We start from the raw sequence: 72,089 nt of genomic DNA on the forward strand, positions 1-72,089 counted from the left end.
CACTGCACCTTCAGTATCTTTGCTGTTTTAGGAAACTCAATCTCTACTGTTTCAGATTTCAGGGGTTTTTATTCATACACTGCGTAGTGTAAACTCTTAGAACTCACCTCTCTCTTTTTAGTCTATTTGACAGCATTATTCTGTGCAGATATACATTAAACAACAAAACAACTCTATGGGAGAGAGAGTTGAAAGCTTGGCTCCAAAGAATTCAGATAGGTAGATATTTTGGTGCTGGCTTCAAGGCAGGCAATGCTTGAGAGGTTTCAATAGAGCGTTCACTTAGCACAGAATAAGATTAGAACCACACTGGGACCTTACTATAAAAGAAAAAGCTTATTCTGTTCAACAGGGAAGATTAAAAAAATCTCTCTTTATGAGGAAGTTAATACATGTATTTCCATTTCTCATCCTTGTGGAAAAAAAATGCATCTTTATAAAGCTATCCTTTTTTTTTTTTTTGAGCTCCATAGATGCAAACTTTAAACATACAGTTGTTGCCATTAAGTGTTTGAATGCACAGAATATAACAATTTAATTACATTAAAAGTCATTAAGAGTTTTGGCACTGTCCCCTTACAGAAAGTTAGGTACAAATAACAATATGAAAATGCAAGGGAATCATGTAACTCTTTGGCTCTGTTGTAACACTTAACTACTAAGGCAAGAACTGTATGTACCTTAGGGCTGCTTTTTTGTTTGCATTTTTATAAAATACTTGACTAAAAGCTTTAAAAAGTCACCTAATCATCCATAAATGTCAAATGTTGCATATTAAAATATATGCTTATTACACCTTTTTTTTCACTACTACATTTTTTGCATACCAGTGAGGACACACACACTTGTAAACTGTTCAGTATAAATTTATGAAGACGTTCTCGTAAAAAGAATTTGTGTAAGAGAATTTGTAGAAACTTATCATTCAATCAAGATGCTGTAATTAAAATTGCCTGATTATCCATTTTGGAGCACTATGATTCTCTCAACAGCTTTAAGCTCCTCCATTCCTATAAAGATCAACTACAACAGGTAACACCCCCCCTCCCCTTTTCAATGCATTTGTAGCCCCCCTCTCAATCTGAGGTTTTGGGTGCACATCATAAGGGGGACATTTCAGGGTATTATTCACTGGCTTTTCAGCTGTCACTAGCTATGGCTAACTTCATTAGTTACATTATTGCAGGATGCCCTGTTGCTCCCCTTTTATTATAACATGAAGTGGGTGTAGCCTTCTGCGCCTGTAACAATGACATCCATCCATATCCTCATGGCTTCTGGAGAAGGAGCAACCATGTAGTAGATGCGGTCATGAGTCTTAACACTGAAGGTCAGCAAGGGGTTGGGACTCTAGAATAAAACACAAAGAAGGTATCAAAGGAGCGAAATCAGCGCCGTTTATTGGAGCCAGAAGTGGAATTACTTACAGGGATATTTATGAATAGGATTAAGAAGAAAGATAAAACGCTGTACCACTGCATCTTATATTGCAGCAGAGATGCATTTAAAGTGATTGTAGCCACCATAAACACCTTTCACAACATTTTCCCAGTAGACTATTACACAGTGCTACAGGGCTCCAAGCTGTTGTTTCATGCCCAAATAACTAACTCCCCCACTCTGTCCAGTGGCTTTCACGAATTGTTCACAGCTTATTTCAAGTACAGATGAGAGGCAAGGACACAGTGAACTCCCTTCCCTGGGACAGAGGCATGCAGCCAGCCCTTGACTTGTCCAAGCCACTGATTTCAGTGGTCTTGCCACCAGACTAAGGAACTCCTTGCAGCAAATCCCACTTTGCAGGTAAACACTTACCTCTGCTTCCATCAGTATAAAACCCCCCCCCAAAGCAGTGCTGATCACTGATTAGATTCCTTCTCCTTTTCCTCCACTCCAGGGTTCTTTTGAGTATTTGTTTCTTTTTTCCCCCCAATAATGTTAGTTCTCCCTTTAATTTTACAGCAGCTACCATACTTTGGGTGCTCTAAGAGATATGTGGTTAAATCAGCAATAATAAAGTTTACCTTATATGCATTCTTTAGATGATCATAATAGACTTCTTCAATAGCTTGAAAATATATTACACCTTTTAATTTAGTTTCATGTTTGTCTAAAACAGAGAAGAGAGAATGACTTCAGAACTGAAATGAACATTAAGAAGCAAAAGCTTAATTTGCATTTCCATATATGTTCAGCTGGTAAGTAACTGACTTAACAGTTCTCCTTCTGAAATCCGAAGGGAAACTTCTTACTAGTTTGTTGGTTTTGTTGAGAGATACATCACTGATTTTAATATGTCTTCTTTTTCACCTCGTTTCCAAGGATAAAAGCTTTTGTAATTTCCTCATCTATTTGCAAGTTAACTCCTTTCACTGAAATGTCTAAATGTTATGGAGGGTATTAGCCCACAGAAGGACAGGTGCCTCTCAGATATATGCACTCTTCCAATTCCACGAAAACCAGCCAGACTTCATACAGGCTTAAAACTCCTGTTTGCCTTCAAGGGAAAACTGTAATGACAATCAAATTTTCAATACTATCTGACAGCAAAACCTTTATATCAGAACACAGTTTGTACATGTACTTTTTAAAAAATGTGCTTCTTCAGATGTGAACTTAAGAGTCAACACTATAATTTTTCAGAAGAAAAAGGAGCAGGACAGGGCAGCATTCACCCTCCATTCTCCTGCAGTGGGGAGAGAAATTGTTAAAAGGCATCCCAACTGCATGTGGACACTGAAAAGCAAACTTCCTTTCACTCCCAGCACTTTTGTATTAGGGGAATATAATGCTTTCTGCCCCCAAGTCATAGTGTTAGCTCAACACTGAACAGTTATACAGAACATCTTTATCAGTCCCATGAGGGATTCGGCTGTCATTTAAACACTTGGGGAACTCAGCTTACATCCTATCTGTAGCTGCAGGCAATTCTTAAAGCTTCACATGATGGCAAAATGAAATCCCAGACAGCAAATGATGCAGCTTTGGGAATCTTCCTGCCAGCCCCCAGTGAAGCAGTACTGAAGCACTGAGGTATGGGATTATGAGATGACAGCACATGTTACACTGAGATAAACACAGCACTATCCAAAGTGTGCTGTCTGTGCACTACAAGTAAGCAGGGGATCCACTCTCTTTTCAAGCCCCACCTGGGGCCTTGGGTACCAGACTATTTCAGGTACCCACCCACAATCTCCCATCAAAAGCATCTTTGGTAAAGTTCCCTGAACACTTCAGTTCAGAAAGTGCAGATGCTGCAGTCTCCACACTAAGCTGTCAGACTTCAGGGTAAATTCTTGGTTCAGTGCACTGGCAGAACTAAAGCATTATCTCAGTACATTCACTTAGAGTTCAATAACTCTGAATTTACAGCACCAATATTTATTTTGGAAATCTACTACATCTTTAAAGATCTAGATGGATCCTCATTCATACAAGCAACAGCATTTTAGTGCAGCTGGTACAGACTTCTCATAAAACTGTGCTTGTTGGCTGGAATCCTTGAGACATTAGCACAAGTTTTCTTTGGTAATTGAGATTACATTATGGCAACTGCACTGCACTCAAAAGTGAAACCATTAAATGTTAACATAACTACTTGAAAAAAGACAAAAAAAGATCAGTACCAGATGGGAACACAGTACTGTGTGTCACAGGCCTTTCTAACCAACAAACCAGATGCTAAGAACAAAATAAAAAACGTTTGTGGCATTCTTCATTGTATTACTGCAAACTAGTAAGAAATATTCAGTGGGTATGTGATGAATGAATGTAATGAATTCAGTTTTAAGTTTTTTATGAGTTGCTGGAAAGCAGGTATGTCAGTAAAGTAAATGAAACTGTGTGGGTGTTTTTGTACTCGGTGTTTTCTTCTGTGTCTTAGCAATGACCATCCTGCATATGCCTCTTTCTGGCCTCTCTGCACAATAAATATTCAGAGCACAAAGTTATTTTTGCGGCTTCCTCAGAACTGAAACTTGAAAGTCAAACCACGTGTATATTTGCACAGCATTTGGACACATAACTGTGTTCTTCAATCCCCCATTTCTGTGTTTAGCCTAAGGTAACAAAGTAATGTAATGCTTATAATGGCTCCAGATATTGTGTAATACAACTTTTTGTACACAAACACCTTTGGAGTATTGCATATTCTTCATCTGAAATTCCTTACACTTTCAAAATAAGGCAAACTCAGTAAGTCTTTTAATTTCCTGAAAAACTTTTCTTCACATTAAGCACACGACTGTGAAAGCATTCACTTCAATTTTCACAGTAAGTATAATAAATGATATTCTTGTATGAAGGGTACAAGAAATCATTCAGTCACTGGGGAAGTATGTAATACATAAAAATAAAATACGTGGAACCATTATTCTGTGTACTTGTAACCTAATCATCTTCCATTTTTTCTCTTGCCAATCTGCATCTCCTCCTTTGTTTTGTATGCTCAATTCTGCCTTACCTGGCATGAGAATTGAGCGCTGTAGGGAAGGATTCATATGACCTCTGAGTAAATGGATGAAATGGAAATCTGAGCTTTATCTGGACTCCCTACTTGTTCATAAACTCAGCTGAGTTTCATAAGAAAATAGAAGAACAGATGTACCCTAGCAGCAATCCTGCAACCTACCTGCATAATAAGTAAAAGTTCTCTTGTTTCTGTCAAAAACAAACCACCGTTTTTTCCATGTTTTAATTTTTCCTCCCATTTTAATCAGAAAGCCTCGGCAGGTCTTCTCAGTGAGAGAAATGTGGTAGCAGGTCTCTATGTTGTGCCCAGCTGTTTCAATGTGGCTCCGTAGGTCAAAGTCTTCCTTCCTAACGGGCAAATAGCGAGTCAAGGGACGGGCCTACAGGAAAGAAAAGAAAATCATATTGATTTTTAAGAGAAGCCTTATCATCTCCTGCTCTTTCTGTTGCGAGGACATAACTGAAAACTGCTCACAGAGTCTAAGAATAAATATAAGAAAAAACAAAGAGCTTTTACTGCAGCTCTAATTTTCTTGAAAAATTATTTAAACTTCTAAATTTACAGTGTTGGCTAACTTTGTAAAAGCCAGATAGAGCATCGAACTTTCTTGAAATCAACAGCTGATAAGCTGGTAAAACAGAGGCCACAGCACAGAAAAGTTGTCTTAGACAATTTTTTAAATTCTAAGACATTAATTAAATGTAAGGGTGTGTTGCTGCTTTAGATGAAGAACTTCATAAGTAGGATGTTAAGCAAACCCTTTATTTCTCTGGATCAAATACTCACTGCACACATGTCACTCTTCAATTTTAATTCTACTGCTAGAGGTATTTTCTTGCAGAGTGTAATATATAAATAATAAGAACATGCAATTGCAGGAAACATTAGTAATGGGAATGAACTGTAATTGCCAGTAAGTTTCACAGAGATTGTGGTGAATACAAACAGAATTATTTTCTGCTGAACAAATGAACTGTGATAGCTAGTTCCCAGTATGCTACGGAGAGCATTAGTGCATCCCTCTGCAAGAGACAGGAGGAGATAGCGATTTGGAACCTCTGCCAACTGAGGGAATGTTCTCGTTTTCTAGGGCATAGGGTCTATGCACTATCACCACCCCCTCATTTTAAACACAGAAGACAGGTCTCCCAGAGAGGGCTCCTGCTGCAGCTGAGGCAGAGAGAGGCTACTTTGAAACAGAACCTGATTTTAGATGTTTTCAAGGATCTGTGAAAGGAGCATCTCCCTGTCTCTCTCCCCCTGGACTCCAGATAAGTCAGTGACCTGGAGAAACTGATCTTCCCCTGCTCCATTCCTCAAGTTAGCTTGCTAAATCCCACTGTGAGTCTCCAATCAAAGGGACTTTCCCTCACTGCATTCTTAAGAGCCTCTTGGTGCAACAGGAGCTGTGTTGCTCACAAGAACTCTTAGCACCCTTCTAAAATTATGCAGTCCTGTATGACACAAGCTGGCAGCAGCTCTGGCAATTGCAAAGGTGGAGTTCCTTCCTCTCGTTCACATTTCTAAGTGTCAAAATGTGCTGGAGAAAAAGAAGCTGGTGTCACTGTACAAAGGAAAGAAAAAGGAGAAAAAGAAAAATCAATCATTTTTGACAGATAACGTTTTTGTCTTCCTGCCAATTCAGTCTTCTTCTCTCTGCCAAGTCTGACAATTAGCAGTTAACTGACAGGACATTCTATTATGACACATGCATGGTCTAATTTGGGATAAAGATATCAGCATTGCATTGTTGTTTTCACCATACTTGAGTTGTCAACAAAATTTCTTAGGAAAAAAGGAGGCAAGTAATTTAGTATTGCTGATTACATTTTATATAAAGGCATATGAATTAATATATTTAACTAGAAATGGCTGGTTAAACATCAGCAAAGGTAGCACAGATGAAACCAGAAAGATATTCCAATATGATATGGAATCTTCTACACTCAAATACATTTATTAAGATGGAGACATTGTCTTGCTCTGGCATACCAGCAGTGACTGCCTAGTCTATTTGCTGTACCTTATAAGTAAGTATTAGTTGTTTTGAATGAATAAACAGGTAAGACCCTAAGCCTAAAGAAAATTCAAGGTACTGCTGAGCCCAAAGAAGAAACAAAGATATGTAGGAAGTAACACTTTCTAAATTAAGTAATGTTTCTCTTGTTGTACAGTCCCATTAACTTTAGAAAAAATAGTATTTATGCTCTACTGTAGATGTGAAGCTGAAAAAACTTCCTTATTTGTTTTTTCTTTTCAGTCAAATGTTTGGAAGTAATAATTCACATTTCAAGGTATTTTATGTATTAAAAGAAAAAGCAAAACAAAACAAAACAAAACCCCAACACCAATGGTTTATAAAATTAAAAAACCCCACAAATTTCTCTTGTTCTGGTCAAAAAATTCTGCCCTGCCTATATTCTGTAACAATCCTAAATTTATAGGATTAATATTGATACTTTATATATAAAATTCTAAATAGATATCTATGCTGTTATCTAACTTTAAATGAATACTTGGCTCCAAGAGCCCAAATATACTTTTAGGAAAACAACTGCACCTCAAAAATACTAAATCCATCTGTTCAGCTGAAAGCAGTTCTGTTTACAGTTGGCAGAAATGCACTTAGGGGAAGGGGAAGTCTTCCACTTCAAAACCATTTCACATCCCTGTATCTGACCTGTGCTCTTTGTTTCTCACGTATTTTGACTTCTTTTTCAATTAATTTTTGCCTCTGGCTTGTTTCTTCCTCCAGTCTTTTCTCCAGTTGCTCTCTGCGGCGTTTTTCTTCTTCCAGAGCTCGTTTCTTAGCTTCCATCTCCCGTTCCTAAATACCACAGCACAAACAGAACTTCAATTATATGCAAAACTATAGCTGGCAATGTAATTTCTAAGGTAGGACTAAATACCTTTTTGTTCCTTAAGTAGGCAGAAATATACATCCAGCACACTGGACTGAAATTTGGAGTAAGAAGTAGATAATGGAATGGAAATGAAAGTTTTTCTTAAGCAGCTCCCCCAACAGGTGTCAAACCAATGCTGACCAAGTTTTTGGGGATTTTGCCATCCACTTGTCCTTTGAGGTAGCAGATATTGCATATGGGCTCAAAGTTGTAGTGTGAGGTGAAGCCAAGGGGGAAGAGGTATTTTTTAAGTGTCTGTTAAGTATAAGCTGGGTAGGTTTCTATGTTGCATTAGGAGAATATTATCTAAACCTGCATGCCTACAGTTACTCAAAATTACACTTACCCTGGTCTCAAGCAGCCGAGTCTTTTCAGCATGTGCTTGTTTGAGAAGTCTCTCCATCTCCTCTATTCTTGCAACGTTTGAAGTGCTAGCACTGTAAAAAAACCCCATGATTTCTATTTAAAATAACAGTTTGTATTTAAAGAAATACTTTACAGTCCAACATAAATTAAGAATGAAGCTGACAGTGTTGAGATCCAATTCAGTGCAGTAGCCACTAACAAAAAAGAGGTACGTGGCAAGCTGATGAATGACTACAGAAGTTCTGTTCTGTACTTTGAGCAACCACAAATTTTATGCATTTCTACAAAAAGTGTTTCTCTTGCCTTAAACATGGTAAAACATATTACACATTTAAAATTGGTCAGAACAAAGCATCATAAGTTGTTTTCCTTTAAAGTCTGATATGACTAGAAAATATTCTCCAACACCATGTAAAATAGTCGGAATTAATTTTGCTGAAGGGAAATTTTGTCAAGAAAAATTCATCACCTATCTTCCAGTTTTTATCAACAAAATCAGCTCACACTCTTTTCTACTTTCACCAAACTCTGCCTTGTGAGAAATAGAAAGATGTGTTGTAAAGGGTCCTTTTCTGGTTTTTGTATTGATTTGGGCTATTTGGGTTTTTTTTTGTGTTGCTTTCTATTGTTTTCCTTCTGGCATTGGCTGCAAGAGTCAGAGGGAAGCAGAAGAGCAAACAGTTCCAGTGAAATTCAACAGCTGTTGGGGCTTCCCAGTCCTGGGCTGGAGACCGGACTTACAGGATGGTAAGCTCAGACACACACCAACCTCCTTCCAAAGGGTCAGAGCAGAAAGTCAGAGAGAGAGAAAGGTTTCATATCACTGGCACATTAGCTTGATGCACAGAGTTCATTCCCAGCCTGTCTGCAGCTATCAGAAACTTGCTGACTATCCATTTAAAACAGAAATCCTCAAAACCCATGTCCTAATGTTATTCCTTTAAAAAAATCAAAGCCAACACCAACCAATGCAAAAAAAAGCCCAAGCAAACCAGCCAGAGGAACTGCCACTGGTATTTTCTGAAACTCTTAACACTCCAATGATAATGACTAAAAGGGGAAATCAGAGGGCTTTCCCTGCCACAGGAAACAGATGCTAAGTAAAACACTATGTGCTAGCCAAAAAAGCTGTCCTTGTGTTCGCAAGGTATTCACAGTGCTGTGACAAAGCTGTCCTTAATGATCAGCCTCTATTTATGCTTGTGAAACTGCTGGGGCAGGACTGTGAGCAGGAATGATAGCATTACCATAATGTCAGGAATAAAAAACAGACTGTCAGGAGAAAATTGTTTGTACACAGTTTTGAGACTCATCTGGACTTTTAACACAGATCGTGGAAATTCCTTTCATCTGAGAAATGGTGTCTGAACTGACAGCCTCTGAAGATGAGAAAAGGAAGCTTTCCAGTGTCATCTCTTCATTTTTACTGATCCAGAAAAGGGAGAGGAAAGGGCAAAAAGACATTTGGAGGAAGCCTCAGTGTTTCAGCTGAAGTATCTAGTTGGTTAACATGCAGGACTTGTAGAACAAGTGTGTATCATCAATATCACATGTCCTTGAGAAGCTTCCTATCAGAGGAAATTCCTTCCCTGCAGCAATCATGTGAGGAAGCACTGATTGTTCTGTAAACTTCAGCATTATCACTTAACTTTTCCATATTTTTATTTTCCATCTTTCAATAAACAGATGCAGTTAAACCTGATTATGAGGAGACAGACAAATACGATGCCTGTCTATTAATCTTACGTTTTCTTAACCCATCAGCAGCATCCACACTATCACAGTGTCAACATGTACATATTCTCTTTTTTTCATTATGCCCTATGACCATTGCAGGAGTAGAAGGAAAGAAGACCTACCTGGAAATGTTATCTGGTGAGCATGCTGATATGCTTGTCTCCATACTGTCAGAACTGTCTAAGCTTAACGTGTCAAAGGCATGGTCCTTGTAACTACGATCAGGGTAATGGAAACTGTTCAAATACACATTGGATTCTGATGCTGTTCTGCTGTAGAATTCTGGAGACTTCTGCCTTTGGTTTTCACAGATGCGCTGATGGTTATACCCTATAAAGTACAGAGGAAACACTGATTTCACACCAAAACTATGTGACAGGAGAATTAACTTGTTAGCAGCACAAGCATGTTGAACATCACCTCAGTCTTTACAGCACTGTGACCAAGGTACTACAATATTATGGTTAATTTTACAGGTTAATCACACTGAAATAAAAGCTTTAAATACGTGTTTTACTTATGATGGATGCACATATATGCACTTTAGTATAGCTGACTTTTCAATATATGTTTTTGTGTGTGTGTATTATGAAAATCTAATTTGAAAAAAAATAAAATTTACATTTTAAAATCACAATTAGGCCTAATCTGGAAAGTAATGCAGTTAAATTCAGGAATTTAGAAGAAATTACACTGACTAAATTAGAGAAAAAAGAAAAGCATCCTGATATTCAATCATCTTAAGTACTTGTCTGGTTTATTTCAGTGACTACGGATTTTATTTTTTGGTCTATTTGGGAAACTTTGCTTTCTGGTAACTGCAATTAAGACTCTTAATTTCAGCTGAAATAATACAGGCTGCTTGTTATGGAATCATAGTTATTAGTGTAGAGGTACTTTACTGGAGTTTTGAAATTGCAGTTCACCAAGTTCACCATACAGGACTGAAGCAGATCCGTATAGCTCAATGATTCTGAAGAAAAGTAAGGTTCATGCAAAGGTTCTGTAATTTTTCCACAAAAACTTTGTTTTCTGAAAAGTTATCCTTCTTGAACACAGCGAACTTTGTTTGGCAATGTGTCCTTGGAAAATGTCTCTTCACAATTATTTTTATCTCACATCTATGTTGCTCTTTGAAAGTAATGCAGTCTTAGAGAGAGGTTGTTGAGCTTGCCTGGTGAGGAGGAGCTGTCATTTTAACTGCTGAAGTATTTTCCAGTGCCCTTTTAAGGTTGTTCCACCTATGTGATTACAAGTGCAACCACACTGCTCATCTTTTCCTTCAATGAATGCAAGAAGTGGGACTTTCCCATAGTTCTGATAGTTACGTTTATAATATTCTCTGCACATTTCTGACCCAAATTCTGAGCTGCTGGCAGAGCTGGAGATGAGGAAGGAATGATAGACTACATGAAAAACCTCACATTCTTACAGGAAGGCAGCCACTAACATTCCACATATTTAAGATAAACAGACATGGGAAAAATGCAGACAAATGTACAAATGCAGCAAGGTCCAGATAAAAATTTTACTAGACATCATTAAGACACTGATGTCAAGAAAGCATGCTTGAAGTGCAGTATTTTTCTGCCTTATTCCCTATCCGTGCATACAAGGTTACTCTCTGGTATTTTTTGCCATGCCAGAGCTGGGAGAGTCCCAGTTCAGAGAGCCAACAACTACTCAGATAATTTTTCAGTTATCTGAAAACTGTGTCCTTCAGCTGAATAATTAAAGCACGTAATTAAAGAAACTGTACCCTACAAGCATTTCCAAGGTAGTTTTTTTCCTCACTTCCCTCTGTACCATACAAAGCTTTCTTGGAGACAACTTAAAGCTGGCTTCTAAGGAACTAAGAGGACCCACTAGCCATTTAAAAGAACACTAAATTTCAATCAAAAATTCAATCACATCGATTAGTAAAACAGACAAAAGGGACACAAATACACCTCTGCAGTCATAAATAATAGCATCACACAACACAGGTATTACTGATTCACATGTGGTTTGCTTTTTCCCCTTTATTTTGGCAAATGCTCCTGTTATTGCAGATAAGCAATTACCTTTCATACTTGAACCTTTGGAATGACTAATTGCTCCTGTGAAATGGTTATCAATGATTCATTAGGGAAAGAGAGAAAAAAATAAATTACTGAAAGAACTTTATTCAAATGCATGTTTTTCTGTTCAGCGCTCTACAAATCCTTGCCTACTCAGAAATCTTAATTCTGTATTTTATATTTCACTGAAAAATAAACCCATCTAAAAGGCATAGAGCAGCACAGCAGCGCTACAAACGCTCTACCCCTTAAGATAAATAACCCATTTTTCAGGAAAACATTTATCAGTCAAATTTATACAATCATGCAAAATAACTAAACACTAGATGAAATCAACATTTGTTAGGTTGCAAAATTAGATGCATTCACAGAAACAAAGCATAATTCAGTGTTCTCCTTTTATCTTCATGCTGCAAGCAGCAGGCAGCTCAAAGCTCAGAATCGGCTGTGTACCAACACCAGGAGGCTTCACAGCCAGCTTGCCTCCATTACAGCCACACCTTCACACTGAGCAAGCACAATCTGTTGTTTAAGGAATTTTTAACTGCTCAGGTGCCTGTTCACACAACATGCAGTTAAAAATATGACCCTCCTTGTAAGATCCAGCACTTAACTAAAATTTCCCACAAGCCAAGATTTGTATCGGTTAAGTCCAACCTGATACAAGAACTAAAATGTTGTTGTTGTGCTGGTTTTACTACAGAGCTCCACTGCTCTGCAGCAAACCAATAAACTTAACAATGTTAACAGCCATACTGTTCAGAAAAATATTGCAAAAATCCATAAGCCACGTCATCAAAGAAAAATATTCCAAAGGAGTTACTGCAGAATCACAAAATCCAGGTATACCACCACAAAATTATGGTGAGGGTAGAACTAAAGGTGAAAGCTATTATTAAAAGTGGCACTGTCAAGTATGTAAAAAACCCACTAGTATTTTATGAAAATGATCCCATTACATTTTTCTTTTATTTTTTTTATTCCTATTCTTTCTTCTTTCTCTTTTTCCCCCCCTTTTTAAAGGCTGACATTAACATGTCAAGATACATTTGTTGTGTGGAAACATGCCAAAGTAGGAAGCCCAAGTCTGTCTACCTTGTCATTGTCACCCACAGAGCTGCAAAGATCTCTAAATTTTCTGCTCTACTTGTGTGGCTATGAGTGAAGAAGGCAAAAAATAAGGCCTGCACAAAGCCATAGCTCTGTAGATACTATCTTGAGTCAGAAGTTTTGTTGTGACAGGTTATTTGACAGCAGGAAAAAAAGAATTTTTGAAATGCTGTCATTATTGAACAATTATTACAAGTTTTTCAAGAGTCTAGGAACTACTTGACAGTGCTGATGCAACTGGTACTTTTGCAAAAACATCACATGAGAAATACAGCCAGGGAAGGAGATATTTTCATACCTTTTCTTGTTTTTCCTGAGTTTGACAAGAGAAAGAGTGAAAAACAAAAAAGACAGACTGCTTTGAAAAGTTTCTAGATCGTTTGTACAAATATCCCTTACTTGCAGCATGCATTTTTTTTTTTTTTTAACAGAGCTTAGAAAGGACATAAATAATCATCTTGCCGGTACTTAAGCTCCCTGTCCCTACAGCTTTGTTTCCAGTGCTGTGTCTGGTCTTACACCTTGACTCCCAACTAACCATTCCTTCTTCCCTTCTGGAGTCCATCCTGCAGTCAGTGGGACTGCATTGGCTAACCCTCCCTCCTTGCTCCTGCCTGTCCTTGTGCAAGATTCTGGCACTCAGCACTCCCTGGGAGCTCCAAGCATCCACCTGCACAGGGTGAGGTCTTGAGATCGTGCCAAGTAGTGGCTTCTTCATTCTGTCTTTGCGTGTGGTTTGGTTACAAAGGCATGTCCACAGGAGGTGAATTTATAAATACAGTCTTTCAGAATTACCTCATGAATGGCTGCTAAGAAATACCTTTTTCCACTAATGATTTATAACAAATATGTGTCCTCTAAAACATTGAAGTTGCCCTTAACGCAGGCCATGACTACTGACAGCATCTGTTTCTTTCAGTAACAATTCTTGAACTCACATGACTGACTGAACACCGTTTGGCAATCCTGGAATAAAGACTACTTAGTACTTAAAAATCCATGAAAATATTTATTACTGCATCCAGCCTAAAATTTATTCATAGGTATTGCTTGTTCCTGCATAAATAAAAATCCAGGAAGTCCATGTTTGGACCCAAGAGGCTGTTCTCAATTTCCTGATTTCACTTTTAACTCTCCTTTTTTTTCCACCTCAGACTTTTACAGTTACCTTCTTGGACTGAAATAAGTAAAACTGGAGAAAGCATATTAAAGAAAACTCCTTTCAGACCATGCCTAGTTTAGTGGTAACACTCAGACAGTGTCTTTAAGCCAGCTGAGCTGCTACTGCCTCTAGCCAGCCTTGAATATACTTGCTTTCAGATCTACATGCACACACCAGAACACCTGGTCTAGAACTTCGCTCAATGCTATCGAGCCCTAGAGGAGCGCAGGAAGCTACTAACACCATATCTGGAGCACACCATCCTCTTTGGATAGCAGTGCGTGGGTCACTGCTTGATAGCCAGGGCTCCAGACTGAGTGGATGAAGTGGTATTTTTCACATGAGACCTTGGCTCTGCACTGAACCCAGTTCCAGTGCACTGGGTGCAGCTCTATGCCCAAGGGATCAGGAAGACAAGACACCCGTGTTGTTTGCAAGAGATCACCTTGGCCACAGAAAACTGGCAGAGTGAAAAAATCTGTCAAGTGGGGAAAGAAAGACAAGAAAAGCAGGTGCTGACTCACTGCACATGACAAGTAGAGAACACTTTTTATCTCTTCATCACCTTTTCTAGGTGAAACTAACTTTTGGAGCAGGAAGATTAGAGGGCTCATATTTAGCTGTATAATCAGTCTGTATACATTTACAGAGTTCCACTGATTTGTCAGTAAATCTGAAAAATATTCACTTACTCTGAAAAGGCAAACCCGCTCTACCTCAGGAATGCTTTTACAATAAATAAACAAACTGTATTTATTGTAATATAAACATTTATCACTGAGCGATGGAATAAAAAAACACCTCCAAGGATGTCCACTGACACAACATCTGGCTTTGTTTTCAAAGATGCATTTAAAGATGTCTGATTAAATTAATCATAGTTACTCAGACTCAAGTCCCGGTGATTTGGGTGCAAGACAAGTAAGATTTAATCATTTTAATGGACAATGATATTCCATTTCAATGGTCCTGTGTGGTGCATTGAAGCAGTACATCATGTTCAGAACATTACCCAAATCTCACTGTTCCACAGAAATGCACTGTCTTTTGACTTTGAAGAAAGTTTATTTTCCTTCCATGTGCTGAGTATGGGTGTAAAGTGTGCTGGGAAACCAGAAACCCCACTAAGTTAAACTCAGTCCCTTCCCTGCTCAAACCACGAAGGGACTTCTATTAAGCCTTTACCTGTAAGGCTGAATGAAAGGTGCTTGAAGACTTTCTCTGGCCCTTCTGCAAAGCTGGATAGAAATATTCTGGGATCTGACTCCAGCCACCTGACTTGGATATTCCTGTCCTTGCTGAGTTCTGCACTGCAGTGCAGAAAGAGCCCTGCAAACACTTTTGTGGTGTGTTACCCAGACAAAGGAGTTTCCCCAGCCTAGAAAGGTGGCACTTCAGTACAAAAGCAGTTACACTCTTCAAGCTCCTCCCACAGCAATAAATTGAAGGAGCTTAAGGTTGAACAGAAAGGGAATAAATCCTTTAGTAATTACTAAGACAGACCACAGATGATCCTTGTGTTCCTACGGCCTTTCTGTTAACAACACTTTGACAATCCTGACAGTGCAAATGAAGCACCCGTCAGCAGCACTGTTTCCCTTTGGCAAAGCTGATGTTTCAGGAAAGGACATCTAGAACTGTCCTCTTTCCCAGTACAAATTAATCCCTTAAGGCTCTCTTCATAATTTTCTATTTCCATTCAAACTGCTGGATCTTTCAAAAAATAACAGCCAACTAGTATGACAAGCAGTATACCACATGATTCCAAAACAACATATGAAAAGTGCTATGCTAACTGCCCCAATGAATACATCTTTCTCATTCTCCCCTACCTCTCTTCTTTGTCAGGCCATAATTCAATTTTCATTCAAGAGGTTTCTCCCTTTCTTACTCTTAAGACTAGGAATCTGACCCTACACTAGGATTGTCTTAATTGCACAGTGACAAAAAAATTTAACATTAAAAGTTATTAAAAGTAATTAGAAGTGATTTATTTTTAAAACCCTTGCCTGTGTTAGGTTCGGTAGCACTTTAAAATTGTGTTTTAGGTCACACACTAACACTCTGCAACCGTTTGACATAAATATTTCCAACTTTAAATATTTGATTTCTTGTCAAATAGCCAAAACATCCCTATTGATTTTCAGACTGAAATAACATCACAATGACGAGTCTGGACATAACTGCCAGCTATTCCATCTTGGCACACACATTACATCGAAGACACCTTCCAAGCTGAGCGTGAAGCTCCTTTTGTATTGTACCTTAAATACGTAGAAATAAGTTAGCCACAACACTGCTGCATAGCTAAAACTCTAAACCAACAAATCACAAGTGGATCAGCTCTATAAAGGAGCTGTAGTATGTCATGATCCTTTTTCAGCTTGCTTGTTCCATCCCTGAGTCATTTGGTGTGTATGACTGACCTCAGTCATTGCTTTGACCTTTAAGAGCAGCAAGATCTGATAAGTCCTGTAACAACGGGATGGATCTAGCTCAGCTCAGGCTCATTGAGTGCAGCTCTGCACAAGGACCTCTTGCACTGGTATCAATAAGGGTGATGCAGATGCTGGAAAGAAAATAAACTGACAGATGGCACTGAGGAGTGCCTCCTTTTGATTGATGAATAATACATCTCATTAAAGCAGAAAATACATGCATTGACTCAAGTCAGCAAACAACAGACACAGAACCCCATAGCCTACAAGATCATGTTTCAGAGGTGTAGCTTGCTTCTGCATCTGGGATTGCTGTGTCCCTATTAAAAAACACAGCCATCTATGAACAACAGAACAGCTCTCTCCCTTCCCATTTTGGAGCCCAAATATTTAAGACCACTTATAATACCACAGTCACAGTTTCTCAAAGTGATCTCTCTCTGGGGAACTTATCCAGGCAAAAACATGTGCCTGTGAAAAACAATTTTTAAGATCCCAACATAAAAAAAAGGGAAGGAAAAATAAGGAAGAACATGCAAGATACTGCTTCAAAATCACTCACAGAAATTACCCAATTAACACAATATGTATTTTCAATATACTTTTATTGTTTACTGAATTATATTTGGTGACCGTGTACTTAAAAACTACATATGCACCTCCATCATAATATTAACCTCTTATTTTGCCATTATCAAAAAAATCAGTTACATTTAGAGCTTGCTTTTGTCACCAAGAAGTAAACTTTTATTTTGCAGACCTGTTGATTACAGCAACACCAGTTTCAGTCTTATTTCTGAAAAACTAAACACCGATTTTAAACAGAAATTAAACAATGAAAAGGTCTTACCTTTGTGCATCCTTCTCGACTCCAACTCTTTGGTCATGGTTGCCAGGCAATGAGGAAGTACACTACCACAGCTGTTGCTCTGTCCTAATGGTAAATGTCCCTGCAGAAAATTTTGTAAATATGTACTTAAAACTGTATTTCAAGACTTTTTTTATCAGCAATGGCAAAATAATGTGCTTTGTCATGGATATTAGTGTCATGTCATATCAGTCAGCCATCGATATTTCCATTGTGTACAGTCTCTGTTAGGCCAAAATGTTTTCAAAGTATTACCTCCACCTTCCTGCGGTTTGCTAATTCACCATGTCACAAATAAAGAGTATTTTCACTGTATATATAACTTTACCATTTAGAGGCCTCCAGTAGGAAAGAAAGCAACACGTTGTGTCTCTAGAATCAATTTAAATCAGCCCAGTAATACAATCCCTGAGACAGAAATCATGTATTTATGATTAATGTACTACAGCACTGCATTTCCAGAGGTCAGAAGAGCGGCTGGAAGTACAGAAGGTTTCATATATATTCCCATTTGATAATAAACCGAAAGTCATTTCAAAAGTCAACTTCATGCATGAATTTGGGGGGTTACGTAATGCTTAAGAGTGCTACCCAGCCTTCCCTCTAACCCAGTAGAGGATTTCCTGAAGAGACTGGAGGAAATAATAGTATAGTAATAATAATAATAATAATAATACTAATATAGTAAATAGCAGCAGCCACGTACTTTGTTTGCGATGCTGCGTCCCAGCGTGGCACTGTTGAAGTGGGGAGACACAGATGGGGTGGTTTTCTTGTGGGGCAAGGTATCACTCAGGTACGTGCACTCCCTGTGCTGCTTCTTGCGCTCCTCCAGGTTTCTGAAATGCTTCATGGGGAATTTGATACAGTTTTGACAAAATGAATTGATGCTCTTGCTCAGTTATACTCTATATGGAAAATACTGATAGTCTGGAAAGAATAAAATCTAACATACAGAGCACCTCCTGCTTCACAGTGCTTTCCATCACATTAAAGTCCAAATTATTTAAAAAATGCATTAAATTCATATGCACATTTTATGTACATGTCCCTGTACCTTTTCTTTTGTGTTAAATATTCAAGTCTAGTGTACAAGTGGAACCCAATTGCAAAGGAAAAGTCTTCCTCCGAAGTTTTTCTAATGAATTGGTGGCTTAGAACCAATACAGCTTTTGAAAGTCATTGTTCGAATGTATATGGAAAATTAATTTAGGATTTCACATATACATTATTGCTGCAAGACCTCTGACAGTTACAATGGCTCCTGAATATTAACATTTGCCTCCTCATTATAAGGGTGAATTTTTGTTCGGAAACATTCAATAATACATTGTGTTGATTTTTAAATGAGCAGTTGCCTTTAAGTGCAACACTCTGAGCACAATTGACTTACAGTCTATCACTCTAAAGTCCTCACACATAAATCAATTTTGTGGCCACCATAACAAAAGCAAACAAAACAAAATAATCCCAAGTTATCAGCTTTGAATCTGTTACCTGTTGTTGCCTGCGGTGTTTCTTAGCTGGCAGAGGTGGAGGTGTATCAGATAAAGGAATAGGATCTACATGAGTAGCCATGACCTCAGGCCAATGGACTGATGGAAGTTGAGCAATAGAGCGAGGAGAAAGAGAGTGAGGAAACACAAATCCAGAACAGAGAGGTGATCTTAGCTTTATAGAAAAAAGAGAAATTACACACAGAGTTTTCTTTCTGGAATTTCTCAAAAGATATGGCACATAAAAGCTGCAGTTTTAGCACTGTGTTTGTTGAAGCATTTAGTAGGAAAGGAGGTGTACTCTATTGCAACTCTCAAGGCATACTGAGCTACCAGAAGCAGCACACCAATGCCAAATTCTAAACCAGTTTCTGCCTTATTGCAATGCAGAAGTACGTGGCTTTACAATTATAACGTTATTCCGTTCCTTTAAAAGGGGATTTAATCAAAATTTCACAAAGAATGAAGAAAAGAAAGTAAGCTAGAAAACAGACTGGACAGACTCCATGAAATAGCTAAGATAGGTAGAAGCTATTCATCACCCATAACAACTCAAGATATACTTCTACCATGTTACAGGGCTGGAAGAATCAGAAGCTACAAAACACACAAAATGAACACCTGAACACCACTAATCAAGTTGTCATAAGCTTGTCCACAGATGGTTTCCCAAAAGTGCATTACATTATAGCGTTTGGCAGGCAAAGTTTGTCACTTAGTGCTGCTTGGGTCATTAGAATTCAGGTTTTTTGGCCTTCAGAGTCCCATCTACCTCATCAAAGACACTTTACAGCTGGAGCAGTCCTTCAGCTTTACTATTAACCTGTTATCTGACTTGGTAACTGGCAGAGGGCAATTTGCTTTCAGATCAGTTTGTTACATGTTGAATTACCAAAATATAAAAAATAAAGAAAATAAAAAGGCAGCTGTGAAAGAACAATGCAAACAAAGGGAAATGTGTCTCAAACAAACCTCTTTATTTTGTGGCTGGCTCGTCAGCACAGCCATGGAAGGCTCAGTGGCAACTGCTTCAACATCTGAGGGGGTCTGAGTGGAAGGGGATATATTCGTGGAATTGCCATACAGCTCACTAATTTCACTTACACTGATATAGCCCTAAAAGGAGGAATTCAGAAGTTAAAAGGAGCAAAAGCCAAAAGACATGCAAGAGTATTAATGTATCCAGTACAACGAATGTTAGTTTAGAGTGATTCAGCCAAATATTTGTTATCATTAAACTACTTAATCATAAATAAAATAAAATTACCATCAAGATTTTCGAGTGTTAAATACTTGGATTCTGAAAATTGTTCTTAATTTAATTCCAAAAGTATTTGTGTAATCAAAATTCAAATGTACATTAAGTGTCCAAAAGATTTTACTAAAATGCAAATACCCTTTAGAAATTATGTAGCTCTTTCTCGGCAAAGCAGACTGAGTGAAAAGGAAGAATAAATCTTATTCTGAAATCTTAAGATTTTTTTGTCTCTGATTAAATGACCTGATTTGTTTCTTGCCTAACTATATTGAATGACTAACAGAACTGAGAAGGACATCTGTAAGGACAAGCCATTCCCATAAATTACATTAACATATTTTCATTTTGCAGCATCTGGAAGACACTTCTAACTTTTATGTTACCAGAAGAACCAGGTAAGATGCTGTTAGTGTTAGCCCTGCAGCCATTACAATTTGCCTTTTTTTTTTCTTTTCTTTTTTTTTTAATTAAGCAATCATACAGAAAGTGATAGTCTGAGGGATGGCAAGAACATCAGTATGCTTCTGCCTGCTGTTAAGATTTATGCAAGCAGATTGAAGATATGATGGCAGAATGGACTTACTGCATGTATTTTGGTGTTAACTGCACAAATGTTTTTTAAGAAGTAAAATATGGATTCTAATCCATTATGCATAGGCTACCAGGCTGTACAAGGTCAAATGTCCTTATTTCTTATCCATAGAAAACAAGGCTATGCAAAAGGAAGAGTAAATCACTGTTGAAGCAATGTCATAAGGATGATCTAGAAATATGTTTATTTTTAAATCAAGATGTAAAGCTGCTTTCACACTGACAGTGCGTGGCAAGGGCTGTGTTTCTATTACTGCACCAACAAAGTGCACACATATCAGTGTGTATACTTCAGCAATTCCCTAAGAGAAGCCACAGACTGCTGTAGTATTTCTTCTTTTTAGAAATACCTAAATTTACCAATGATCATAGAAGACAGCTTGAAAATAACTACCAACACTACTATCTATTAGCATAATTTTCAATGTATGCTATCAGTTCTTTCAAGCAGATAAGACAGTTCTGGAAAATTATGTATCATACAGTGAACAAAGCACTCTACAAATGGGAAACAAATCTTAACTCTCATATTATTTGGTGACCCATTAATAGAGGAAACTGGCTAAGATACTAAAGTTTATCTCTCAAAACATGTGACCACAGTACAGTAAACTAGAATCCAGTATGAATTGACATAAAACTTGCTTAACCATCTTATAGGGGCAGTTTATCAGTAACCAAAACTCAGCAATTCTGTAATGCAATATTGTGCTAATATTCAAGATATAAACACTTTCACCTTTATATGAAGAACATTCAGTTCTGACTCACAATGCTAGTGAGGATTTAGAAAGAGGATAAAAACCTAAGTAAACAACAAGTGACTGTACACTAGCTCAGACCCCAGTTACATTTAATTAAATAAATGGTTTCAAGTCAGATTAGTCATCCAAGTAATTTTTTTAACGCTGAACTTTTAAACAGCATTGATTTTCCTTGGCTATTTAAGTACTGGGATAAGCATCCTGCTTCTTTATGTGAGTGTTACTCTCTTGCTGTGCAGGCTGTGAGTCAGCTCAGAGTGGTGGCAGAGGGTTACAGATGTGTTCTTTGGTGAAGAGGGCTGGCAAACATTGGATCACAGACCTGACTGATGCATGAGCAACCCTATGGTGTAATGAACTGCTGTGCCAGCAGTCTCTGCAAGCCTGTCTTTGGTGCCTGATTTTTAAAGGCGCCAGGACAGTCGGAGTAGAATTAAACTGGACCAAGACAAACATGGCATCTGACAAAGGTATTTCCTTCATAGGACAGAGCCTGTGGAAGCACTGAGGATGAAACAGATAATGCTTGCTGTTGCTTCTCTTGTTTGCCCTGGAGTAAGTCTTGACTGACTTCACTGTGGTAATCGGAATGACACCACTGAATAATCAACTTCATTAAAAAGAGTGCAGCCTCACTCTATGTAGTTGCATTTTGAAGTATGTGAGTAAACAAGCCATGAAGTGTATGTGAAAATAAAAACCAACCAGATAGCATCTACTATCTGGTGAGAGAATGGGCAGATCCATCTCAAAAGGAAAACAGTGAAGCTTAGACTTGCCAGATGTCCTGGTGGAAGGTCAGATGTCCAGGTCAGAACACAACCTAGGACACTAAAAGTCTAAGAAAGCAAGGAAGGGTCCTCAATCCCACTGGCATGTGAAACTGCATGCTAGGAACTTGGAGATCAAATAAGCAAGTCCCCAGTTCCCAGGTGCTGAAAGGCTGCTTTAGACTTCAAAAGCCCAACTTTCCAGAGTGACACCTACTTCACTGAATGTGGCAGACCTTGTTCAGGGCTTCAATACAAGCAGATCCAGCAAGTCCACTCAGAACTCTTAAGCAGAAGTTAATCAAGCAGCCATACATGCCTGTCACTATATTTTAAATGCTAAATTTTCTGCTTCCTTTAACTGTTCAAAAAAGTGAAATAAATAGCTCAATATGTATCTTAGAACCAAAATAGCTCAAAGTCTTCAAATCAATGCTTTTTAAAAAGAACAAAATGTTCATTTGTTCATCCTTTAGCAAAGAGCCTTAGAATAAGGGAGGGGAGGCAATGATAATGCAAAAATAAGACCAAACTGTATTTGTACTTGAACAGTTAATGTAAGATAGATCTCATTCTTCTTCATTTCAATGAGGTTTAATTGTCTGTTTTGAGAAAATTAGACATACACACACATTCCACACACAAAAACACCAATCATTTCTCCACAGCAAGAGATTAAAGCCATACCAGTTACATTTGGAAGAATGTCAAGAGAAGCTATTTTTGCTCACTAATGAATTGAGACTTCTATGAATAAGTTAAAAAAATAGCATGAAATTACTTTGTAGAGATTTGATGACTAGGACTTCACTAAGTACTACATACTGAAGTGCTTTTGTATAAAGTGTTCTTAAAAGTTAGTTATGGTAATGTCAAAAGCAGAGAAACTCTTTACCTCTTTCAGACTACTGGGACTGACAGGAAATCCCTTTCCTCCGGAAAGTGCGGAATATTTCTTTTCCAGATTACAGAGATTTTCTTTTTCCTGTTAAAACCAGACATTTTATATTAAATACCAACAGCCATGTAGTGAAAATAAATGTTAGCCATTTCTTTAACTATGTGAAGAAACACACTGGGATTGAAGAGTGGAACTGCACAGCAGAGCTTCAGCATCATCCCTTTAGAGCAGAACGGAACAAAAAATGGAGGTGCTGAACAAAAAAACAAATGAAAGACTTTATTTAACAACCACAGCCAGACAAAGTAAGTGCTCCTTCAGCATTTTGAAAATCATGATTCTGCTTAGTGAACTGAACATGTTTTCTCTCATGATTAAAAGCAGAATGTAAAATGGACATGAGGGGTTCATGCCAGCTTCTCACTACCCAGATGTTAGCTGATGTGAAGTAGCTCATCTCATGGACTCACAGGGGCTATTAAAAGCCAAAAATCTGAGCACTGTGTGCACAGTCCCAGCAGGCACACAGGGAGCACAGGCTTCCAGCTTCAGCACGTGGGTGGGTGCCTCTGCTTGAGTCCTCGGGGAAGACAGCACCTCTAAAAACACTCTTGATTATCAAACACCAGTAGTGCTTTCTCTTAAGAATATCTGCTGATTGACTGCAAAAGATTTCCTTTTTTTTTTAGAAAGTGAATGTCTGTCACATTATTACCAACTTGTTATCTTCTGCACAACTGATGCTCTTCTTGTGCTCTACATTCTTTTATTCTATGAAATGCACTTTTATTTGCATGCTAAAAATGAAAGACAAAAATACTTACCCTTTGCAGCATCATTATTAAGTTGTTTTTCTCTTTTACAAAATGATCTTGTTCTCTTTGTGCTTGTTGGACAATATGACTGGCTTGTTTTTTGAGAGCAGAAATCTTTTCCTAGTATAAGAAAATCAAAATTTACATTATTTATTTTCAAATCTCAAGACAACCTGTAGCAAAGATCCTATTCATGAAAGTTCACTTATTCATGTGCGTGACTAAGCAGCACGAAAATAAGTTTTTACAAGACAGCTCACTGCTCTGAAGGAGATAATTAAATAAGAATTAGAAAGTAAAGAGGAAACTTATTCAAGCGACAAAAGAATAATTGCATATATTCTTTGACAATTTAGTGAATAGAATACATACTGAACAGAACTGGTTTAGAGATCCAACTCTGATTTCTGAAAACAAAGTGGCATTTAACTGATTGAGATAGGACCTTAATAACTAATTTTTTAAATTACTGTATTTTCTTAATTTGGTAATCTACTATTATTTTAACAAAACAGCAAAATCAATAACAAGCCTAAAATAACTGTCATTTTGTCCAGAGAATACAAATCTCCTTTCTTAAAGAGGAAAAAAAAAACCTTTGGTACTTTTCTAGAGAAAATTAAAGAGTTTCATTTTCACATGAAATATGCAAACAGGGCATGAAATGTTATCAATTTCTTTCTTCTTGAATAATTGCATTACTTGATCTGTGTGGGATGTCACTGGACCATTGTCTTTGCTCTGCTTCAAAAACTCTTTCAAAGAGGAACATTTTGCATTATTTCTTGCAGATGGGCAGGCTGTAGATTCCCTTTCCTTGCCTTTATGCTCAGCAACAGAGAACAAATTCATGGAGTGCTGGTGCTCTCACCTTTCTGCTGACAATGCTGCGCTGATATTCAGCTACTTCATGCAGGAGCTGTTGTGTCAGATTTTCCTTCTCTTCATCTAACCTGCTTTCATGTTCAAGCTGCTGAAATTCTAAATCTTCAAAGTGTTTGCTTTCTATGTCCAGAATATCAGCATCCTTAAGGAAAACAAGAAGGTAATATAAAAAAACCCATAATCATGCTTTCACGGACACCGCAGATGAGGTTCTTGCAAACAAACACAAAAATCAACCTAAAATCATATTTATGTATTTCCTACAACGTGTCTCACCAGGATCTCAATACTTTTAATGATCCCCTTGCATAGTAAGAGAGCAAACAGGGCTAATTATTACTGTGATATTGCTTTCTCCATCACTCCTGCTGTCCCTCTTGCTAAGAAGCACCTGCATAGTGTGGGAGCTGTTTTGCAGCACTCAGAGCAAGCAAAACCTCCCGAGCTGGCTGGGCTCTGCTGTAGCCTGGCTGGGACACCACCAAAGCCTGAACCCACCTGGTGAGGCTGTCACATGCCAAACTCAGAGGGCATTTGCTTTCCAACCAAAAAGGACAAAGTATCACACCTGTACCCTCGGAGAACTGCACGTGGAATTAACTGCTGAAAATTGCTCCCTGTGCAATTAAGGACTCTAGTCATCCACCCTAGCCAGTAGGTACAGTACTTCAGAAAAAGTATCAGCCCACTTTTATGCATTCCCCTGAACTGATACCATGTATTGTCAGAAAAAGAAGAAGTTGAATGCTGCAGAAATGAACCAAGAAATAAAAACACACCTGCCTTCCACTTAGGGATGCTGAGATAAAACCTACGGTGCTTTTCAGCACAAGAAATGAATGCTAATCTTCCTCCTGCAAAATCTGTGCATTCATAATATGACTACCTGCTTACAAGCCTCAGAATCCTGAAGAAAAGGGTGTGTTTAATAATTGCAGCATTAGTAAATGGTAAGGCTGTCTAAAATAAGCACACTGTACATGACTTGCTGCACAAGAAAACCTACATCCTGGAAGGAAAGCAAACTTGTTCCTTTTCTTATTTCAACGTAAGGCAAAGGTTAGTGGCCAAGATAAGCCACTGCTAAGGTAGGTCTCTATAAAATGAATTCAAAACCAGGTTCCAGTGTACCAGAGAAAGACAAGATGCAGAAAGTGAAGAATCCAAGTCACCACATGGAATACAAGCATCTTCTCCTTACTCTCCAAAGATGTGCCCTTTACTTGTAGGAGATAGTGAAGAGATCAAAAGCAAACGTGTGGGCTAAAATTTACAGGAGAACAGTTACACCTACAGTACAGAACTGGTCAGACATCTTCAGTATCCCCAAAAAACCCAAAAGGGCTTTGCCTGGGCCACGAAAGTCAGTAAATTCAGCCTATTGTACACAACAATAACTGATACTGAGGCAGTAGAACAGATTTCAGAGAAGGCAACTGATCATGAAAAACCCAACTGGGAACATTTAAAATACGCTTCCTCTGCCCAACAGGGAGAGTGTACATGCATTTCAGACACAGGGAAGCAAGAATTTGCCAGCTGCCCACCCCAACCCAAACTCCAGACCCACCCTGCAGCCAGCTGCTACAGTGAAATTGGCTGCCCACTCCCCTGGGCACAATTTACTAAGTAATTGAAGCCCTGGAGAGCCACAAGGGAATTTGTCTCCTGTGTGCTTTCCTTGTTGTTAGCAAAGTAGCACAACGGAACGTGCTGCAGACTCAGGTGCTTCACAGGATGGTTTGGTTTGGAAAGGACCTTTAAGATCATCTCATTCAAACCCTCTGCCACAGGCAGGGAACCTTACACTAGACCAATTTGCTCAAAGTCCCATCCAACCTGGCTTTTAACACTTTCAGGGATGAGAAGTCTACAAGTTTTCTGGACCACCTGTTCCAGTGCCTTACTGACCTGAGTAAAAAATTTCTTCCTAACATCTAATATGAACCTTCCCTCTTTCAGTTTAAAGCCATTACCTCTTGGGTTATCACTACTACCTGCTCTTTTAAAAGGTGCCTCTTCAACTGCCTAGAAGACCCCTTTAGGTGCTGGAAGGACTCCCTGGAGCCTTCTCTTCTCCAGGCTGAAAGAAGCTCTCTCAGCCATTCCTCACAAGAGCAGTGCTCCAGCCCTCTGGTCATCTTTTTGGCCTCCTCTGAACTCACTCCAACAGGTCCATGTATTTCTTTTGTTGGGACCCCCAGTTATTTTTGGGGAAGATATTTTCTCTATTTTGGGTACAATATTTACAATCATTTCATCACTGCTGTCACACTTGGGATCAGTTTGAGAGCTACTGGGCATTAATTTAGTGATAACCTCTACTGCATTGACCACAGCAGCCACAGCAAACTCCCACTACAACTGGCCTGGAATAATATGCAATAGAACAAGCTGGACACTTAACTACACCCTCACATTTCAAGTTTTGTCCCACTTTCAAATCCAAAATCATTATTAAGACAACTTGCATGGAATAAAAAAAAATTAAAAAAAATTAAAAATAACATTTGACTGAACAGGTTTCTAGAAGCCTCTTGGTGGTCAATAATGGAAAGAGATTTACTACCATCCCCCAGCAACAAGACTGCACTATCTCATGAATTAATACATTCAAGCATGTGACTGCAGAGGAAAAGCTTCCTTTCAATATGTATGAGGCATTACATAATACTCCCCCTTTTTTTAAGGTAACATACAAAAATCTTTAAGTGTCTTGTGCTGCAAGCTGGCACACTTTTTCTGTAGCAACTGAGAATTTAACATTGTTGTTTCCAAAGCTGGGTTCTTTATTTTTTGGTCTTTGAAAGAACAAAAAAGAATTCTGCAAATAAAACAACATCTAAAGAGTATTTCCCATAAAGCAGAAAAGCCTTTTTTTTCCTTGCGGCTAGTACAGTCTTTATTCCTGATACAAACACTCAGGACAGAAAAAAAGACTTAACTTTTAGATGGCCTCTTGAGCTTCCCATACTGATGCTTTTAAAATTATTTCCCCCACCCACTAAAGCTAACTATATGTGCTGTATAATCCACTTAAGGCTAATGAATACTAAGATTTTTCCACAGAAACTAACGCTTCTTTCACTGACTATTGTAGCTTTTTTTTTGCTTTCAAATATTACAAAACTAAAATCAAGCTGCAGTTAGACTTTATGGAAAGTTTATTTATACCAGTGTTAACACTGTTGAAAACATAGAGCAAAATAAACCTATTTTAGTAACAGGTAAAATCTTCGAAATTAACTTTTCCAAGTACAGTTCAGGCTAACTTATATATTGAAAAAAAGAAGTTATCCATGGCTTCACCAAGATGGTCAATTCCTGTCTTTGCTCACACAGGTAAAGAATGATGTTCTACCATCCATTGAAACATCACAACAGCTTCTACATCACCCAGCAGGCCTAAAGGGCTATTTACAGTACGTGACTGACCCAAAGCTTTAGAAACATTCAACACCAAATGATTTCTCATCCACACATTTGCACTTTATTCCTTTGCTATTATGCACATAATCTACTACAAGCAATCCATTAAAAAAGCCCCAAAATCCATAACCCTCATGACTATTACAATTCAAAGTTGCAAATATGTTCAGACACTGGATACTTGAAAATGTTAACACTTAACTAAAAAAAAAAAAAAAATTAAAAAAAATCAACAAAATTTAAAAAAAAAATAGTGCAATCTTGAAACTTGCTACTGACCCTCTTCAGCTGCTGCTGTAACTGTTCCCTCATGGACTCAGGGCAATTATCAAGCTGCGTCTTCTGCTCGGAGTAAAGCTCCTGAAGCCTCTCTAGTTTTTCCCTCTCAGCATCAAGTTTTAATTTTTCCTGAAGCATGAACCAGAAAATAAAGACAATTACCTTCAAACCCAAGCAGTTGTTAGTGATTATGACAGTGTGTGGCAAAAATCTTACTGAACAGTTGAAGCACGCAGGTCAGAGACAGAAACCTCGTTAGTTGAAATGCAATGGTAGGATGCAAAAGGATCAAAACAAAACATTCATCATTTTAGTGGGGTGATTAATTCTCTTCCTCATCACTGTGCTCTGGACCTGTGCCTGGATGATGCTGTTAAAGCCCCCCACCCAAACACTTGTCTCACGTAATGTAAAAAAAAATAAATAAATAAAAATAAGGGAAGTGTAGCCATGTTAGTGAGGTAACCAGTGAAGCTGAGGAAGAGTAGCTTTTAGAAAGCAAAGTGGATGGAAAATGACTGCAGTTTGGCAGTGAGGGAGAAATGGACCTTCCCAGGAGAATGAATTTCATGCCTGTGTGGCTCTGTACAGATAAGTACATTTAGCAAGCAGTGAAAAGCCAGAATGAGACAGAGCATTATAAAGAAATAACTCTGGGCCAGGCAATCCTGTTGCAGCAGAAACACCAAGAGATCCAGCAAATTTGCTTCAGGATATAGGAACTGTAACCTATTTGTGGGGATCACAGGGGACAGCTTCCCTGGTCTCCTTCAACTAGTTCAGCTTTCCTTTTGTTCCACTCAAGCAGCAATACTCAGCACACTGCTTCTCACCCCCCAAAGCCTTTGGTCTTTTAATCTTTGTAATCCAATACTACATGATTTCCTGTGCAACACTGCTCCAAAGACTGGCTGCACATCCCTTAAAACTTGCCTGTAGACTGTTATTTATATGGACCAAAGTTTGGGAACCAGTAAATCAGAGCACAGAGCACTTTTTCAATGTCTTTCACTTACATCTACACTGGCCAACATGGCAGGTGCATTTTCTACAATTCAGCAATTAATAACTGGGAAACAACAATTTATGCCTGATATGCCAGGCATAAATAATCAAGTAAATCCCTGAAGCCAATCTCTCTACTATCTTCTAGAATCACACCTGTGTAGCTCTCTTCTCCTATTTGTTCTTCTGTGGTAATGCATCTCCTTCCAGGATGGTCTCTAGCTCTCCTTAATACTCAAAAATTAGCAGTATTCTGAGTACTCCAAGAACAGCTGAATTCTGTCACAGCATCTACTCATTTCCACTATTTCCAGTCCCAATTATTATTTAATTTTGAAATCAAATGCGTGGTGCTGTATGACTGGACATTGCATCCCCCTTTGCGAAAGAGAAGGAATGTCTTTCAGTACACAGTACCTGAATTGTGGGAAAACTTCCTCTTGCTATGCCTGACAAGTTTCTCAAACCCTTATGCATGGCAGAGGCATAGTAATAAACAGCTATTAGCTGCCTGCTTTCTGGATGATTTTATCTCTAAATCTGAGTGGGATCAGGGGCTGGGATTCAGTTTTCCCAGCATCTAAAAACAACAGGAAGAATTTTTATTCGAGTCCAGTGTCAACCAGAGCCCCAGCTCCATTATGTTCATTCACATGTGCAGCTTCTCAGTTCATACAATCAGATGAAAAACATGCTGAACACAAACACATTTTATTAAGCTTCTGAAAATTAGCAATTGAGCCAGCATATTCTATGACCTGATCCTGTACTAGCTTCTGTCTTAACAACAGCAGCAGGGGTCAGAAATACAGAGGATGTAGCACGAGGGAGCTGCACAATGAGGGAGAAGCATACAACTCCTGCGAGGTCACCTCTAGACCACTGTCCCCATGAAGCCCCATTTGCTGAATCATCCTTACTTCCAGCACAGAAGGAAAGCTATGAATAAACTGGTAGCTCCTCTCCTCACAAACTCCGCTGCCCATTTAACATTCAGCCCACAGTCTGCCAGCTTGTTTCACGCTTGCCTTTTCTGCCCACCTAGCCATCCAAAGGAGCAAGGACTTCTCTGACCTTAGCTGCAGTGCCTCTGAAGCTATAAATAGCTCTCTAAATGTCTGTACACTGCTACAAGCATGCTCATTCCTGCTCTACAAGCAACTCAAACCTCAAGTGTGAGGAGACATCATCAGCAAGGATAAAACTCCCGGAGAATCCTGCCGGAGATACTGTTACATGCCTCAAGAAATTAGAAATGTATTCCTTTGAGATTGAAAGTGATACTCATCTGGTCTATTTATAGCATAGCAAGTGCGAGCATCCCATCAAACCGGCTCCCTTCAAAATGTGCAGTCTTAACAGGAAATATCTCTTTCAGCAACGAGAGGCATTTATATGTTTTGCAGCTGTGGAGTTAAGTTTGCTGACGTCTCAGGCTGTGCATTGGTGAAGTCCATTTAATTCACAAAAAGTAATTTGAATGAGAATGAGAAAAGAGATGTGAATGAGAAGTTTTTCATACAGTGTTTTCTATGAGTGAATCAAGACAAGCTCTTCTAGAAGGGGAAAGATTTGTGACTTTGCAAGCCAAGTGCAAGACGCAGCCGAGGCAAGGTCTGAGGCTGACTCCACATCTGTTTGCTCCAGAGCAGCCGGCGCCATGGCTGGGAGCAGAACCCAAGCTCCTGCTGCTCATCCTCATTTAACCATGGGAGCTGAGACTTGGTTAATCCTTCTCTGCAGACAGCCCCAGCACGGATGCCAGAGGCACATCAGCTGCAGTCTGGCTGAATTCTTAACATCCTAGTTCCAGAAAAAACAAATGCAACATCTGGTCTTTGCCTACTGCCTAACTTGGCCTATGATCTGCCTCTGCATGCATGTTGTGAATGAACTTGGGTCAGCCAGAATACAAAGCAAGGCTGACGTGGGGTTTGATGATATTGGGGCAATGCTTGGGTCAGTTCTGGAGGACTTCTGGGAATTGTGAAGTATAGCGTAGCAGTAGAAATAATTGATATGTGACACTGTCCCCAAAGGCAGAGACAGGATGTCACATGGTATGAACACTGACCATAAGTGATCAACACGGGTCAGAAAAAGAAATCAATCTTTAGCTCTGGTAGAACTGATTTCAGAGCAAAGAAAGAGCAAAAAACCAAAGACTATTATGCACAGCACATCTCACAGATGATCCTGACAGAGAGGAGAGGAAAGGATAGCATCAAAGGGAATCACAGCCCCTAGAGGAATGGAACAACAGGAAGAAGGACAAACTAATTGCTTCAGTGTTGTTTCCAGTGGTTAAAGATGCCCTATGCCTGATCAATACTGCTACTTTAAGCCTTAGTGGTTTTCCACACCATTTCTGCAGACAACGGCTACTTTTCAATTTGTCTTTCATTCCAGTCTGCTACTGCAGGCAGGTTAGCTGGCTAAAATTGTAGAGCAACATGTGGCTGCATGGATGTGTGTCCTCTGAACCAACCTTCCTGCATAAACTCATAGGAATTCAGAAGAAATTAAAGTAAATTGGATGAAATACAGAAAACTTCTCGAAAAACCAGCTAAAAACTGGACAAAAATACCCCTCAACAAATAAGAACCCTATCATTTTACCAGCTCACTGTAAAATGAATTGTAGGGCTAGGTGATTTGGGCTCACTCATCCGTGTTCTAAGTCTCCCTGCCCCCCAAAAGAACATTAAAAAAACCCAAACAAACAAAAAGTCTCCCTCCAAAACCCAAGGTATGTGTTTGTTTCAGAGAGAAATTGTAAATAAGTCTACAAGGCAAATGAAAGGAAAAAAACCCAACAACCTGAATGATTCACTTCTAATATTTTCCATGATCAAGTCTGAAGTACTCCAGGATTTTCTTCAGTCCAACTCACCTATAAATCATCATGTTTTAAGGTAGCAACAACTCGTAACCCACACTAAACTTCAGACATGCATGCTCAGTCCCTCTCAATATGGAATCAGCTGGTCCCACAGGTTTCTGAGAAAAGTAACTGCATACAACTGACCAGAAAATCCCACTGGAGTAAGAGTCTCCTGTGCAAACTGTACATGCTCCTTTCTCTATTTTCTGACTACTCTTTCTTGCATTCCTTGATCTCTTTAAGGACAGATGCATTAAACTTGACCCAATTTAATTCTTTGTCACTAAATCCCAGTCAATTTCATGACAAAAGCTATTAAGAGGACAAAATAAAAAGTATGCCAGGCACATGAAAAGGAACATAGTGAGATAGAAGGTTGTTCATAACAGTTCTTTTTTCTGTATGAGTGGTAACTAATTTATTATATAACAGTTTGTATTCAGTGATGGCATCTATACAAGAGATCACAATGGCTTTATTTCAGATGCATGCATTAATCTACTGTTACAAAGCATTTTAAATCAGAGTAAGTGATCCCTCTGCTTCAAATAAAAAAAAATCCCAATTGGTGCACACATTAACCTGCCACTAAGACAATTCAAGTTCTTTGGAATTCCTAAGCTCATTCTCTGACCATTGCAATTTGTTGTCCTAGTGAACAGATGCGGGGGGGAGAGGGGGGCAAAAGGAAGCCTGTGATTCTAAAGCACTGCTCCTTCATGAGTGCAAATGAAGAAACAATCATCCAAACCACAAGAAAAATACATTCTAGTCTGAAAACTCAAATTCTTACAGTCTTCAACATCTAGATGACAGTAAGAAGATTCCCATTAGGGGCATAACTCATTCTGATATTTCCCTCATGAATGTTTTAAAAGAAAGCTGGTGGATTCAGGTTTTTCTCCTTGAGTGTTTGTAATCATCTTTGTGGTCATTAGTGTTCTCTCTGCAGGATATCCTTATGTGGATACATCCAGAATATACAAGTATTCCTCTAAAGATTTAATCTTGTGTGTTGTGTCTTAAGGAGGTAGATAACTTTATGGACATGGTAGCTCATCCTTTTAAAATACTTGCTTACATCTTGCTGAGCTGGAATCTGACTACCAAATATTTAAGACTCTATGCTACAAGTCATTTTTTTCAGATTCATGAGGATAAAATCCAGCAGCAAGAATTCTGCATCCAAAAGAGAAAGGATTGAGGAGAGAGGCAACCAGTATACTTAACTTTCATTGCTGGTGGCTCACCAGACAGCTGCTTTTTCCTTTACTCTGTTCTTGCAAGTCTTTGTAGTACTAATTCAGCAAAGAGATTGAACTTCAAATGTTTGGGATCTTCTGTCAATGACTGAAAAAATATTTCCACAAAGCATGGGGACAACATTAAATGTGCTCCAAAAAAGAGGAGTTATCCCCTGACAGCTGTTTGCATTTTCTGCTCTTGAAGAGGGACAGGAAACCTGGGTTGATAAAGGAGTTCCAGAGTACATGTTTCTCCATGACATAAGTCAAAGGTCCTCTAGAAGAAAAGGAATAATTTCCCCCTCTTTTTTAAGAGTCTCAGCTTTTGCATAAATACTCGTTTTGAAATGGTCTCCCAGAACTCCCTTTTAGCTGTGTTTACCTCCCACAGCACATCTGATGAATTTCACTACTAATTTATTCTTGTTTATTCATGCTTACTGATCTGTTTTTTCTTTCCCTGTCTATCTGTTACTTTCAGCCTCACACTTTACTTGGAGACACGGTGTTTGGGGAATCATTAACCATCCTTCTCCACAAATGCATGTTTTAAAATGGCACAGATTATGGAGGCACAGTGCAAAACAAAGTACATTGCAGAGCTGGATGACATCCAATCAGGCAAATACAATTTTCTCTGATTTCCTTATAGGCAAATGTCAATCCTGATCTAAGTCTCAGGGGCGAAGGTTTGTCGGAAGGAAGTTGTAAATATAAAGAGGACCCTGGACCTGAGGTGCTTTCCACTGGAAACACCACTGCCAGTACTGCCATGGTAACTACAGGGAGCAAGGCGCTGGCGCCAGGGAGAAGGGAAAAGGGAAAAGCTTCACCTTCTTGCTCATTTTGGCTACTGTCCAGCTCAGCTCTCTCTAGAGCAGACTGTACTCAGTAACTTTTTCAAGATCCATAACTAAGCTCTTTCCCAGAAAGCTTCAAGCTGTATTTGTCAAACTGTGTTAATAAGGACTTATCAGGGCTCTCTCTACATAAATGGAACTTCTGATTATTAGCTTAATTAGCTGATATTCACATACGTACGTTGTCATCTTTTTCTGTAGAGAAGGAAGGAAGGAAGGAAGGATTCCAGGAAGGAAGGAACCAACCAACCAACCAACCAACCAACCAAGCTGTTCACAAGAACAGCCAGGGAGGCAAAGTTGGGACTTTTCCCCATACCCTAGCACGGTTTCCAGCACAGCTGAAAGCACTGGGCATGTGAAACAGCTCTGGAAATAGCTACCCCAGTCAGGACAACTGAGTCCTGACAGCACTTTTACCTGGCACAGGCAGGGTACCACATCAGAACTATGCCAAGTCCTGTGGGGATGCTGAAATGTTCTGTCATCTTTTTGAAACAGCAACCACCCACAGCTCTGATATTGAAAACCCAAGTAAACCAACACGAGCTGCTTCACTCCTTACAGTGTGTGTGGTGGCATAATCACAAAGGCAAGGGAAATGGTTTCAACTCACCTGAAGGTGTGCACTACACCATCTTCCCCACTGGTTCACTTGTTCACTCCCCCATTAGTCCTGCCTCATGTTCTAAGAGGGTTGAGCACGGGACTCGGGTGAGATCAGCATGCAGCTTAACACAGAATGTACAAACCTGCTCACAAAATACATCCCTGGTTTACAACAAGGGGCTGGGACACAGAGACACTGCACCACAGCAAAGAGCACAGCCCAAACCTGAACTCACTCCTTCCTTCTGACTTCCAGTATGTTTTCCAGTCAATTCTTTTGCCTTGCAAGGACTAAAAATTGTGGCTTTAATACTCTGAAAAAGTTGGCAAAACTTTGTGTCCTCACCTAAATGAAATGTGCACAGTGCATTTGGAAAAAAAAAACCAAAACCTAAAAAATCCAAATAGTCAGGTAGAAGGTAGTATAAGACCTTCTACCTACAGTCCATTTCAAGTACATAACATGTCCCAAAAATTAGATTGTAATTTATCATCTCTCTTTTTAAGAATTTCACAGGTTTTTGCAAACAGGTGCATGGGTAAGGATCAGACTCAAGCAGGCAGGAGTTTCCTGTCAAACAGGTGCCAAGATCAGTGGCAAATTCCATGAGATGCTCAAGTTGCTCCAGAGACAAGTGCCATCACATGCAGCACTCATGCCCCACCATCATTTTACAAGTGAAATGAGCTCTCCCTCTCACCTCCAGACAACCAACACCTTGTGGTGTATTCAGGTATCACTCCCTTACCCTGGCAGAAATGTAACTGCTGTTTGAGATATGGGACCCCAACAGCTTCTTGCCTTGCAGCTCCACCAAAACCAAGACCCCAGGTATCAGCAACAGTGAAATATTCAGGCAAGAACAGAAACTGTGACCAACCTGTGGACACTGGGGCACTTGTTTTAGCAAGACATAACACAAAAAGTACCGTCAGCAGGGTGGGAACTTCTGGTCAAAACCCAAGCCTTAATTCTGGCCTAAGTTTCAAATTATTTCAGCAAAAGGGACCACCTACCACTTTCACCTGAGCACCCTTTTTGTTGGTGGGGGTTGATCCTGTATTACTACAGAGCCAAGATGTTGACTATCTTCCATCAGATCTGCAGGGCTGAACTTCAACATAGACAAAATAACCAAGCTTTAAAAAAATGCTACTGTTTCAAGGCAGCCAGAACTTTTATTTGTTGACAGGATCAGTGCCATCTGTTTTGCTGGCTGACACTACTTTTCCCAGAACACTTCAGCTGTCACTTTATATTTTACTCTCTTTGTAGAAGTCTGTCTCCCATTTCTATTTTCAACTTTCTCTTTTATGCAACACTTTCAGATATAGTAAACAAACAAACAAAAAAACCCCAAAAAACTACAAAGATCATTTCAGTATTAATTGAGCCATGGCTTGACGTTTAGAGCACACACTCACAGCTGGGTTTGTTTGTTTGCTTAAAACAAAGAGGAACACGAAATAAAATACAACTAAAATTTTGCAGCTGATTATGACTAGTGCCATGCCTCATACAGAAAAAAATGTTTTGAGTGAACTTGCCTTTTAAACAAGAAATGCTTTTTATAGGCTGCTTTCCATGTTTCAATTCAACTGAAAATTTAAACTAAAACTGTCATTTGAATTTTCTGACTGCTACCTGCACACTAACAGGCAGCTGCAATAAAATTTAAATTTCCTCCAGATTTTACAATAACCTCCATTAGTTGAACTGAACTTTCAGGCTACTGGAAAGCCAATACAAAAGACAAAAGATCTCTTGAATTTCTGAACATGTTATTTATTAGCACTTAGCAACTACAACTTCCAGCAGCATCCTTTGGAAGGGGATCTGGCTGCACACCCTATCTACTGGTACCCACTTTAAACTCATCTTTCTGCTAAAGAGCAAGTACGAAACACGTCCTGTAGGCAAACTGAAATGTGGCCACAGGCAACACTGAAAATTGAATGATCAGTGAGGGGTGCACAAGCCTAAGGAAAAGCGCAGACAGGGAAGTCCAGGGAGGTTCAAACTCAACCTGGACGTGCACTGTCTCCCCACAGAGTGGGGATGTGGGAGCACCATTCTCCTTTTCAGACACAGGCTTGATAAGGACAGACACAAAACAGCAGCCAGGCTCCTGACAGGGCAGGCAGAAATCGAAGACAGAAAGCTCAGAATAAAACAATGCAAGCTACGAGGTGTGAATTAAACAGGAACTGTGAAAGTGGTAAGAAACATGCAGCTTTTTTAAGGAAAAAAAAAAAAAAAAAAAAGCAGAAGCCTTCCAGATATTTCTGGAAAGCTTAAGGAAAGAGAAGAGACTAGCTAGAGCATTTCCACAAGTGACAGGTCTACATTATGAGGTAGAGGATGAAATTTGAAAAGGAAACAACATTGGCTGAAATCCCTGGAAAAACTTCCTGACCTTGAGGTATTACTGGCGGTGGCACATCCCCTGTGGAGAAGGGCACTGCATGCCTGGAGAGGCCAGCAAAGAGCCAGCAAAGAGGGAACCAGCTCTCCCTGGCTGGAGTGATGCTACTTCATCTTGCAAGCCTTTTCCACTGCTGCACTTAAAATCTTCTTGTACTGCTATCTTATTTTGGAAATATATGCCTATCTATTTCTTGTGTAGAGAGCAATTAAGTATGTGAGTGTCTATCAAAACTAGTTCATTTCAGAAATTTAATTACAGAGGGAATATTCTACAATACTTGAATTGTCAGTCAGCAAACAAAAAAACCCCAATATAATTACTTTAAAATTACAGATTAGATGGATGTCTTATATATTCTATATTATATTAGATAAAAACTGCACCCTTTTTCATTTTGTTCCGTTGCTGAGAAAGTAATTTATTTTCTTTCCTCCCCAAATTATATAAGGAAGGATACTGGAACAGTTCAATTAATACTGTTCTTTTAAACAACAGAAAACCCAAGTAACAAGCCCTATATAGCATTTTTATTAATCAAAATATCTTCACAGTAGGTCAGGTGTTTTAACTTTAACTTACTGTATTTTGTTTGTCAGTCATACCTTGGAAAACAATACTATTAAAGGGAAATTATGGTGAAACAATTATTTTTTCTTCCGTATTTATCAAGCAAATTTACTTACAAATTTACTTACTTTATTTATCAAGCAAATTTCTTCAAATAAGCTCCATTAATATTAACCATATAAGTATATTTTGAAAATCAAGGGGAACAGAGCACACAGCAGGCTAAAACAACTGAATTACCTTTGTCTTTTCACCAATAACATTTCTCTCCAGTTCAGCTATTTTTCTGTTTAGATGATCCAATATTTCCTTCTCTTTCAGCAGCTCTGTTGTTTCAGATTTCTGTTCCCCATCCAAAAGGGCACATTCCATATCCAGCTAGGAACACAAAACATCTTTCAGAGGCAGTCCAGACTCAGAAGAAATCTTGATACACATTATTTTCTGGGGGGAGGGGAAGGAGTTGGTTCACAAGAGAGAAATATTTTTTTAAAAAGGGGAGGGGGAAAAAAAATAACCCCATGGGTTTTTCTGCCACAAAAGTTAAAAAGAGGTGACAAATTTCAGAAAAAGTAAAATTTCAACATAAAACACTGAAAAATAAAGTCCAAACCAACTTTATCTTGAAGATTCTTTTTCTCAAAACTTTTTGTTTTCTAACTCTTCCCTGTGCTTCCTCCTGTTATGATACTGTCTCTGTGCCCAGGCTCTGTAGGAAACTCTTCTGGAACAGCTGTTTCTTTCCTGTTGCTGAAAACTGGAGCAGGCACAGCCCAAATGCCTGGCCAGCTTAGTTTGCAACTGTGAGATTCCAGAAGTCAAGAGGGTGCCAACACACCCTTGCCACTGTAAAGCCAAGGAGGTTTGAAAGGAAGTTGTCTCACTTCCTTTCTCTTTAAACAGTCACATGAGATGCCACCATAAAACTCCCAAGTGACACAAGTTATTTGGATCAACTGAGTGACCATTAAACAACCAAGATTGTTCCAATTCCACTTCAGAGTGTAATGGTTACAGCTGGGAAAGGCTAATCCAAGCATCATAAGCATCTCCCAGCCAGAGAAGAATACCCTTCGTAACAGGAGACTGCCAGGTTTGTGATCCTGGTGAAAAAGCACAGAATATGAAGGCTACACACATCCACGAGCTCCCTCATGCTGTACTTGCTGAACCCATCAGACTTGTGCTATGCAGACACATGTAACAGGCAAGACATTGAAAACCAGAACCGTATTTTCATACCTCTCTTGAGGATTCATCCATCTGGTCATTTAAATCTTTGATCTTCTGCTCAAGTTCTTCCAAGTTATTCAGTATTACTATGCGTTCCTCCTCCAGTCGACCAAGCTCCTGCCTTCTCTGCTCTTCACTGGAGCATTCTGATATCTGCAGTTGCACATCACAAGAGGTTCATTAGAAAAAGAGGCAAACACTGTCTTTCCTGCCCCCTTTCATATGGTTTTCATTTTTGACAAGTATGGCCCTGTTGGTTTTGTACCCATTGCATATTTCCTATCTACTATATTGCTATTTCTATATTTAGGAGGTGTACAAGAGAACAAACATGATACTTTACTTCCAGGCATTGGAAGTAAATACTATACTTAACAGTAAATACTATCCATTCTAAAGGAATTACTAAAACTTAACCTTTGAGAATACGTTACATGCTGTGCTATTTAGGTTGTAAAAATCCAATTTTTCCCTTATGGAAATAACATAGACAGATGAAGACGCTTTTTATGTAAATTTCAGCTGTTCATTTAATACAGGCCAGGAGATGGGATGGGATGGGATGGGATGGGATGGGATATTGTTGTAACCAGCCATTAAGATGTGGGGCTTCTGTAAAATAAGAACAAAAGTTAGTTCCATCTCCCCAGGTAGCACCAAGGAATTAGCACCCTTAATGCTCCACTTTTCACTGCCATTTCCTTACTAGATACCTGTGTCAAGAATTAAACAAGATTATGAAGAAAATACCTGTGATCTCACACCATCATCTAACACTAGATCAAACAGTACTGAGTTTGACACACATTCTTCACGTTCACCTGACCCCAGGGCTTTGCAATCCACTTCCTCTGGGAAGGTTGCTGGCTCTTTATGCCCAACCAGGATTAGAGGTGAGCTGTGTGCAGGGCTTTGCAGGCACCTCTTGGCCACACAGCCCTGCTCAAAGGAGGCTCAGGTCAGCTACTGAATGGCTGCTCCGAGAGCAGGCATTTTATCCTGAACAAGTCTGAGCTCAATATTTTAAAACAAGCTGCACTTCATTGACGCAGTTGCTTGCTGCTGTTTTTCTCAGGCCTTAGCAGAACTCCCTTTACAATGAATGAATGGCATTCCTTGATTTAGCAATAGTGATCCTTACAGCAAAGCCTCTTTTTGTCCTGTCTACTGTTTTGACAATGCTGACATAACATCCTGGATTTCAATTTCCTAATAAGGATTTAAAATAGGATCCCTGACTTGGATGAAGAAAGCAACAAATGAGAAAGAAATGCAAGACCACAGCAGCTTGGAAGTGAAATGTGTTACCATCTCTTCAACATGGAAAGACCAAGTCAAGCCATAATAAATAGAATGTTTCTGTTCAACACAATTTCACACCAGAAGACTCAGGAGACAGATTTCCAGAGAGATCACCCTTTGGAAGTGAAAATGTGTTTCTATCACACCTCTCTCTTCTTCTACACACACACACACACACACACACACACACACATACACACACACATACAATTGACTCTCAAGTTGTGAGTGCAGCAGGCTTGTTAAATACAATTCACCTGAGGCACACAACCATGCTGAAGATCATACAGTGTGTAAATAACAATAAATGGAAGAGACAAAGTATTTTGAAGGTGTGAACTTGTTAAACAGAAACCTGCTTTTTTAGCTTTGCTTGGTCTTATTTTGCTCCTGATTCCAGCTCTTGAATCCAGTTATGTAATACACTGCCTGCCACTGGGATTTGCTACGCTGCTGCTCTGGCACAGCCTGGAGAAGGCTGCTGCTGCACTAGATAGGAAATGGTTAGGGATGCTGTTAGCTCCTTTATTGACCTCCTTTTGGTAATGAAACAGCAGTGAGAAGCACACATGAAAGGAGGTGCAGCTTATTAAAGGCAGCAGCTGGGCTGGAGGCTTGCTGCCACTGCATCATCCCCAAGAGGTAACAGCTGATCTGGTAAGTACCTCAAGTCCAACCGCAGGAAAGGAGACAGGACAGTAAATTTGGCTCAGGCAACTCCTCTTCATCTCCCATGTGACTGTGAGAAGAAGACTCCTCTTACAAGAGCCTCAGGTTGGGAGAAAAGAGCAGAGCATCCCTTCCCTCCTACATCTTAGCGGGGTTTTGGAAACCTTCTTTATTTAAGTAGCTATAATTGTTCAAGCAAATCCTTCTCCCTTGCAAGATCTTAAAACTCTTCCTGAACAGTACATCCCACTAAAATAAAACAAATTCCAGTACCATTAGCTTCCACAAGATATGGAATTGGCTGGCTGCTACATTTTGCTGGCTTTTCTACGCTTTCTATATTTGATGGCTTATAAAGCTGCACGAGTTCTGAGATGAATTCTCATACCTAAGCCAGCCTAATCGTGGCCCCTGCCAGGACAGCCAACTCCTAGAGGAGGATTTCAAGCCTGGATTACACTGTCTCCTCCTACAGAGCATTACCTTTGGTGTGATGCTTAGGTAGGATGACTCGGTGGTGTCCTTCAGGAAGCTGGGAGCAGCAAAAGGTGGAGGCTTGGTGCTTTCACTGAAGTGCTCATCAGCCCTCAGCCCCCGCGAGGGCAGGCAAGCAGCAGTGCCACGGCTGTGGCTGCTCAGCTCTGAGAAATCCGAGTCGCTCGCAGATGACTTCAAGTGGCCTCTGAACCTCGTTTCCAGGTTCATCTGGGAGTCTTCGAACACGGAATCCTCGTCAGAGAGCTGAAGTTTTTCGAGTTCTTTGTTAATTTTTTGAACGTCAGCAACCGTGGTAGCCGCAGCAGGGTCGTTGTCAGATTTGGAGTATTCTGCACACAGATTGAGAATTGTCTCAAGCCGCTGTCGCTCCTGGTTCAGAAAAAGATAATACACTGAGTGTCACATGTGAGCTAAAGTAAGATGAAGTTACAAAGAAGTTTGCTGGGGTTTTTTGTTTTGTTTGAGTTGAGATTTGGTTTGCTCGTAGCTTTGGGTATTTTTTCCTTTTTTTTTTGTTTTAGAGTAAAGGATTAAAGTCCATGTGAAGTCCATCTACCACTTAGAGATAATAAACTGTAATAAATAAATTACAGTGCAAGATGAAAAATAAAAAGTAATGTGGAAGAAGATTTTAAGAATATTAACATTTTCTACATTGGAAAGATAAATAAGTGTTAGAACATCTTATTTAACTAGCTATTCATTTTTGTGAAATGAATGTACTTTTAAATTTTTTATTGAGGCTTTTGTGTCTACACCCCACATTTGTATTTACACATGTCCAGTGATCTCACTACTTAAATCACTAATTGTTCCACTTCACACTTACGCTATATTCCTACCAAGCTGCAAAGTATTGCACAGATTTTCCATGAACTCGCCCATTCCTGACTTTTTTAGATTTTCCGTTTTGTTAACTGTGATTCCTCCTTTTGAGAGAACTAGTCCACATTTTGAAAAACACAGTTTTAGGAGCATTAACAGAAAAAAGAGGCGTCACATCTAAAATGCAACATCTGTCAAATGCACAGAAGTGGAGGAAATCTTTATTTACCAGTTTACTCAAATTCCCAATGGATTCATACCAACATTCTAAACTTGATACTCATAGTAGCTGCGCCATTTCGACTTGATATGTGTCAAGTTGTGATAAACATTTAATTTCTGAAGGATTTTTAGATCTCTATGATACCTTTTATCAACTGTTAGCATAAATGTAAAGCTGTATTTGCTTTATTTTACTGTATGCATAGCTTCTGGTAACTTCTATTTCAGATGGAGATTTTTATACCTTTTCATTTTTAAGAGGTAAAGCATTTATGTAATTTCATGTTACTTTTGTTAAAGAAAAAAAAATTAAAAATTGCTTACCATAAGCCTATTGAAAATTTTGCTGGAAAAAAGACCATTTGTGAGAGTTCCATGCTTGGCATTAATATCTGCACTAATAAACTAATTTCTGATTTCTAGGAAATCCTTCTACAGTAGCATTTAAAAGAAAACAAAACAAAACAAAAAAACCAATGGCCTCAGCCTCCCTCCCCAGGAGCCACTACAGACATATTTGCTTTTCCAGCTCTGCCTGGCATTACATTTACCTGGCAAAAAGGATTTGCACAGCAGCTACTTCTGCCAGCCCCAACACTTCCTATACCCAACAGCAAGTGATAACAAAGATCAAACACAGCAGGGCAGCTAATGCACTGCCTCAGCTTTCCCTGCAGCAAGCCATTGCATGGAATTAAAATTTAACACTGCATGCACCCAGAGTTTCCTATGGCTACAGAGAGATTACCTGGCTGTACGCACCACACGTGCACATCACCTGCAGTTGAGAGCTCTGAGCTGGAGAACGTGTCTGAACCCACCTCTTCCCAAACAACAGAGTGCTGTGAGAGCAATTTTGCCTTTGGGTGGCTTATTCCCAGGTTCCCACTGCAGCTTTCCTTGGAATCCTCCTGGCACGAGACGAGCCGCTGAATTAAGGGACCCTGGGGCAGCGACTGCAAGCTTCTATTTCTCCAGGAAATAGGTCCAGCAGATTCTCACACATCCTTCAACCCCAAACAGTGTACATAACTATAACTCTCCAAAGTCTTGCTCCCTCCAGGCAACCAATGCCAGACCCTAAGCCTCTTCTTCCCTTACCCTTCCAATGTCGCTATCCTCCCTCTTACTAAGTGTTTTGGCCAGGCAACCCAATTCCTACAGCCCTGTGCAAGTGCTGGCTGGGACAGCCAGTCATTATGCAGCTCTCCCTGTTGTGACAGCATCGGGCCTGTCCTAATGGGAAACATGGACATCAGGACACGAGGTCCCACCCCTCCTGCAACAACAGGCTGTATCGGATAACCCCAGCCAAGCTTCCATCTCTTGGGCAATAATAGGACATGGCAAATGTCAGAGCAGGGCCACTGCTCCTTCCAGCCCAAGTGCTCAGGTGAGGGCCTCTGGCTGCAAACCAGCCCTTTGCTGAGCAGTGGGGGAAAAAAGGGATTCTTTTTCCCCCCCTGTCAAGTCTCAGTTGCTCATAAAAAGCTTAAAAAATTGCAGGAAAACCAGTCTTCAAAAAATTCCTGCTGAGCTTTCAGACACATTACAGAAATACTGATATTTCTCACTTCTATTTTGACATGTGCTGAGAGGCTTATGGACAGGAAGCTCTGTGGTTATTTTATACACTCTATTCTCATTTCATCTCAGCCAGCTCATTCCAGCTCCAGCACACCTGCATGTAACTGTTTCCAGAATGAATTTCTCAGTGAAGAAGCACGCTAGGAAAGCACCCTTGCAATGAAGAGCACAGAATGAATAGCACGTGGAAAATCCAGTCAATACTTTTGCAAGAGACACAACACAAGTTATTTGTGACACTGAACACAGCAGAAGGGGGAAAAAAAAGGCAGGAAAAAAAGGTATGTCAAAAGCAGGAAATGGCTCTGGTGGGAGGGGGGGGATGTTGAATCAAGTCTTGTAAGCTGGTCAGTGTGCTTCCCTGTAAAATGTCCTCACTAACAGATTTAAACATCTCTGTGTATTTTCTGTAATTCTCTTCCCCACTACAAAAAGGAGCAACAGTTCTTGAGCAGTTTCTGCCTGAGCAGCTTCACTACTCCTGGCTTTGAGAAAGCTACACATCAACTATGACTGGCTGCAAATTTAAGTGCTGAAGGACAAGGGTGGGACAAGGAGATAATAACCCTCTACTGCTATTGATTATCAAGGACATTAAGAAATATGCCTTGTACACTGTAAAAAATTTCCAAAATAGCAGAGGCAAATATCCCACTTTTTTAACAGCAACTATGTGATGATTCCTAGATTTGTTCATCTGCTATACATCACATTTATGAATTTTACAAAGGTGTAGAAGTGCTGCTATATCTGAATATCAAGGCAAGCCTTGGTGCATCAGCTGTGGTAAACAGGAAGATTTTCAGAAAAGTGCCACTAGGAACTAGATAACCTCAAATTTCATTAAAAATACATATGCAGTCTATCCCTTGTGACAAAGACTAACATGAATTATGGCTAATCCATGCAGCCAGGTTCCCTTTGCCTGTAGAAGCTGTTGTACTTTCCAGCTGCCAAAGAACAGTGTTTTCCTGCTTTTGCTCAGACAAACCACCACCTTCTCAGCAAAACCTGGGAACAGCAGTTAGTCCAAAAGGATGGTGGGGAAAGAGGCAGAGAGACTGGGGAAGAGAGCTGCAGAAAACCCCCAAACTTTCTTACAAGTACATTCACTACCTCATGGACAAGAGGCTGGAGAAATCTTTTTCTTCCCTTCCTCCATTTCTAAGGATCTTATTTCAACAATAAACTTGAACTGGGGCTAAGAACAGTTCACCAAGTGTTCTTTCCCTTCCCTCCAGTTTGCACCAGTTTCTCACTCCAGACCAGCTTGCTTCCCCATTGCCAGTCCTTGTTTTGCTATAGTCAGTGCTTCAGCTCCAAAGTTACCAGCAGCAGCACAATTTTCAGAAGCATCACCTGTATTTCATGTCCCTCTCCCAGAGGCAGACCTGACAGCAGAGACACCTGCACAGAGAAGCAGCGTGGAGAGAGCCAGCCCACAGCAGAGGAGCCTCGTCCTTTCCTTCCCAGAGCAGGAGAGAGCAGTGGCACAGAGCAGAGACAGCCTGCAGGGAGGAACTGAGCAGATGACTTTCCAAGAATTAGCTCCTGTACCTGAGGCATGTGTCCTATTCCCGAGGGAATGCCACTGGCTGCCAAAGCAATACCATTGTTCAGCCCTTTTCTCCCTACAGTACCTATGCAGATGCTCCTTTTTGAACCACACTGAGGGCAGGAGCCTGAAGACCAGAGATCCAGAGCAGTACTTAAGTTCTGTAAATGAGAACAGGTCGCCTGTAATTCATTTCTTCCTGGACCACACCATTAATTTGCATAATATATATAGCTGCAAAAATTAAGCATATGTAATCCAGATTTTTGGCTCATTAAAAACTCCACAGAAATGTTTTACAACACAATTGAAAACAGAATGTTCCTGGAAAGTCATGGAGTCATCAGTATTAGTTATATTCTGCAGGGGTTTTTATCCTATTATACAGCACTTGTTCAATTACAAAACTAAATGATGTTAAATAGCTATTCTGTAACACTACAGAGACTGTCAAATACTAGCAGTGGGAAAAATTGCTTAGAAGCTAGCCTTTGTCTATTTGGCTGGGGCACCTTTAAGAGCTAATCACTTACAGTTTTACATACAGCTTGGGTACTTTATGCTTAAAGGGTCTACAGAAAGACACAGTGCCAATATAGATTTATAAAACATGCATAAGAGGTTTGCCACAAACCATATGAAAATTTACATAAGCTCTATTAACCATGATTTTAAAGCAGCACCACCTTAAAGACTCCAAAATAGTTTCATTTCATTTTCCCTTTGCATAAACACATCTTACTAAATTGCAAGGCATCAATGCAAACCAGGCACAGGGATATTCTGCATTATTCCCTACTTCTGAATAAACTACTGAAATTCAGTGCTCTTCTGACTGTGACAAAGTGGACTATGGAATAAGCTCCTTGAATTTTATTACTGTTCATTCAGGCATTGATAAATTGAAACCTCTCCCAGTACAAATCCTGGATCTAGTAAAACTTCATTAACAATGTTTATGTACGTTTACAAATCCCTACAGACAGTTGGGCCATGAGAGGCATCACGAACCTACTACACATCTAATTTTCAGGTACCTACCACCATCTAGAGGAAATACACTGTACTGCCTAAAATCCAGCATGGAAAACTTTAGTGCTATTTAAACAAGGAGCTACCAAAGAAAACAGATGGCCCTTAATATCTACCCAGCTATGTTGCCCATGCAGTTCCACTCCCAACCACCCCCTTGGCTGAAGAAAAAGAGCCCCTTTCAGTTCCAGCAGCTATCACAATTGGGCTTTCATCTCAGATAGGAAAACAAAAGAGTGAGATTTCCTCCTGAAATTATAACTGAAAAAAAAAATAAAAGCTAACTGAATCGCATTGAATATTATTAGATCTCAGCAGTATCTTTCTCTCCTGTTTATAAGGCTCCTGGGCTAGTGTCAGCAATAACTGCTCCAACTTCTACTTGTGTACAGCTGGTATGAACATCCCATGCCAGGATGTGATGTCCGGTCAGCTGGGCTGCAGAGGAAGCAGAAGCAGGTCGTGACCCAGCTCCTGAGCCAGGAGCAGCCCTGTGCTGCCCCACCTGCTCCCACAGCCCATCAGCCCCCAGCACTAGTCCCCATCCCAGAGGGATGGCAGAAGTGAGAATGGCAGCTCCTCCCCCTGCTCTTCAAACCACAAAGGAACAGGCTGGAAAAGCAGAAGTGGCAGCAGTCTTCAGCTAATTTATGTGAACCCAGCCACAGACAGCAGATCTAAAGAAACAGATGTGGAAAAACTCCAAATCCTACACAAGTATATATGTATTTGGTGGAACAAATTAATGCTTGGACTTTTAAAAATTAAAGAAAAAACCAACTTGCATATTTTTACTATTTCTACTTTTTTTTAAAAAAATCTCTGGTTATTTTGTTGGGCGGTGACCAAAGATCATTTGTTTTCATATGCAGGCTGCATCAGCACCTCTAAATGCAAACTTCCAGAGGAGCCTCTGACATTTAAAAGCAAACTAAATACAAGTAAAACTCATTGAATAATTTATATGGAAAAGAAGAAGTAAACAAGTGAAAGTAAACAGAAGAGTTCAAGGGCAGATACTAGGTCAGATTGCAATGAGTGCATGGATTTTACTACCCAAAAAAATCCGGAAGTATCAGCTATCAAATAGAACACTTTCAAGCCACTCTGTGCCAGCAGAACAGCAAAGAAAGATATTCTCCACTTCTTATCCGGGCCACAGAGCAGCCTAGTCCACTAAAAAAGGGTGTTAGTTTTCTGATGGACTTACTGGAGTATTCCTACAATTTTCTTCTCCCCATTGTGCTACAGAAACCCAGTATGGAAAATCCTGACACTTGTGCACAGAGAGACTACATTTCCCCTGCCATTTACCTACCAGCTACTCAGCCTGTGCTTTTACACAGTACTGAAAGCTCAGAGCACACAGTTCTGATATCCTTGAGTGCTTCTTTAGTTGGGGTTTCTTATTCAGACCTTCCCAAACCCCTCAAAAAAAGAGAGACCTGAGCAGAAATGGATCCTTTGCCCATGTCAGAATTCAGAATTGTTTTTTAGAACCTCTGGCTGGATATGTGAAGACACTGTTTGAACAGATCCTTGACTATCCTTTGGACAGGGATCCACACAGAAGGACAAAATAAAATAACCCTGGACCAGGAAAGGCCCAAATATACAAAGAGCTGATGTGAGAATTTTTAAATATGTATCTTTCTATTTCTCAAAGATCTGGAAACATGCTTATGGCATTTTTCAGACTCTCAAACCATTGGAAAGAGGCACTGTCCTAATATTTCACTCTTCTACCAGACAGATCTAGCAAATGGACAACGGAGCAGGTATGGAGCAGTATCTTGAGAGTAAGATGAACTCAAGCAGGAGGAAAATCCTTCACATTCAAATTATATGCAACACACAAAACATCATCTTGTTTTCAAAAGCTTTGGAAAAACAGTAAGCAAATTCTCTTTTTGAAGAATTGGGACTTGAAAGAAGTATTGTTGAGCAAGAGAAAATATTGAGGGGTGGGAATGTAGCAATTTCATCCAAATATAAAACCAGAATTATTATCAGCATCACTGAATACTGAAACAACCCAATATCTTTCATCCCTCACTACGAATAATAATTAAAACAGAAAAAAAAAAAAGAAAGGCTGTTCTCTTTGAAATACAAATACGTTGCTTTTATGACTGATTATCTCAGGTTTTACAGCATGACTGCCTGCAAAACCTTCTGATAAGAAGCAAAGAAGCAATCACCACTGCACACACAACACAGCAGGACCAGGGAGAAGATTAGTGAAAGGAGCAGAGGAATGGCAGGACAAAGGCAGCAAGAAGAAGGAGAAACAACATTTCTTCTGATGTTTCCCAAAACCTTGGTCCTAAGCCACCCAGCCATGTCACTCACAGCTGGTCCTTCTTGCCCTGAGGAGCCCAGTCCCTGCTCCTGAAATGCTGCAGCTTCAAGGGGAGCCAGCAGAGGTTTTGGGGAGCAAAGCAGGGGAAGGATGGACATGCCCTGACACTCATGGAATGGGGAGGGGGCAGTGCCTGCCCTCCTCTCACACCTGAGCCTTGACACTACAGCCTTTGAGCAGGCAAAGACCAACTTTTTCACATCTTGCACACAGCAATGTGTATCTTATACACAAAAGCGATCACTGGAATGGGGGAAAAGGCAGACTCCTTTCTGTGTAAGACTCCTCACCAACTTGCATCAAGGCCACAGGTGAGATGGGGAGGGGGGAGACATCTCACTGGGTTACAATTCTTTAGCCTGAACCTGCTCACTCGTTCAGTTCAAGATGGGAACTGCGGCCCTGCACAGGCACCAGGTCATTGCTAGGGGTCATTGGCAGGCATCCCCTTCTCCCACACTCCCACTACCCCTGCATCCATACTTCCCATGGCTTTTCACCCCCAGCCTGCCCAGAAAGTGAATTTTCCTGCAGGCTTGCTGTCTGTAGGCAAACTAGACAGGTTTAAGAGTGTCCTATTGCCATTCTAGTCAAATTCGTAAGATGTGAATTGAGGCACACAAATGTAAAGTTAACGTCTCAAATTTAAGACTCAGGAATACCAACTGGCCCATCTAATTGACCTCTTTTTCTATGTGGATGATAAAATATGAATGCATGTTAACAGGTCAGAGAGTCCCAAAGCTACTTTGAAAACCCTTTGGAAGAACTATTATATGTTCTTCCACAGACAGCTGCAATACAAAACAGTTTCAAACATCTCTGTGGGTTCTGAAGACCTTTTTACTTTTCCTACCCACAAGTTGTTTCAGTAATACATAAAGTACATTTTACAACCTAGATAATCCCAAGCTGAGGCAGTATGCACTGTTTTACACTGACTGAGACAAAGAAGGAAACTGTCCCATTCTGCTACTCTCCGTCTTGGGAGGGGGAGAAGCAAGGAGGCCTCTATTTTAATGAACATGCTCAGAAGCAAAAAACAAAAACTAAGCAGAAAACACTTCAGCCCATACCAATGTACACCTGACTCTGCAGCACACAAGGCTGAGCATCTTATATAGCAGAACCTCTTTTTCTCTGCCCACTTATCAGAAAACAGTGCCACCATCTAAACCAAAAAGTCCTGCAGGATCCCTGCAGTGTAATTTGTGGGTTTTATGTATGCAGACATTTTAACACAGCCTGCAGGATAATTGAACACAATTTACATGGGTTCCAACAACATTTTTTTCAGGGTGGCTGAATGGACTGTGATAATAAACAAGGTATCTGGAGCAGGCTGCATTTGAATTTCAAAACAGAGCAGCTTATTCTCAGGTGTACCTTCCTGATAGCTAGACCTGGGATGGGTGTTGTGCAAATGCTAAATATCACAGATATTTACAAGTATCACACCAAGAGGAAGAGAAAAAAATTACCAGCCGTTCCATCTCCTGCTCCCGAAGCCGCTCTTCCCTCTGCCTCCTGTGATAGTCCATGAGGTCTTCCCTTCCTGAAATGGAGCTAATGCTGTTCTTCCGCTCTCGCATGGATGTTTGCAGAGAATTTGGTGTCTGTCTGTAACTTTCCAGATCTGGGTCATCAAGTTCCATGGAACTGGTGGAAAGGTTTCTTCGGACAGAGAACGACCTGTCAAAATCCACTGGGGAGAAAGAACTACTGGGACTTGTTCCTGAGAGTCCAAGTCTATCAAAATCATCAGGGAGATATGGGGAAGAAGGTGCTAAAAGCATTTTTTTAGCAATACGAGGGCTTGCAGGAACACTAAGAGTTGAACTGACATAGGGATTACTCCCAGAGACAGAGTTCGCATGTGGTGAAACCCCTGAGCTGCAAGAAGAAAAATTCAGGTAATTATCAGCATCAAAAGCATTCTGAGGTAGATCTTTTTCTCCAAATTTTTTCCTTTTACTATTACCCAGAGAGCTTCTGGGGGGCAAACTTAATGGCACCAGCTGGTTTTCTGTTGATTTATAAAGCCTGGGTAGGGAACGACTGTACATTCCCATATGACTTAGAGATCCACCAGAGTATTTCCTGGGCCGTGAACCCAGAGTTTCCATCATCCCATCCTTGTACTTAACTGGCTTTATGTGAAGGGCCAGACTGTTCTCAGCATTCATTCTCCTGCCTTGCTTTGGGCTAGAAGGCATGCTGGCTGCCCCAGAACTGCTGCCTGGTGAAAGCACCAGCTCGTTCCCCGAGCTTCCATTCCACATGGTCAGAAGAGAGCCTGAGATCTTCTTTGACTCCAGCATTCCTGGGAAGTAGATGTTGTCATAAGATTTATTTCTCTGACTGTACTTTGAATAGTGAAACTTATCTATGTGCCCAAGGGATTTTTCATTTTCTCTGCTGGCATGAATGTCAAAATCTGTCCTTCCTGAACTATACCCGCTGAGGGATGGAGACATGCCTGATATGGAACCCAAATGCTTTACAGAGATGCTTTTATCTGGATGATATGGGCTTTCACAGGGGAACTGCTTGCCTCCTTGAATTTTGTTAATAGAGTGCGTATTTTTAACACTGGTGGAAGGATTAGGTTTAATTGGCATAGGTTGTGAAAGGGTTAAATAAGAGCCAGCATAGTCCCCATTTGTTTTAAATTTAAGAGTTGATGAATATTTCTTCGTGTTGAGGTTTTCCATAATATCCTGGAGACCATTTTCAAGGGAATTCGCCACAGAACCCTTTCCCAAACTAGCATTTTGTAATTCCATCTGTTTTTGTGAGTGGCTATAGTCTGCCATAATCTTACTGGAATCTGTAAAGAAGACAAAACAAGAAAAAAAAAATTAGCAAGTAAGTAGCCTCTTGCATGTGCATGCCTGCAAAATAACATGAACACTTTTTGCAATAATTACTGTGCTAGTAGTAAACGTGTCTCAGATCACTAAGCAAAGGAGGAGATGCACAATTTTCCCATCTGTTTCTGCAAAAGATGAGAGACTGAAAAAGAAGGGGTAGAGGCAAAAAACCATACCAAAATCAGCAACACATCTGGAAAGAGGCTAGACTCTTTCCTTGCTAGCCTATCCATTGCAGGAGCCTGAGCCTCTTGAGATATCCATGAAGTAAGGAAGAATTACTGTCCTGTCGTTATACAGCTGAGGAACTGAGGCACAGGGAGAATATGCAATGCAGACAGCAGAGTAAAGAACCCAACTCAGGTCTCCCAGGGCCAAAGACATAGGATACTGCTCTGGACCACCTCTTCCTTTAATCTGCAGCTAGTGCATCTGAGCCCAAACACACTAGGGAGGCTCAATTTAAAGCTCAGTAGGAGTTTGTCACCTTTCTGCTTACTTTGTGGACAGTCCTGCAAAGCTTAATGGTAAAATACAAAACCAAGGCACATTTTTCAAGGTGTTTCAGCTCATTGCTCTGAAAGTACAAGGCTGTAACTACATCTGCAAAGAGAACTTTGGTTAAAAGATAACCCTACGGAAGCAGAATGCTAGGTTGCAGGACTTCATTCAAAACAACAAAACCACATGACTATCCAAAATTCTGCTGGGGGGAAGGTTACAGATCCTAATGCTTCTTCAGAAATCTAATTTATACTCGGGAAGAGAGCACAGACCAAAAAAGCCTTTGCTGTGGTGGATGTCACTGTTCAACAATATTATCAAGCTCTAGCATACGGTTCTGAGCTCCACTTTGCCAAAAGCAAAGAAAGGAATTCAGCTTCTGACAGTGCCTGTTACTGCAGAACATAAACAGGACCCCCAGCAGGCTCACACTTAGACCTCAGCTGATGTAGAAATGACACCATTAACATTCACAGCAGCTCCTGGGATGTGCTAGTCTACACTTTGAACTAATAAAGCACTCCTTACTGCAGTGCCAGCAAGTGTTGCTTCTGAAAGTCAGGGTCGAAGCTGGGATTAACTCTTGGCTCAGTCACATTTCACCTGTGACTTCAGCAACCGCATGAGAAACTGAATTTCAGATCATCCCTCGGTGGGAAAATCTAATGTGCTGAGTGCCCTTAACATCCTCGGAGGCAATTCTTCGGTCCAAGTACGGCTACAGGTAATTGTAAGAACCAAGAGACAGAATTTGGGATTCCAGTCTGCCACCAGAGCTCCTATGACCAGGTTTCATTGAGAATCACCAGGTTCAGATCTTGTGGAAGGTGGCAATGCATTCTTCAAAGGGGTCCTGGTTTTTGGGACCTTCCTTGCTGATAAGGCACAACACCATGGAATTCACCACTGTCCAGGGCATCATCAACCCCTGCTGCAACCCAGGCATGCAGCAACAGGTTCTCCTCGGTTATTAAGGAAAAAAGCCGTAAGTTTGAGAACAAAGGTAACCATCATTACTAATGGAACTGAGTGGCAGAAGATAAAAGGAGCCAAGCATTAGGGGACACAAACACAAAAGTCAAAATAAAATACAACACCTCCTTGACCATAGTGGACCAGGTTAAGCAGTTGTTAATTACAAGCTCTGGTAGTGGCCAAAAAGCATTAACTTGCACCATCAAGTCTACCACTACACAGAATTTAATATTTTTATGAATTAAAGTATGTGTAATTATGGGATTTATATTATACTTATAATTTTAACATACTTATTATGATGATACAACTATCTAAGTTGCCTTTGAACCAGCGAATTCACAGAATTCTCCATCACACCACCACCAATTTGAGCAGTAAAACTGCAGCTTGTATATTGTGATATTTTGCTTGACATTTTTTAGCTATTTTCATAAATTTTGATAACAGCGATGATGAAGTTCAAATGAACAAAAGGATGAATGTGACCCAAATTCAAAAGAACTCTTGTCAGGACAAGAAAACATCATCTGGGTAAATCAAGCATTCATCATATTAGTGGTGTTTTAAGGAAGAAGAATAAGATGTAGAAGTTATTTCAGAGCCCAGATGTAAAACACAATGCATATGCCTTTTATACTTAACCTTTCATTGTGGAACTGACCCTAATTAACATCTCAGTCTCTTTCTCCTCCCCTATTCCAAATCTCTCTTAAAACTGAAATCTAATTTCATATGAAAATTGTACTGTCCAAACCTTAACTAATGCAGCTAAGTTCAAATATTTTTGCATAAATTTCACTGTCTCCTCTATAAATAGCTTGGCAGACATATTAATGGGACATTAATAATTGTTCATTACTCCCTTGCAACAGCAGTAGGGCACATTTAATCCTTCAAAGACTGGGTGCTTTTGCCAAAAAACAAGTTAGCTCATGGAAACTTTCATGCCTGTTCACCACAGCAGTGAAGGGTTCATTGTACTTGAAATCCAAGCAAGTACAGTAAGAAAAGGTCACGATACCTTCATGCAGCCACTCCAGTTCAGCTTTTCTCTACTATCCCATGTGCCAGTCCTTCTGTGTTTTTGCTTCCAGCACCACAGTGCTCGCAATCATACAGTTAAATCTCAACTGGACGACAGCACACACGTTTAAATAATCCATAGCTGCTTCCCACCAACCAGACCTTGTTTGTTTTGTTTATTTTTAGGGTAATGTTTGAGGAGAAACTGCATGCAGGTATAGAGACTGAGGATGCAGCTTCAGCCCTGAACCCATCCTGCATCCAGGTCAGACCCAACTTTCATGCCCAGCAAAAGGGTCCTCTGTTTAGCAAAGTATTTGCTGCCTGGAGCTACAGAAGGAAATTCTTCCCTTTCTTCATTTTTTTTTAAATTTTATTTTCCCTCCCTCATTCCTTTTCTTCCTTTCCCCAGTTGTTTAGCTGGGGGTCACTGATATCTATTCCAGACAGGCACTAAAGTGATGGGGGAGGGCTGGCTGTCTGCAGCATATCCAGCTGTGGCCTTGTTTTGCCTGGTAAATGGAGTTAGACATGGAATAAGAACAGAGCACTGATCTTATCCATGTGTCAGGAGAATTAAAGGGCCAAAGTCAATTAAAAATTCTGAAATATCTCAGCGCGTTACAAACAAACTTCATTTTAATTGATTACCTGATCCAACATTCTGGAAGGAGGAGAGGTTACTTCTGTTTGGCATCATATTTCTCTTCTATGGGACAGTTAAAATGACACTAATTTGAATGAACCAGATATTTTGACCTGTAAATAAAGTAAAAAGAGAGAGAGAGAAAGGGCACTGTGTTAAGAAGCGTATCCTGGGAACATTTTTCAAGTGCATAACATAGAATGCAACTGACTTTTCTTATGGTAAAATTGCCAGAGACAACTCAAAGAGAAGCATATTACAAGATATTTAGAAAGAACACCCCGTGTTTAACATGGTGACTGTAAAAAAAAAAAAAAAGCACCAAAACTGTCTGCAGCTGGTTTATCCATTTAAAAGTACAAACCATTAGTTTTGATTACAAGCCATTATCTATGATCCTGACTCTGTACAGGCAGTTACTAGTCACTGCTCCTGAGTTTTGTCTGTAATCCTGTGGCTTCCTTAAGAAATCACTAACAAGGCTGCACTTCACTGCCAAAGACTTTATTTGGAAAGCCCATAGCCCAAGTTGCAATACTAGCATCCTGCAATCATGAACAAACCTACGCAAACCCAGGTATGCGATCCAAAACAAAGGAAATGTTTTGGCATGCAATAATTTCTGAGTTTCCAAAGAAGCCAGACTAGGAATGCAAAGGGAACCTTGAAAGTTTATTTAATATTAAATTAAAAATTGATATGGCTACAAGAGAGACTCGGTTTAAAAGAAATGCCAAAAATTGAATCCCAGACACTAAAAACTAAAATTAAATCTAAATCCAAATAGAAGACCTCTACTGAATTGCTCTATTAAAAGATTTATTTTTTATACACACCTGTTTTTTAAAAGTTGAGAAAAAAAAAATCTTAAAATTGCACCAAGTGACAAAATTAATGGCGACCATCTGTAGGTCCTCTGGGCTTAGCTCTGGACAAGCAAATAAAAACGTGTCAGAAAAACAAGTGAAAAATGGAGACAGATGTCTGGGGCTGTCTAGAGGCAAGCCACCCATTTCATTAACTGCAGTCATCAGAGCCCCAAGGTTGCAGGTCTCTGGTGCACAGACTTTCTGTGCCATGCTTTTTCATGTTATTCTCCTGGGAGGGCAGCCCTGGGAGAAGGGAGCTGGCTGCTGATCCTTGCAGAGGGAGGCTCCTTCCTCTGACCTTCTGCCTTTCCTGCTCCTCCCAAGGGGGCAAGTCTGGGGACCACTCTATTCCCCCAGGAATCCCCCTCTGCTGGCCTCACTCTGCAACGCTTTTGCTTTCTCTGCAGAGGTCACTTCTCAGTCCTAAGGAAAGTATTTACTCCACTGTGCACATTCTGCTCCTCACAGCAAGATGCAGCTTCCTCCAAGATCACATAATCCCCTGTTCCCCGAATATGGCACTGCTCTCCCAGAAGCCAGAGAAAAGGAGACTCCCCAGAGCACTGCAGCTGCTGAACGAACTCTCCCAGATGTCCAGGCTCTCCAGCACAACAGGACTGAAATTTTACTCACACAAAACATTTACCATTCTTTTTACCTCATTTGTCTTCCAACCCGTGGACATACCCCTTCCCTAGTTCCTTCCATCCTCAGATCATCCGTAGCATCCCAGGCACCCAGCTTTGCTGAAGTGGGGCTGGGGACAGCCCCTGGAGCCCTGGCACAGCTGCAGCCACAGGCAGCTGACCCCAGCAAGAGGTGACAGCAGCTCTCCCACTTGTCTGCAGACCAAACCCTGCAGGATCAGCCCACAAGTCCAGTTAATACTGCCACTATGCTTACACCTTGGCATATTGCTTGTGTCATCTCTATTAAAAGTACTGCACTTTGTGCTCAGAGGTCCCCAGAAAAGAACCCGAATTTTAACTTTTCAAGCCATGCTCAGCATGACACAGAAAACTAGCGACACTAAACATTTCACAGTTGTCTGCAAGATGTCACCATATCATCGAAACAGAAAAACATAACTCAGATAACTTGGAATTAGAAGACAGAACAAAGGGTTGGTTAAAAAGACAGGAAGACTCATTGCATTTCCCATGTCTCTAATATTACTGATTTATGGTTAAGATCACCAAAAACCCCATCCTTCCTATCTCATGAGGTGATAGCTACCACTTAATCAATGTGACAAACATTAAGGAGAGCACAGCTGAAAGGGAAGCGTTTCCATGCAATTAAAAAAATCAATCTTTTATTCAATTTGATGAATACCTGGGTTAGCTAATAACCTTTTTTAAGGTTAAATATTTATATGGTTTCATCTCAAGTTTGAGAACTCATTACACATTTCCCTTCCTAGAGGATGAGAGATCAGAGAAGTCATCCCTTAGTAATAATTGGATTTGAAGGAGAAAAGAACTTTAAGAAAAACTTTCCACTGTGAGCAAAGCCAAGAAACAATCAGTGAATTAATGAGGTAACGTAACAAACAGCTCAAAATCCACAGTCTATCTGCTCTCCTGAAATCATATTCCTTTAGATGAGGTTATGGAGAGCCTCCAGCAAGGCTGACTCTCGTTACAGAGCCCATGCCACGCTCTGCCTCGTCTGGAACGAAGCACAATTATTTCATCTGGGATTTATAAAGTCATCTGAAGTGTATGTATACAGCATTACCAATCATGTTTCATCTCTACAGTGCCCAGGCCAAATTAAGTTTTGTATCACTAACGACCAGAAGAAAAAGTGATTCACAACTCAAGCAGAGAGTCAAACAAAGGATTCCAATTTTAAGACATTATAAAACTGAGGGACTTTACAGTAAGAACTCCTTTCCCTTGTGCAGTGGTTTAACCCCAGATGGCAACTCAGGCCCCCCAGTTGCTTCCTAACTTCCACCAAGGACAGGGGGAGGGAATCATGAAAGAGAGAAAACATGTATTGAATTAATGACAGTTTGACAGCTGAAGCAAAAGCCATGTTCAAAGCAAAGCAAAATAAGGAATTAAACCCCTAGGAAAGCAGGGTTCCATCACTCTGAATGTTCCAGACCCTTTTCCCTTCTTCTCCCAGCTTTATATGCTGATTATGATGTCCCTTGGGTCAGCTGTACCAGCTGTGACCCCTCCAACTTCCCATGCCCTCCCCCAGCCTCCTCATTGGTGTGGCATAAGAAAGTGAACAGTCCTTGACTCAGCAGAAACACTACATAGCAACAACCAAAAACATCAGTGTGTTATCAACATTATTCTCACACTAAATCCAAAACACAGTGCTCTAACAGCTACCAGGGAGAAATGAACTGTGCCCCAGCCAAAACCAGGACACTTTCGTGTAGGAGCCAAAAGCTGCAGCTCAGCCAAGCCACAAGTACACTACCTGTGTACACAGCACCTCCCAGCATTTCATCCATAGATTTAGGGCCAAGTTTTCCCAGCACATAAGCTTCTCACCTCTTCTTCACTTCTGCCTGGGCTGATACCCACCCCCCTTTAACAGAGCCTACTCTGGCACCCACTTTGTCCTTACGTTACCCATCAAGAGGGCTGCAGTGCCTCAGGCATTGCCAAGGCTCTTCTCTGACTGAAAATAAACAAATTTTTTAAACAAAACTCTCAAACTTGGCCATCCATCTTTTAAGGCTTTTCTGCTCTTGACTGTTTTTTCATTTTCAGTTTCTTGCTGAACATAAAGAGTGGCTCCCTGCAGCTCCTGGCACCTCTGCTATCTCTGACACTTCTCTTCAGAAACTCCCACAGCAGTGTATCATCAGTCTTGGAAAACAGATGAAATCCCAACTGATGGAGGGTGAAGACAAAAGCCCATCACTGGCACTGTCTGCACATCATTAGAGTTTCATTTGTTCTGCAACAAGATCTTCAAATGATGAGGGTCGGTTTCAACTATTTCAATAAAACACACACTGTCTTGGAAACAAGAAAGACTCTTGAATTTTCACACTCTGAACAAAATTTGGTGAATGAGTGCTGATGGCTTCAGTGTCTGGAGATTTCATTTTCCCACAGTATAGCACGCCTACGCGCATAAACAGACTGTTCCATCACCAAGATGATTTACCTTTTTCCTGCATAATCTGAGAACAATGTACTTACTCCTGATTAAATCAAACCTGTTTTTATTCCTGACTTACTCTGCTTATTTACAAACAAAAGCCTTGATAGGCTCAGTTGGATGGCAATGTAAAACTCACGTGGAAATCCACCTTTCCCCAAGCCCACTGTCATACTAAAACAAGATATTCATAGAAAGCACCTGCATAATTTGGTGGAAATTCTGTACCCATGAATGGACACATCCTTAAGGGACAGAAAATGCATCTCTGCCAAAAACTGGACAACTCAGCAAGGCTGTGATCTAAAGGTTGCCTTAAAGATCCTTCTTCATTTCCTCCTCTTCCTCCTCCCCCACACCATAATACACCAGATCCCAAACTACACCTAATTTCTTGCCAGCATAGCCCTGAAATCTGCTCAGTCCTTGTCTTTTCAACATACAAATCCTGCAACACACAGGTCCTTGCATGCAAGTGAGCATAAGGTCTGGTTACAGGCAAAGACTGTTTTAGTTCTTAAAACTCACAGCTTGGCACCTTCAGCAACACTAAATAAATTAAAAGTCAAATATCTGTGAATCATATTTGACTAAGTCACTCCCTTGCAGTCCTGCAGGCTTCCGATGTGGAAAAGGGAGTGGCAGAGGAAGTCGCTCTTATGGCTTACCTCTTCCTCTGAGAAATTATCAGGTTGGATACTGAAGAAGGAGGAGAAATAAAACAGTGCAACAGAAAAAAAAAAACCCTAAGTAACATTATCCCCCTCGTAAAACACACGTATTTTACTGTATGTAATAACCCACCTGACTAAAACCCAAACATTGCACTTAAGTATGACTTTTTAATTACTCTTACTGTTAAAACATTATTCTCTCCTATTTGATAAGGATTGATGATGCAGGCTCTGTCACATCAATTGCTCTTTCTAATAGATGGACATAATCATTTTAATCAGGTCACGACAGCTGACAATTTTAAATGCGTATCAAAAATTAAACATTCATTACCATGTAAATACTGCAGCTGGGTGACTACAAACAGGGTCAAGCCACTGATGTATAAGACACAAATACAAATGCTGGGGAAAATGTTGAAGCTTTGTAACTTTTGTGCCATAACAGCTCATCTTACCTGAAATGGAAACTGTTCAAGCACTGATTTCAATGAATCTAAACTAATTCCTATGCATTTGGTAAGACAAGATACTAGACCACTTAGTTAGCATTTCTTTAGTAGGCATCACTGCCTCCTCCTTACCTTGCAGTCATACTAACCATCGTTTCATCGGGAGCAGTTCACTGAGGTAAGCTGAAGGAAGAAGGAGAGTTAATTCTTTTCTGCTTGAACAAAAGTCATGGACAGGTAGAAACATACCAGAAGAGATTTCTGTTAAAACAATGAACTCCTTTCACCGTGCAGAACAACAGGGTTGACAGAGGACAAGCCAAACTCCACTCATACTCATCTCTTCTATTTTGGTACCTTTCTGGTAGTTAAGTTCCAGAGTCAGTTATCTGACCCAATGACTGCATCATCTCATGACAGCAGTGACAAGCTCCCTGGTATCATTCTGATGCTATGCCATTAACTCCTTTCCTATTGAAAAGTTGAGTACGCTCAAAAGATTTGCAAACTGAGACTTTAAAGTTTCACACAGAGATGGCAAATAGAAAGCTCTGCTGGTGGGCTGTGACTACTTACTGTGCAGACTAAGAAAACCCAAACCAAACAACCTAGCCGATGTACAAATAAATACACTTAAATACTCTAGACCAACATAATTCTCATTCCTGAAGCCAAATAAATACATATTTTCTTCATCTAAAATTTCAGGAAGGGGATTGAATGCAAAACAATTATGTATCCAAACTCGTATCATACAGGAACAGAAATTCTGTCTGTACAAGAGCATAAAGGCCTTAAAGAGAAGTTTCTCTGTTCCCATCCTACTTGACGTGACAAACTCGCCCGTAGGGCACCCCTGACAAATTCAGTAAGAACAGGTAGGTAAGGCCCAGAAAATCTAAGCAGATAGAAACTAATCAAAACAGCTTCATCCACTCTTTTTCTTCCCCCCCCCCCCCCCTTGGATGTCCTTACCACTTTTCTCCTATCTATTGCATTTTCCCACTCTCAGGCAACCTTTGCCCACGATCTGCTTTCCTCTGAGCTGATTTCTTTCACTGCCACTTTGTGCCTGTCACTTCCTTCCATTAATCAGTTCTCTCCAGTGCCCACTTATTCTGACAGCTTCTGTCTCTCCCGTTTCACTCGTCCATTTCTCCTCAATTTGCCTCCTTCCCGGGATGCTTGCCCCATATTTCCAAACGTCCCCTCTAGCTATTTAACATTCCTTCTTTCCCAGCACTCTCAGGGCAGCAAGCACGCCCCCAGACTGAATGCTTCTCATCACACGTGCTTGGCAAACCCCACCATGGCAGTGACAGCTCGAGTGGCACCCTCTGTGGCTGCTGGGCTACCAAGCCCTGGGTCTGCCTGTGCCAACATGGGGCAGCAGTTATCACCAGGTCCCAGGACTGTGCTCCCTGGGGTGGGGAATACAGGTGCTACACCTGCAGTTACACCATCTACTATAATAAAGGGAGTTAAATGTAGTGGTTCACTTAAAAACTGACTCCACCAGCACGAGACCCGAGTAAGTAAAAAACCTAAACTTGGTCATGTTTACGCAGTTCCCTCTACACTGTTGTCTCTAGAGGACCTTCTTTCTACAGAGGAAAACTCCCCTCGGATTTCTGTGGCATCTTGGATGTGCTCCACCAGTCTAAAACAAATCCTAAATGAACAGCACCTGCTCAAAACACCCAGAACATCGTTTTATAGCTGCTTGTTTAATTCAGTGGGAAATGCTGTTTGCCTTGCTGGTAGTTACTACTCACCAGAATTAGCCATTCATTTTAACAAATTAAAATGGAAATAGTACACTACATGTGCAGTGAAGACAGCATTAATCCCTTCATTAACAATCACCAGCACTTGCACACACCTACTTTGATTATTTCAGCTTTTCTCTGGATCTTCAAGTGGAAAAGACAAAAAAGATGTTCCCATTAAAATATCTTCAGTACTTCTGATCCAGCTACAGCCTCAAGATGGATCTGCAACCTTTAGCTCACCCAATCTCCACTTCCCACCTAAACCCAAAATACTTTAAATGTTTCATGATGGGCTTTGTTCCTTCCCAAAAACAGCCAGCTGATGCCTTTGACTACTTCCAACGATATGGCTGATAATTGTATCTGATAAGCATAGACAGTAACTGATATGGGGAAAAAAGATCACTCTTCCTGCCTGGCTGATGGCAAAGACTTTCCATTTCCTCAGTAAAAAGAGACACACTAATGAGTCGATTTGGCATATGTCAAAATGGAAGTAGAATGAATTGCTGGTGTAGAAAAGGAACTGTATCAAGTGAACTACATAGAAATGGTAGGGTGTTACTACTTGACAGCCCTAAAGGTATGCCTTTTTCTGTAAACCTCTTAGTTCAGACTACCCCTTGCCCATGACAGCAAAGGGAGTAGGCACTCTCCCATCTTCTGATCACTTAATCTCCTTTCTTTCCTACTCTGCTTCCTTCTGCTGTGGGAAAGCAAGCCCATCTCACCCTTTGCAATTCCATTCTATCATGCCTTACTTCCTCCCATCTCCGATCCTTTCCCATGTCAATAAATTATTTTTCAGGACGTTATCCGCAAGAATACAGAGAATGCAAAAATTAAGAAGTTCACTAAATATGAACATTTTCAAAAAAAGGCCACTCTTGTTTCCCTCTTCCTCCGAAAGAGAGGGAAGGTGTGGCACAAAAATGAAATATTCACTATGTTCTGACTGGCAACATGTTCACCCAGATGCCCTGAAGATGCAGACACAGAGGATTCGGGCACGTGCAGAGTCAAGGCACAGAGACAAGTGACAGGTTGACAAGACGAGCATTTGGGGGAAAAGGAACTGTGACAAAAGCCATGCGTGTGAGATCAAGCAAGCACTCAGCGGCAGGAGCAGAAAAGCCCACGTCTCGAGTCTTTATGTAAGCGCAGACAGTCTATTTACACTTCTGCACATGGGTAAATTCCTCAGGCAGCTTTGGGGCAAGAGGAGAAGGAGCGGGGACCGTAGTTTCCAGCCCGTTCCTCCCTTTGGGGAGCAGGTATCTTCCCGAGCAAAGCTCTGATCTCCACGCCGAACTCACCACCGAGCGCGGGGCTGCGAGCGCCGCCGAGTCCCGCCCGGGGCTACACGAGGGGCACTGAGGAGCCCTGAGCCTGTCAGGGGAGAGCGAGCACAAACCCCCCGGCTTCCCTCCGCAAGCCCATTCGCCGCCACGCCGGGTTCCTGTTGCTGAACTCCAGCGATGCCGAGACGGCATCCATGCATGCATCCATCCATCCATGCATCCATCCATCCATCCATCCATGCATCCATCCATCGCCGGCTCCGCGCCGGCAACCCATCCCCGCCGGGCACGGCAGACCTCGCACAGCCGCAGGAGCCTTCATAAGCCACCAGCCAAACAAAGGATCGCGGACAAAGAGCTTCGTCCCACGTCTTCCCCTCCACCAGGTAGATTTCCATTTACGATGGAAAATCAAACCAAGCAAAGCCAAGCCCCGCCGTTCCTCCCTCGCTTCCTCGGACGGATGCCCCCGGCGCTCCCGGGACAGAGGCTTTGTTCGCCCGCGGGGACGCGACAGAACCGGGGGGAACACCCGGACAAAGAGGGAGAAGCGTCTGGCGACGGAAGGGATAAGACAGGGAGGGAGCCCCGTCTCTTCCAGCTGCGGGGTCCCTGCCGAGCCGAGCGGCAGGGGGGGACCCCTCCGCCCCCGCCCGTCAGACGCGCGAAGGGACCGGAGGCGGGGGAGCGGATGGTGGCACAAACTCCCTTAAAAGTAGCCCAAAAACCAGGGACGGGTGCGGGCAGCTGAGCCGGCGTCAGCCCAGCCTCTGCGTGCCCCAGAGGGACCCTCTACCCATCCCCGCGGGGCCCCGCCGCCTCTTCCCATCCCCGCGGCCCGGGAGGGCTTCCCCCACCCCTCGGGACGGCGCTTCCCCCGCACTCACCGCCGCCTCCCGCCGCCGCTCCCCGCTCATCCCGGTCCTCGCCGCCCGCCCGGCTGCAGGAGCGCCGCCGCCCCCGGGAGCCGCCCCCCGCCGCAGCGCCCGCCCCCCGGCGGGGCCCGGGCACCCCCGCGGGCTGAATGGTTCGCTCCCCTCAGGCCGGGGTCGCGGGAGCGGGGCGGGCAAAGGGCAGCCGGGATGGGGGGGGAGGGACGGAGCAAGGGGTGGACGGGCGAGAACGGGGAAACGGGCACGGGGATATCCCCGGAGGGGCAGCCGCGGAGCTCTTCACGATCCATGAATATGAGTCGCCAGGCAATTTCCTGCCCGCGAGATTAGCTGAGCAAACAGGGCGGCGCTGGCAGGGCGCGGGCCCCGTTTTCCCTGCCCGGGGCTGGGGTGCGCTTTACCCGCGCCCGCCCTCCACCTCATCTTCCTCCCCCTCCTCAGCCCCGGGGAACCTCGCGTTCCAGAGGGGGCTGCCCTCCGTCCTCCCGCTCCCGGAGCGGAGCCGAGCCGGGTTGCCTCCGTGTTCCCTGGTTGGGGCGCCCCTGCCACTCACCCAGCCCGGGGTCACAGCCTGCTGTTGCCTCTGCCTGAGGTGTCCTGAAATTCAAGATTTTCTCTTACCTGAGAAAAATACACCCATGAAAGTACGTGTGTAATACATAGATACCCTGGTTTTCATACACGCGTGGGGCTCCCGGAAGACCCCGTCCAGTCCCCATGCATCACCGATGGACGCAGATGCCACCAGCAGCATTTTGCTGTTCCCAAAACACGGAACGGTGGGAATGGTGAGCCCGGCCTTTGCCGGAGGGCTTTTCACCCCAAAGCAATCCTACAAACCAGCACCAGCCCGGCAAAGCGCGTTTGCCCGTGTTTGGCGAGCGGCTGGAGGTGCCAGCCCGGACCCTGCGGAGGGTCCCGGCTCAGGAGGCTGCTCGGCGACAGAGCCGGCGAGGCGGGGCTGGAGCTGTTACTGGGGGGGGGGGGGGGGGGGGAAAGAGGGGACAAAGGCTCCGGGAAGGGATCGTCCCTCCCGCCGGGATCACTGGGCGCCCAGCATAACCAAGCTTCGCTTTCCGAGCGCCTGTGCAGTGTCAGGCTGGGTGAGGAAACCCCAGCGCTGAGAGATGCGAGCCAGCCTGCGGGACTCGGGGCAGGGAGCCAGAGTATCCTGCACGGCGATCGTGTTTCGTGCTGTGTGGCCTCGTCACTCTCTACCTTTCCCCATTTGTTTCCCCACGAGGAAATTCGGGAATAGCAGCACTTACCTGCTGTGCAGGGGTCCTGCGGGACGGGTCAAAGCTCGCCCAGCACTCGGCCAGGTAAATCACTGCTCACTGTTCCCGTGTGCCACGAGGAAACGGGGTTTGCTGTGATACGCTTCCTGCCTAGCGTATTCCAGGGGATATTTTACTTGGCTAGAGCCATAACTTTACTGCAGTATAAACTTGGCAATAACTCATTAATAGCTGGAATCTCTATAGTGACACCCACAATACTAGAGAATATTTTTTAAAAGCACCCTTGTCTGTCCTGCGGTCTACTCTAGTTTACTATAGAAAGACAAACTTTGAGACTAATTACTCTGAAAGGCCAGAAGCTAGATGGTCTCTTCTGTGATGCCTCTGCAAACATCCCAGTGTTACATTTTCCACTAGCACTGAACCTGGTCCTTCTGTTTTGTACACTGAGCAAGCAAGGAGAAGTACACACACTTAAAAAATAAAGGCATATGCCTGTAATAAATGCAGAGTTAAGGACATGCTCACAGTTGGTAGAACTGAAAATTACTTTTAATCCTGCCACAGCCAGAACCAAAAGCAGCCAGCCTCTCCTTCATCTCACATGATCTTCCTTTTAAGTGGGAAAAACTGTAAGTAATAGCCTGCAAAAATCTCCCTAGGGAACATGAAGCCTAGGAGTACGGAAAGCTGCAACTTTACTCTCGTGGTCAAACTGTTGCTCTGAAGGACTTGTGATATGTCAGCTGAAATGCTCCTTCACTTAGTTCCTAACCAGTAGGTGAAGAAGCAGCAAAGCTGGGTAAGGCAGACCATATATTTCCCTTGATGCCTGTATGCTGGGAAAACTTTGGCTAAATCAGTGCCATCTGTTTCTCTTCAGCAAAAGAAATAAAAATACAGAATAGGACTTATTTCTAAAATAATAGTAAGTACTCAAAACCAGCAGCCATAGCTGAGGCTCTAAAATAACTTGGTGAGTAGTAATGTTTAACAGGCAAGAGTCTGACAATATAAAACAACAACAAAAACCCCCTGTCGTTCATTTTATTAGTAGGAAATACTTAAAAATCAGAAAACAAGTGAATCTCCATAAACTAGAGCTGAGAACTCTTGTTGGAGCAAAAGAAGCAATGCTACTATTAAAAAAATGTCAGGAAAAAAGTATGTGAAAATTTGCATGAGAGCTAAAAGTCATAGACGGGTTTGACAGTCCATCTAGCTATCATTAACAGCTTTCATGGCAATTGCACTTCAACATGAACTGTACTGCATATCACAGAGGCTTTTAAAATTCTCCACCCTTCAGTATGCAAGCATGCCTGGTAAAAGTTTGGTTTCCATGGCAATTCATATAAGTAGAAATCAAATGTTGGAATGTTTACAAAAAAAAAATCACGCTTTAATCAGGAGCATTGAAAATGGTAATAAAATGCCATTTTGTTACCATAGTTCAATGCCTTGTTTCTGTAAGATAGGACAGATCACTTCAGCTGCTTCAGAACTGAAGTAATCTCTGAGCAAGCACTCGCAGTCACAACCTCTGTGTTACCTGGTCCCTTACCTTCACAGATTTTATCCACATCAGGTGTGGACATGACTGCATTTCTGCCAAATGAGCCAGACCCCACAGCTGGGAGTTGTTCAGGCTTTATGTTACCTGCAGGAGGAGAGGCGATTCCCAGCCTGACAAAATCAGTTGAGATAAAGCTTCCCATTGATGACTGGGTGCTGTTACACCCAGCCTTTTCTTTGGTGGCAAAACTGGTCTGGTGTCTTCCATTTTGTGCCTTAACTACTCATTTGGATTCACAGTCTATGATTTGTTACATTCTTTGGTGGGATGATGCAATTATTTATGAAAACCAGATCAAGAAAATGATCCAGGTGAAACCTCTTCCTTTCCAACACCTCTACCTCTTCTGAAAAAGTACTTGCATTAGAGTGATTGATGAGAAGTAAATAGATCAGAGCAGCTGAGCTTGAGACTGAACCTCTGTTTCTTGAACCACCATCACCAACACACCAATGGATTATTAAGTGGCACCCTTTTTGAACAAACCTGTCACAACAAATGAAGTTGTAAGGATTTAGTGCTCTCCAGCATGTAACCAGAGCATTTTGAACCACTTGTTTATAACTTGAAAACCAGAACTTTGGGTGCAACTTCAAAGCAAGCAGTGATTCCTCTGCTGTAACTTCCTCAAAGACATCCCGAGGCAGCGTAGCAGGCTGGATTCTAGGTTATGAAGGAATCTTGATTTTTAAGGCTCCTTGGGAATCTCTGCAAAATCAAAAGGCAACTGCCTTCATCTGATGAAAAAAGCCCCACACCCTGTAGTTACACTGGTCATCCTAGTTAAAAATCTAAAAATCTCTTAATGCAGCACACAGTAGAAATGTGTATCAGTAATAAAAGAAGCCGGGGCTCAACCAGTGCAGTGTTCTTGTGACTTGTCCTGAAACTTTCTTGAACTGTCATACAAGAGCTATCAAGAAGAAACTGCCTGGGGAAAATAAGTTACATGAGTAATCAAATCTCATGCTTCAGGGCACAAGTCAATTGCTGGAAGGGTCAAGAAAGGAATTTCCTTACTCTCTTCCTTTGCACAGTTGTACACAATTAACTAGGTTGTAATTGCAAGGCAAAAAAAGCGTTTATATTCTGCATTTTTCTGAATCATCAGGCACTGGCTGCTTTTGCAGCTGGATTCAGAGCTTAAGGGACAGGTTTGGTAATAGGTTTTGTTGCACTTCTGTGAGTTTTTGCCTAGATTTACAGCACATTATGCCAACTACCCAGCTCACACCATTAAAAGGAGACTATTTTTAATTTTAAAATTAATTTTCTGTTAATAATAAGTAGTTACATTAAATCACTCTGTCTATAATTGCACAACTCAAAATGACTCATTTAAGTAGCAGCAGTGTTGTATCCATAATGGCCTAAAGATATAAACAAGACAAGATTTGTTGGAGAGGTAGCCATTTGTATTAAGCAACGGGACCATTTAATGCAATAGAAGAGCACGCTATTTCATTATTAAATAGGGTATTTTTTAGTAATCAAAGGAATTTTTTGCTACCACAGGATGGACATTGCTTCAAATCACAAGAGCACTCCCCTTTTAGCTTGTGTATGGTTCTCTGTCTTCACAGCTGAGTAATTGCTTCCCTTTCCTAGAATCAGCGTGTGCACTGGTCAGTGGGGGTGGCTTAGGGCTTCATCAGCCAGCTCTGCTACTGCTGCTAAGCTCTCTACAGTGGCAGTAAAGTGTTTTTTTCCTGTACACAAGTACATTTTTGATACATGATCTGTGAGAAAACATGTTGAAAACTACAAGCACTAGCAAAACGTTGGTCAGTGCTCCTCCTAGATGCCAAAGCAGCAGGAAAGCAGTTGGCACAAGAGATGGTGCAAATTCTGTAGCTATACTGGTTTACAATTATAGTCACAGGTTAGGACAGCCACTTGTTTTGTACTCAGTGGTTGGATACATGGGTACCTTCATTCTATAGTTGGTCCTTCTAGTCTTATCTTTTACACAGCAAGCAATCAGCTGATTTTTAAGTCCTTACATGCAACGAAATTTGGGACCCTATGATTTCCTTCTGATGTCAAGCCAGGGAAATTTTCTATTCTCATTTGGTCTCTGTTTATCAAATCTGGATGCATATAAAACAAGACTGTGGGTCATATCAGTAGGACAGTATTTCTTTTGTGAGTGTGAAGCGAGAAGAAATCTAAAGCAATTTAAGCTATTTGCCCAAGGTCACGCAAGAAAACTCAGTGGGGGCATGTTGTGGAACAGAAGAACCAAAGTTACTAGTTTTATTTCACTAGATTTATTTCAGTGTAAAGATGGATCTGTGTTGCAAAAAAAATTCTCATTTGTTTTCTTCCTCCTGCAGAAAAAGTATTCTTTCCCTTCAAGTGAAATTAAATTAATTAGTATAGAGTCAAAACAATGTACCAAAAAGAAAGACGGTTGCCAAAACTTCTTTCATTCTGTTCAGAGTCATTTGGGCTTTTGTAAAGGAAAAAGCTTTTCCCAGTGAAGTTTAGATAAAATATATTCTTACAACTTATTCATGAAGCTGTGTTTGCTGACAAGTTTTTATATGTGCATTCAGAAGGGTTGTAGGGGTTTTCTTTTCAGCAGATGGCCCCCAAATGTGGAATGATGTCCCATTCGCAGCACAAGGGATGACACAATATTGCTACTACTTTCTCACAGTAATAGGGGTGGAATAAGATGCAGAGATATATTTTAGTCTCAGATTTCTGTTTGTTTTTTTGTTGTTTTTTTTTCTCCTAATGGAGGCAGGATTAAAAGTGTCTGAAAAATGTAAATTATAATAATTGTCTCCCTATGCAGCCCTTACTTAAGATTGCCTTAAATGCTTAGACAAAATATACTAAACCTAAAGACAGACACATCCGAAAATGCACTAATACCCAAGGTAAAATCAACCTAAACCAAAATAGAAGTCAAACAACAACCCACCACCTAGCTTTCCCACTGCACTTGCACCCCCTTCAACAAAATCCTAGAAGTATAACAGGATAGTGGAGAATGACACAGAATACAATATATTCATCTCCCAGAATACAATACATTCATCTCAACAGAACATGCAAGGGAAAGAGGAGGATGGTCCCGCACTTCCCCACAGCTTTTTAACAGATGAGTGCTGTACAAATCTGGCTCCTGAGGCTAGGATACATATGCCTTGTGCCAGATTAATCTGTATTCTGTTCTTCCCTTTCCTCCTTACGTCAGCCCCAGGTTGGGTTACCCTGGGGAGTAATGGGGGACCGTGCCCAGCCATCCTACAGGTAACACTGTTCCCTGTGCCTGTGTTGGATGTGCCACCATCCCTGCCCTACAGGGTCTGCCACAGTACAGGAACAGGGCTGGGTTCCAGCAGGCTGGGAAGGGGATAGAACTGTGGGAGGGATCTGGGTCACCTTGCCCTTTGTGCAGGCTGCAAACTGCTGGAATAGCTTTCGGCACCTGAGCTTAAAGTAAAGCACTCGGGTACTCCGGATTCAGAGTTCTGCTTCTCTCCATCTGCCCAGCCAGTGGTCAGTGGGAACTCTGCTCTTCAACCAGAAGCTAAAGCTTTACAGGGTAGCACCCCCACTAATGGTACAGGGTAAACTGAAAAGGAAATAAACACAGATATTTTGGGAATATGAATAGTTTGAAAAAGCTGCTTTACAGTAGTTGAGCTGTGTAAAGTCTGCCGTCTTATGCACATGTCCTTGTCTACGCTGCTCCTCACAGAGCACCTGTCCCTGCACCGCTGTGGCCACGACACCACACATTTCCCACGAAATTCCCACTGGCTGATGTAGGATTAGGCCCACAGGAAGCAATAAAATATGCTTGTTGATCCCACAGTATCACAGGAAATTAACATATGACAATCTTTAACACATTGTTTTAATAAATTCCAATTTTGTACTGTAGTTTAAAGACCACTGTAAAATCTGAGATAGGAAGCTGGGGGTAGTCTGGCTTCTTTGTCGTAATGCCTTGTTTACATGTTCTTTTTTTTTTCCCTCCTTCTTTGTGCTACTGAAACCTTAAAGCACTCAAGTGGAGGCATCTCAGTGTTGGTGAGCAGCAACCTTCTTTTTGGCTGCAAGCTCCTCGGACCATCCTGTAAACTAGAAACCCGTCCTAAACAAAAGAGAAATGCACTATTTCAGTGGTACACTTTGCTAACAGGACATGAATTACTAAGCAGTATGAAATGAGGACACAAAAGTAGCCTATAGGAACCAGGTGATTAATGCCTAAAGAGAGAGGAGGAATGACAGAAGATCCTCATTAGACTTAGAAACAGTTTGTCATTAGTGTATTTTTTTAAACTTCAGAATTTTAACAGGAGAAAAATGTTTCTTTATGCCTCCAATCTCCTCTTTAGTTAAGGGAGGCTTCAGGTTCCCCCTCCCCCTTCATTTCTGGAGAGGCTGCCAAGTTTTCCCAGAGCTAAAAGCAACAACTTTCTGTTAAACGTTACTTCATGCTTCTGGTATTAATCTAATAGGAGGCTGGATGGGGAGGAGGGGGAAGCAGCAATGAAAGCTGATTTCCTGCCATGCAGTGGGAAATCCATAGAAAATTCAGACCTAACACTAATTTTAACAGCTGGATGACTGCTTCGGGTTTTGCTTGCCATAGGAACATACAACTCCATGGCGTTTTTTCTTTATGAAAAGAAAACAGACGTCAAGCAAAAGGCAAAATGAAAATGAGGCTTGCATTTGTAAATACCCTGATGAAACTATCCTTTTCCACTGCTCTAGAAATATCAATAAATTTTGCAAATTGTCTCTCATTTCTGTCAACGTTTCTAACAAGAATGGTCATGGAAAGAGAAAATATCCAAGGAAATTGTCTTGCTAATAAGCACTTCAACAAATATTTACTTGGGAAGTGCTTCAGTGACCACTTTGAAAAGGGCATTAGTGGGTTTGAGAACCACACAATGGGGACATCTAAATTAATCTCCTTGATGGAGGTGAAAAA

The 72,089-nt window shown here is 41.1% G+C and overlaps 1 protein-coding gene across 2 annotated transcripts; it reads right to left on the minus strand.

The window, feature by feature from the left end:
• Nucleotides 1-1,209: 1,209 nt before the first annotated feature.
• PHLDB2 (pleckstrin homology like domain family B member 2) lies at nucleotides 1,210-52,011 on the minus strand. Of its 2 annotated transcripts, XM_062511987.1 has the most exons (17): nucleotides 50,668-52,011; nucleotides 41,589-41,972; nucleotides 39,144-39,287; nucleotides 38,142-38,279; nucleotides 28,304-28,432; nucleotides 24,582-24,737; nucleotides 23,720-23,830; nucleotides 22,890-22,979; nucleotides 19,584-19,727; nucleotides 17,822-17,962; nucleotides 17,098-17,197; nucleotides 9,600-9,807; nucleotides 7,721-7,811; nucleotides 7,152-7,298; nucleotides 4,631-4,850; nucleotides 2,025-2,110; nucleotides 1,210-1,350 (listed from the first exon to the last, which is right to left on the minus strand). In XM_062511987.1, the coding sequence occupies exons 1-17, from the start codon at nucleotides 52,000-52,002 to the stop codon at nucleotides 1,210-1,212; spliced, it is 3,765 nt and encodes a 1,254-aa protein (XP_062367971.1). In that variant the 5' UTR covers nucleotides 52,003-52,011. The 2 variants fall into 2 exon arrangements, with proteins under 2 accessions (XP_062367971.1, XP_062367979.1); XM_062511995.1 differs by lacking the exon at nucleotides 28,304-28,432.
• Nucleotides 52,012-72,089: the final 20,078 nt, after the last annotated feature.

Source organism: Cinclus cinclus, chromosome 2 (genome assembly GCF_963662255.1).
Source record: "Cinclus cinclus chromosome 2, bCinCin1.1, whole genome shotgun sequence".
NCBI classification, from domain to species: domain Eukaryota; kingdom Metazoa; phylum Chordata; class Aves; order Passeriformes; family Cinclidae; genus Cinclus; species Cinclus cinclus.

Excerpts from the sequence above, each read along its gene's own strand:
- PHLDB2 (XM_062511987.1), bottom strand. The coding sequence starts at position 52,002 with ATGGCAGACTATAGCCACTCACAAAAACAGATGGAATTACAAAATGCT. Across the intron at positions 22,980-23,719 it reads TAATAATGATGCTGCAAAGG|GAAAAAGAAAATCTCTGTAA; the intron begins GTAAGTATTTTT and ends TGGTTTTAACAG. Across the intron at positions 9,808-17,097 it reads GTCGAGAAGGATGCACAAAG|GGTATAACCATCAGCGCATC; the intron begins GTAAGACCTTTT and ends TGTACTTTATAG.